The sequence below is a fragment of the Acanthopagrus latus genome, chromosome 3, assembly GCF_904848185.1.
Source record: "Acanthopagrus latus isolate v.2019 chromosome 3, fAcaLat1.1, whole genome shotgun sequence".
NCBI lineage: Eukaryota > Metazoa > Chordata > Actinopteri > Spariformes > Sparidae > Acanthopagrus > Acanthopagrus latus.
Genome location: NC_051041.1, coordinates 23,811,932 through 23,879,771, shown reverse-complemented (window position 1 = coordinate 23,879,771; position 67,840 = coordinate 23,811,932). Strand labels below are relative to the sequence as shown.

The 67,840-nt window shown below is 40.5% G+C and overlaps 1 protein-coding gene and 1 long non-coding RNA gene across 10 annotated transcripts in view; both read left to right on the top strand.

Moving 5' to 3' along the window:
- phactr4a (phosphatase and actin regulator 4a) overlaps window positions 1-25,968 on the top strand; it is a 31,694-nt gene extending 5,726 nt beyond the window's left edge. For 5 of the 8 annotated variants that reach the window (XM_037092862.1, XM_037092857.1, XM_037092861.1 and 2 more), the window contains 14 exons: window positions 2,867-2,910; window positions 12,690-12,851; window positions 12,934-13,014; window positions 13,116-14,279; window positions 15,687-16,058; window positions 18,602-18,733; window positions 19,203-19,770; window positions 21,736-21,968; window positions 22,188-22,350; window positions 22,542-22,597; window positions 23,761-23,822; window positions 23,946-24,083; window positions 24,559-24,635; window positions 24,804-25,968. In XM_037092862.1, the coding sequence (XP_036948757.1) occupies window positions 2,898-2,910; window positions 12,690-12,851; window positions 12,934-13,014; window positions 13,116-14,279; window positions 15,687-16,058; window positions 18,602-18,733; window positions 19,203-19,770; window positions 21,736-21,968; window positions 22,188-22,350; window positions 22,542-22,597; window positions 23,761-23,822; window positions 23,946-24,083; window positions 24,559-24,635; window positions 24,804-24,819 (3,237 nt within the window). In that variant the 5' untranslated portion in view covers window positions 2,867-2,897 and the 3' untranslated portion in view covers window positions 24,820-25,968. Of the gene's footprint in view, window positions 1-2,866; window positions 2,911-3,314; window positions 3,458-5,855; window positions 6,089-12,689; window positions 12,852-12,933; window positions 13,015-13,115; window positions 14,280-15,686; window positions 16,059-18,601; window positions 18,734-19,202; window positions 19,771-21,735; window positions 21,969-22,187; window positions 22,351-22,541; window positions 22,598-23,760; window positions 23,823-23,945; window positions 24,084-24,558; window positions 24,636-24,803 lie in introns of those variants that run through there. The other 3 variants (XM_037092854.1, XM_037092856.1, XM_037092855.1) reach the window with 3 other exon arrangements.
- Window positions 25,969-43,867: 17,899 nt separating this feature from the next.
- On the top strand, window positions 43,868-66,720 carry LOC119016957. 2 transcript variants are annotated; one of them, XR_005074303.1, is made up of 5 exons: window positions 43,868-44,243; window positions 48,588-48,663; window positions 63,767-63,909; window positions 65,852-66,053; window positions 66,147-66,720. It is a non-coding gene; the product is annotated as an uncharacterized LOC119016957 (long non-coding RNA). The 2 variants fall into 2 exon arrangements; XR_005074302.1 differs by lacking the exons at window positions 65,852-66,053; window positions 66,147-66,720 and adding an exon at window positions 64,015-64,183.
- The last annotated feature ends 1,120 nt before the right edge of the window (window positions 66,721-67,840 follow it).

Sequence of the window (67,840 nt, the reverse complement as noted above, 5' to 3'; positions counted from 1 at the left end):
GTTACTGAATACTGTTGGGACTTTGCTGTTACTGAATACTGTTGGGACTTTGCTGTTACTGAATACTGTTGGGACTTTGCTGTTACTGAATACTGTTGGGACTTTGCTATTACTTCCTTGAAAGTAACCTAATTCCCAGCTTTTCATCATCTATGTTTCCTGTTTTGAACTGTTGAAAAAGTTCAAAAGACAGACATGACAATACTGCTCTCCAGTGGGTGTCATTTTTTTCACTACTAGCCTCCACTTCAATTTCATGGTAAACGCGCTTATCTGTTTGTGTCAGTTCCGTCCCCACACACTCTCTATCCTCTGGCTGGCCACTCCATATCCTTGTGGAAACCCCTGTGTAATGTTAAACAGTTTATTGGGGACACTCAATTTGCATGTTTCTCTGCCGTGCTCCACACTTAAGACACACAAAAGATTGAGTCTATTTTGCCATTCATTGTGTTGTTGTGTTGATTTGATATAGTGCAAGTTGATATAAAGCTGGTTTCATTTATCATTTGTGTTGTCAGTCCCTCGGTGCGAAGCCAAACAAATCTTACTTTGTTTTTTCTTTACAAAATTGAGTTCAGAGTGGCTTAAAAAGGGCTGACCTGCTGCTTTTGCAGTTAAAGCTATCAAAGGGATTCCTCTGTAATTGCTGTTACTGCATCACACCTAGAGGTCCTTTGCATCATCTACCAGTAGTTCTTGATTTAAATTGCATGAAATAGAAACACTGTAAGCATCCTGGTGCCTTCAATCACAATGGTCGGATTTAAGATATTGAAGTTATTTGATATCAATAATATTAGGTACCTGCGCAGTACATCAAGGATTTAACTTCCTGTAGCTTTTTAAAATGCAAAAAAAAACCAAACGAGCAAAAAAACGATTCATAGACCACTTGATGCTGTATTGCTCCTTGAGATAACCATGACGATCATGTCTGAGTGTTCAGCATGCTTTTGATTGTTTTCATTGTAGTTCCTGTGCTCTGGTGGGATAGAATGTATTCCCAAATTCCTTCACACATGCAGCTCATTTTGTGCTTCATGCTGATGAGATGTTTATTTTGAAATGCGATCGTGTAGTTGGTCGGCAATTTCTTAATCAGGACTTTCATTTCTCTTTAGAGGAAATTCTGAATTAAAGTACTTGATTTAATCAGCAGGATTTCCAGTTGAATGTGGGATAATTAATGCACTACTTTGTCTTTGCTAACAGAACAGAGCCTTTGTTCAGCTTCAGTCTGCCCCCTGTTAGCTGCAGAGAGCATCCAATCTATTGAAGTGCTCTGAGTCTTTCATTGATTTACTGAGTAATATTGGACATCTGGTATCTTCACAGATTGGAATAACTTTTGCAAGTTACACTTCAACATCAACAGCTTTAAAATGCCATAGTCCGCTAACGCCTTTTTAATAGGAAAGTAACACTAACGACTGATGTGAGGTGCAGAAAATTGGGAAGCCATGTCATGTCACTCTGGCTACATTTTGCATCGGGTGAGATTTCGGCTCCCAGGCCTTCGTCAAGATCAACAATCAGTCTCTAGACCACGCCCTAATGACACGCATGATTAGGATCAGACAGTCAACACTACTTCTTACCACATGCACAAATTCGAATAGCTTCAAAAAATGTTAAATACATGAATTCTCATGGATTACTAACAGTTATGAAGAATACCTTCTTAATGAACATCATGAGCACCTTTATCCAAATATCTACTGAATATAACAAGAATCAAAATTAAATCACATTACTTGACTGGAACGACTTCATTTAAAGGTTTCTAATAGATGCATAGAAGTTGAATATCATCTTCAGTTGAATGTCATCAGAAACTTTATCTACATATCCAACCAGAATGGCACTAAGGAGAGGGCATACCTCCGTCAAGGCCCAACTTACCCCTTTTAATTCAATCAAACCAAATCCGACACCAAACTCAATAGCTCAGAATCACTCTATTTTAAAACACCTATAACTGCTTAACCATAATTTAAAATCAGTAGATTTTTAATATGATCCATATCAAATTGTATGCACTCATTGATATCAGCTACTTAAATACAGCATTCATTAATTATTTCCTGAGGAATTAACCAAAAAAAAAAAAAAAAAAAGGCTGTAGTGCACAATATTAAGGAAAGTGAAACAAAATTCCTGAATCTACAACACAGGTTAATGGGGTCAGTTCTTGGCCAAGACCTATAATACATCCAAGTTTTGTGAAAATCCATTCAGTAGTTTCTGTATAATCCTGCTGACAAACCATCAACAAACAAAACATAAACTCATGGTGGAGGAAATGAGTACAGAAAAATACAGAAACATTTTTTGTTATAATCTTTTTTATCACAGACTTTTTAAACCGTAAATTCAAGGGTCTCCTGTAAAATAGGGCAATGTAAAATATTCAATTTACTCCCTCTTGGGAGAAGTGGTTCCTTCTAAATTCCAATATATCGCTGCCATTGAATAATTAATGTTTTTGCATCTAAAAGGGCATCTATGATCAGCAGTATGAATTTTCACTGCTCTTTTCGTCTTTCTCAACATATGATTTACTACAGGGGCAAGTGATAATATAAATGGCCAGCATAGTGTGGCATGAAAAAAAAAAACCCTTAATGGGGATCTCTTCAGCTCTGTGAGGATGTTTGAAGGTGTTATAGTGAAACTGACTAAAACAACGCAGTCAGAGATAGATGCTAGTTGTGCTTTAATAAAGCATGACGTCAACCAACTTTTACCTTCTGATAAAATGTATATTTCACAGCAATATCTTGTATGTAATCTGCTGTACTCTGCTTAGTATTGAAGAAGTTTTATGTATGTCTTACAGATCCCATTTGTTTGTCTGTTTCAGGAGCTGCTGACTACTGAGTTTTTACACTGTAATGGAAAATCCTGGTAAGAAAGACTCAGTTTTTATTTATTACTTAGAGTAAGATTTTATTTTTTGCACATTTTGATATTTAACTTTTTCATTTGTGTAACTTTGTAGAAACCTTGTGAAACCTTTTAAATAATGCTGTGCAACTTGACGTTGAATCATACCATCTGATTTCAAGGCTTTACTTGAGCATGTATGTTGGCTGTAGTGAGATTCAGGTGATAGTATCATGATGACAGAAAGGGATGAGTCACTATACGAAGTGTTAGGTGTTGAAGCTGTCCCTTAAAGGGTTGGCCCTGTGACGCATGGTGCTGTTGACACTGCAGCTATCTGATTGGTCCTCACCCAGAGGACACACCTGTAGGTTAACAGAGCTGGTTTCGCTCTCTGCCTCTCATGGCCTTGTGTCTGTTTCACCACTGACCTCGATCATTGACGACCGCAACACACCAACGTATCACGTGTCCCAAAGGATCTTTGTTCAGAGGCTCAACTGTTGTGGTGTATTTCTAACATCTGTGAGAAAAAACCCCAAGATGGCTGTTCAGTCTCAAAATATTTGTGAGTAAACCTCTCTCAGCCTTTCTGTTTGTTTTTAGGTGTTGAATGTTGAATTCACATTTAGTCTCACTTAAGTCTCCTTTTTTTACTTTGTTGAAATGAATGTTTGAGACATTATTGAAGTCAAATGATCATTTATCGCTTTGGTCCATTGAACTGCCAAGACAGGACATGGGCATGGCTCCATGATCACTTTATAGTAAATGGGGCCATGGCAGGAAAAGATTAGCGAGGTTTGATCTACTCATCCCTGCCTGGCCCTTTGGTCAAGCAGTAAAAATAAACTAAAGTTCATTATCTGCTCTCCTCTGAAGGTGATGTGTTTTTGACATGAAGGAAAGGCTGTTGCCACTGTGCTTCACAGGTCCTTGTATTTTGATCAGAAAGAGCAAAGTCTCCCAGCATGTTGTCTCATGTTACATCACATTAGTATCTGTATGTTTTGGAGTGGCCTTGATGACAAAGTTTGACAGTATTTTTGTGAGTCATCATTATGAGTGATGTTTTAGTTCAGCTGGATTTTATGTTCTCATGTTAAGAATAGTTTAAAGTAGTTTAAAGCCTAAAAAATGTGTTTGTCTCCACCTGCTGCTGCTGTTTGGAAAGAAAGAGAGGGAATTCAGAGCCATGATGAGTCATTAGTTAGATGATGTCCAAGGTTGTGATCCCTGTCTGTTTACCAATGACTCCCAGCATTGTTGTCCTAATTACCAAAAGGCTGATTGTGGTCTTGCATTCCACACATTCCTCAGTCAGAGTTGCTTTTCTGTGCTGTCGCTTTAATTGGACTGTAGAGGGAGCAATAGTTTGCTCTCTCACTTCTCAGTAAGTATACTTTTTGATCTTTCTAACCTATTAATCCTGTATTTGCTGTCAGGAATTTAACTAATTAAAACATATCTTTTTTTTTTACAAATTTCAAATACTTGCTTGTCAGATACATCAAAATAGAATACAAAATACTTGTATGAGAAAATGTGTTAATTAAAATAAAATTTGTAATTTAAACAAATACCAAATGACAAAACTTGTGATATTACATTTTAGCCATTTGGTAGCCTCTATATGGTTTGGATTTTGTTTGTTAAAAATCAACACAGGAGAGTTCCACAATTAAAATAAAGTAGTTATTTTGTGTTGGTAATCGCTTAGTCATTTGTTTAACTTTAATGTAGCCTACTTTGCCTACTACTGCTATTCTGCACCAAACATGCATCAGCAATTTTGGAACGCATAAACATATTTAATAATGATATAAACAATAAATTGATTAATGACTAACTCATATCAGTTGTAAAGACAGCCATCCATCAATAAAAGAAACTGATGAAATTTTGCATCCCTATTACATTTTGTTACATTTTTTTTGGAAAGTTATAAGTGTTATCTCCTTGTCCCTCCATCTGTAAATAAAAAATGTTATGAACTGGTTATCACATTAAACTGTAGACATGGATCCCTTTCTATAAACCAAATTCTGTTTGATGAACTATTAGAAACCAGGGTTTACATCCTTATTCCTACCTCCCGCTTTTATCTTTAACATGCATGGAGTTGATCCTCTAACTCCCACACACTGATTACATATAAGCTAATCACACAGTGCTCTGATAGGAATGTTTGGACACAGACTGCCTGGCTGCCCTCTTTCTGTCCCACATGAGGATATACAGTTTGTAAGATTAAGGCCTCTTGAGAAATTTGTGACCTGTCTGCTTAGGTGCAAGCACATGTTTCGAGTAAGTAATGAATTTGTCTGATTTTAAAGACACAATAATTTTTTTTTATTGCTAAAACCAATGCCAATTATGTTGTAATAAAACTGTTGTAGACTGAGAAAGATGTAGAAAGAGAACTATGTCAGGTGCAGCTGTAAAACAGACTTAGATATAATTAAAGTATAATTAGTGTACATTATACAGAGCATTTCATAGTTTAAAAGGACAATCCCTGGTGAGTCATTTGACACCTCAGCTGTGTCACTTCCTCTTCTCTGGCTCTGAGCTCCACCTTGGCCTGGCTCACCTCCTCTTCTCAAGTTACTTCACCCAGCTGAGCCCGCCCCTCGCCCTTCAGGGAGTAGTGTTTTGTCAGCCTGTGAAATGTTGCTAGCAGGGGGCCCACTGCATTGCAAATCCCTCAAGGCTTGATGGCTGCAGTGGCCAAACCTCAAAGCTCGCCTGCTGTTGAACTTTGCCCCTAAAAATTTGCTCTTTGGAATGAAAGGCATCTAAGACTGCTGGATTACCTTATTGGCGTACCTCATTTATGAAGTCAGAGCACCAAGAAGGGAGGGACCTAAGACCTTAGCGAGTGACTGTGTTTGTGTTTTAAAGTGAAAGAAGGAGGGAGGAAAAGAGGGAGAGCCCAGATCACACTAACTGAAGGGAGGGGGAAGGCTAGTCTACAGAGACAAGAGACTGAGCGCCACAAGTGAGCAGTCAAGACAGTCTTGAGTTACTGGAGCTCCATGTCTGTTTGGAGAGGAGTGAGGTGGCTTTAGGTTTTGCTCTCCTGCCGCGGTCCTCGGGAGAGGCAGGGCCCGGCAGGCCAGCGGGGACAGGAGCCGTAGCATGGGACACAGTGCTAGCAGTGAGACAGTGGCCCAGCAACCAGCCCAACACAACAAGGGTGAGTCCGAGACAGAGGCTCAGAAAGGGTGCTTGTAACATTCTGACTGATTTTAAATGAACGAACAACATGTTCGCATTTGTGTAGAAGGTCAGAAAGGGATACAGTTTATATTTATATATATATATGTGTGTGTGAGCAGGTGTTTTGAAACATGAGAAAAACTAACAAGGCGGCAGGCACAGACAGGTGAAGAGGAATGCATGCAGATGGAATGTGGTGATTGTGAAATGTACAACCCACACAGACTTCTCTCTGTCTGCACGCAGCACTCTGTGGCACTGTGGAAGTGCTTCTGAAAAACAAGATTTGGGGGTACAAGGCACCAGCTGACACTGTCTCTCCCCATTTGGATCTGTTTTTCTTCTAGCTTGAACAACTTGGCTTCTCGAGTTTTCATCCACAGGTGCTTATAGCCCTGACACTCTGGTTATGCTAATAGCAGTCAAACTTTCAGAACCTGTTTTTAGCTGTCAAAAGGAGGGTCCTCTCTCAAGTTCTGTTTGCAAATGTACAATTTGTCTTGATAATACAGCCTGCAGATGTTGGAATCCTACTTCTATGTAGAACAGGCCCTGTCTGTTACCTCTCCTCTGTATTATGTTTAAGCATTAAGCTAGATGTCATGGTCTGCAGTTGTTTGAAAAGAAACGATGGTCTGTTTTTTGTTCCATAAATTTTACTCTAAGGTTTCTGTTCTGGCCTAAATAAAACAAGTGATGCAAGAACATACTCTTCTTTCCATACCTGCTGTCCATGCAGAATGTATTTTGTGTCTGGTCTGCTACTGTGCTTAGCTGGTATCACCATATCCTGTGATTGGCATGAGTCATATGGACAGCTTGTCCAGAGGCCTGGATATTGCATTAGTACTGGATGGTTGATGCAGGTTTGATGTTTTTATATATCCTTTGCCTTGTTACTCGTCTCTTGAAACAAGCTCCCCTGTTCAGAGTTAATTTAGAAATGCTTATCCGATGTCTGGGTGTCAGCCTTTACTATGAGTATTGTATGATTTCTTTTTTTCTTTTTAATTACCATTTTTGACTTCTTTGACCTCATCTGTTAGGGATTGGTGCCTTTAATTCTCTGAGTCTCTTGCTGTCTCAGATGAACACACACCACTGAACACAAGGTCACCACATCACGCTTTGCTTCTGTCACAGCCAAGCCACATCAGTATTTTCCCAGTTTGCTGCCACCACACCCTTCCCAGTTTAACACCCACTGGTGTCAGTGTTATGTGTCAGGAATAGCTGTGAGTGCCAGTGGACTGAACAGAGTTCACTGACCTCTGTATGCCTGCATTTCAGCATGGGATTTCACACATGCAAGCAACAGTCTGCCTTATATGATGAGTTGACAAAATCCATTTTTTGGAGAAGGACTTTTTGTACAAACATTGCATTGGCGGATCATCGAAGGTTGAATGCCATTCATCAAGGCAGTATTGGCTACTGTTCGTTACTGGTATCCAACAGTGGCTTATCCTTTTTCAGTACTCTTTTGTTGAATCAGAGATCTGATTTCAGTTATAAAAAGGTATTTAGTAGATATTTAGAACATTTTACACACTGAGCAAAACAAAATACCTGCCTGTCTGTTCCTCCTTTCATTCCTACAACTTCCAGCCCATCAGTCTTTCACCAGGGCAGAGACAGCGGTGGAGTGTTGGCTAAGGCTTAAAAAAATGCTCATCTAACATCAAATAAGCTCATGAAAAACAGCCCAGTTATCTACAATATCCTGCCAGGCTGCATGATGCACTAAAAATATTGCGGTGTGAGCGTTGCGTGCATCAAGTTTTGACTTGTAAAATGCAACCACACATTCAACCCCTGTAAGATCACCTTTTCCCTTACTCACTGTGACTCTGTTTCTGTCTTCATACTTAAATTACTCTCTAAAGTATTGAAATTTGGCACAACTAATTTAATGTGAATCCCTGCATGATGGTACTGATGTAATTTGGTTGGCACCCTTACCCAGGAATTTGACTGCTTGCATGTACTTTGCAGAACAGCTGTGCTGTAGAACAGCTCTATACTCCCTTGTCTGTCAACAGCTACTGGTTCCGTTTTGAGTGCAGCATGATGCAACACTGCCTGGACAACTGGAGTGGCCAGACCAAAAAGTTCCTTGTGGTAATAACAGAATCAGGCGCGATCACAATCATACATGTCCTGTATGTGTTTATAAACACAACAACAAACAGACAAAAGGTTAATGTTTACAAAGGAAGGATTAGAAGTAGGTAGGATTTTCTTGGAAGATGATAAATCTGTTTAGTTGATCTAACAGCTTATTGCACATAAATTGGTATCAGTGTTTATATCAGCCAATCAGAAACAATAAATTGCAGTGCAGTCATGCCAAACTAGGTTTGAGATCATTTAGAAATGGTTTGACCTTTACATTATGTCACAATATATATCTGCCACAATTTAAAAAATGACTATCACCTCATATATTGTTATCAGAGTAGTTATCAAGTATTTTTTTGGCCTTTATTGATAGTACAGCTGAAGAGGGTGACAGGAAACAGGGTGAGAGAGAGAGGGGGAGTGACGTAGCAAAGGGACCCAGGCTGGGAGTCGAACCTGGGTCCGCTACAGTGAGGGCAAAGCCTCCACACATGGGACACCCGCTCCACCAACTGAGCTAAACGGCGCACCAACAATCTGCAATCTTGATTGTTACATTTTTTTCATCAATTTTTAATTGCCCTGTAGACTTCAAATAGCCTAGGAGTTTCTCCATCCATCAACTTTCATAAAAGGGTTATTTCTTCCCATACACCTTTCCAGGAGTTATAACTTGCATTTCATTATTTATAATACGTCACTCAAGAGCTATATGAAGTAGTTTGTCCAGTGAGATGGCATGCATAACATTAAAACTTGCTAAGACATGAAATGGTAAAACGTGACATTTCTGCCAGGAAACAATCAGATTAGCTCATACAGCAAGAGATCAGTGGAGACACTGGTCTTTAGCCTAGGGCATAAATGAGATAGGAATAAACATGGAGGCGACTTAAAACAAAGCCCAATAACCCTATTATTTGTCAATTTATCAAATGGCTGTAGCCAACAAATGATTTTAATCATGTTAAAAACTGAAATAGACTCCCTTGGTTCTCAAGATGACAAACTTAACTCTTACTTACTTACATGAGCATAACGTTGCGGTTGGGTGTGATTTCACTGTTCAATCAAATTTAGCTGATAATTTTTGTCAGCAGAAATGAATTGTAAAAGAAGCATTAGCTACAATTAGCTAGTCAGATGATGAGCTGCAAGACAGGAGCAGGTGACAGTTTGGGTGCACTCACTTTGACCTGTCTGACAAATGGAAAAACTACTGGCATTGTGTGCACAGCATGTGGTCTGATTGTGGTTACCCACTGAACACACTATCTCAAAATGAATGCCAGAAAGTGGGATGAAAAACAAAAAACACTTGAACGGAACCAGTATCTTGAGATCGGCACTGTCAGGTCTTACATTCCAGATTGATCAAATTCTAGAAGGAGATTAATGGATCATGATTAATCATTTACGCCTCCATTCAATTTAGAAAATGTAATATTTTCTAGGGGAGCCTAATGTCCAGAGCATTTCTCCTATCATGGCTCATGATACTGGCTACATTTATCCCTGACCTTGGAAAAACTCCTCACGACATGAGGTTTAACAGTGATTGTAAAATGTAAAAATCCACTTTTAATCCCACACATGTGTGGCATACCTGTAGCAGAGAGGTTACCCCCTCCTCTGTCAGATACTGTTCAGCTTAAATCAGGCAATTTTGGCACCACCAGCGATCCCATCTTCTGTTGTTTTGCATAGTTTTTCATGTTTTACCTCTCACAGCACAATTTACCACCACTGTTTATGTTGTTTGCCACCATTCTGGGTTTAACATCTTATTAACAACATCCAACATCCAGCATTTTTTTTTTCAATCATTGCCATAAGGAAAGATGACTGCTGATATTTAATTACATAGTTTGCATTTAATAGAAGTAATTAAGTTAAAATAATGATGATGATGATGATGATGATGATGATGATGATGATGATGATCAGATTAATGCAAATGAGAATAATAACAGTTTACCTTTCCACTACAGTAACATCACTGGTGCAGTCAATGTACCGATTCGTAAGAAAGTACAAATATAAATTGAGGGAAATGGTTTTGAGCTGCCAAACACATACTCACTTTTTATGTAAGAGTAGGACAACCTTGAGTTTGCAAAAATGCAACATTATTGTACACATTCCTTTTTCATCAACAGTGTGGGATACTCCCCATCACACATGCCACCATCACACAATGCTATATTACTATTTGTATAACTGCTGTAATGAGAAAATGAGCTCAACTGTCTTACATTGGTACACTGTCTTTAGAAGAAGTAGAGTCTTCCCACCTGCTGCATTTAAAGTGAAACTCTTGCCAAAAACCGAGGCTTTATTTGTGATTGAATATGAGTCAAACCTTCGTGTGAAATCATAATTACGACGACAGAGGCACTTTTAAGATTTACCGTAGTTTTGTTTTAGGGCAAGCTAATTTTCTGTGGAGTGCATGGGGCACTGGCACGCTAGCATCAAAATCGCTATTTTAAAACACTAAGAAGGCTCGACACATGATGAAACTTTGCTCTGCTCGTAGCATCACCAGGGACTCTACACATGAACATGAGCATTGAGAACATTGTTTGTGTATGCAGAGTTTACTAAAAAGAAGGTTTTTGAACTACTCACCATAGGAGTCGGTTCTCCAGTGCGCCACCGTCATGGCAGACAAAAAGTGTCGATCCTTCTTAGTGTTGTGTCGAGTGTTTTAAAAATAGCAATTTTGATGCTAGCATGCCAGTGCCCCATACACTCCATTCAAACTTAGCTTGCCCGAAAACGAAACTACGAAAAATCTCAAAATGCCTCTTTCATCGTAATAATGCATTTACATGAAGGTTTGACTCATATTCAATCACAAATAAAGCCTTGGTTGCTTTCTGGCAAGAGTTTCGCTCTAAACCTTGCTTTAAGTCCTTGCTCATGGCTCTGTGCTCTCTGTTGTGTAACTGCTGCCATACGACTCATCAGCTAAGAATTATAATGGTGGTTTCACGCCCAGTTACTGTATTGCTTCCTTGGGTTTCTTCAATGGCATAAGACCAGCTTGGGTATTTTAAGTCATGGATTGTCACAGTTGTTTGACTACTGATCTTGGTGATGGAAGTGTCTGCACAGAGTCCAAAGGATACTAAAAGACTAGTCTACATCCTTCTGCTGTTAGACTCCATAACTCATCCTTGAAACTCCACCATGAAAAAAAATGATTTTCTTCCATTTTCTTGTACAACGTTTTGTTGTAGATTGACAATAAATTAACCTTGAACCTTTGATTTCTTCTAGTTTAACATTTTTTGTCCCAGTTATTTTAGTTGGATTTTTATGGTTTAAAACACTATCTAAACTTGTGTTGTTCACAGTGAACCTCACAAATGGAGGATGTTAGGATGATCCTTTACCCATCACTGTTGAAAATCACATAAATTCACACTATCTTGTAAACAATACCAAAAGACGTTGTGCCCATATTTCACTTTCTGGCTCTCATGTGACAGTTGAGACTGCTAAGTAGGCAGTAAGAGTGGAATTTGGACCAGCCTCATTTTCAGGTTTGGTCCTTTATTAGGATAGATAATGAAGCAGGAGCTTAGAGCTGGAGCCCTTCCCTAAACATTAACTGATTAACCGATTAACCTTGCCATTGTTGCAACCAGAAAAGAGGCACTATTTTGTTTTGTTTTATATCTAATATTATCATAGGTTGATATTGGCCTGTATATCAGCCAGTCATGGTGGCATTGCTGAATGTAATGTTTTCTGTTTGTAACCTGTAATTTATACATGCCCAGTTGGTGTCTATAGAAAGCCATTAAAGGAATAATTTTAGTTTTGTTTTTTCTTCCATCATGGCAGTCAGTGTTCAAGAAGATTTCGTCAAACACAAAACTCCTAAATTGTAGTGTTTGCTATAGTCACAGGCCGCTAGTGGTTGTCATTTGGATATGTGGATTTAGTAAGACTGAAGATTAAATTTCGTATTCCTAATTTGAAATACAGGCTTACCCAAAACTCTGATAAATCCCTGTTATGTAATATTGACAGCACCACATATTATTTTAGGCTTTTTACAGTTACATTCACATAAGCACCATGAAGTGTTCTGTAAAAGAAAAAAGAAAAGATGTCCATATCTTTTGATATATGTGAGTGGGGCATCAAATACAAAAGTGGGCTATTAAAATATGAGTTCAAAGAGTGTTTATTGATTATTTTATAAATTGTATATGTTATTTTTGAGATTGCTTCACCCCTTTGAGAGTATAGGTTGTAAAGTCATGCCTAAAATAAGTGGAATTCAACTTAAATTTCAGTGTGCTGAAACCGAGTGTGGTAGAATAAAATTTGGAAAACAGCTACACCACCATCGATTTTTATTCTAGGCAATATTCGCTTCAATCAAAAAGTAGTCAAGCTTTGAGTGATCTTTTGTTTGCCACTATGTCATGTTCATGCAGATGATGAAGTCGACAACACAACGCGGGCTGAAGAAGGAAACTCTGGTGGTGGAACACCTCCATCCAAACGCAAAGGCAAGTTCTCCAAAATGGGAAGAATTTTCAAGCCCTGGAAATGGAGAAAGAAGAAGCCAAGTGAAAAGTTTACTGAAACATCGATAGGTAAGATTGGTACTTTGGCTTATTATTTTCACATAATGTGCGCAATACATCACGCTTGATTGACATTAATGTTGTTTTCCAGCCTTGGAAAGAAAGATTTCTGTCCGAAAAAGTCGGCAAGAGCTGATTGCAAGAGGCGTTCTAAAGGATATCCCAGAGAATGGTAACTTGCTTTTGTTTTGTTAATAAGGATTATATTGATATGTTGGCTCCATCTTTGATGACACTTACCTGTGTTTTACTACTTTTGTCTTCACGAAACAGACAACAATGATGTAAACCACTCCAAAGGTCAACCAGTGAAAAATGGACACCCTGTGCCAATGGACGTTGATAGGGTGTCTGAAGCAGGAGTGCGAATGTCTCGAGGGGAATCTGACATCAAGGTGAATTCCTTGAGGCCGCCACAAGCAGATGACCGTCGAAGCAGAGCACCGTCCGATGCCTCCCGAAGTAATCGGGCACCTTTGGATGTGGACTCTCACGCACGGCTTTCTGTGGACGTAGACAGACGAAGCCGCTTGCCATCAGATGTTGATAAGAGAAGTGGGTCCTTACCTCGTGGACCACCACAAGATGATAGATACCGCAGAGAAGAAAGGAGAGATGGAAAAGATGACAGGGATGAAAGAGGAAGGAAAAATAAGGAAGACATGGAAAGAAGAGACTGGCGTGAAGAAAGGGAGGGGGGTGCTGACCGTAGGGAAGACAGAGACTTGAGAGAACGGCGCGACTGGAGAGATGACAGAGAGAGAAGAGATGAAAGAACAGAGAGAGACATTAGGGAAAGGAGAGATCGCGATGACAGGGAACGAAAAGAACGAGATGATAGGGAACGCAGAGATCGTGACGATAGGGAACGTATTAATCGCGATGATAGGGAAAGGAGGGAACGGGATGAGAGGGAGCGCAGAGACCGCGATGATAGGGAAAGGAGAGATCGGGATGAGAGAGAAAGAAGAGACAAGGATGAGAAGGAACGGAGGGATCGTGACGAGAGAGAAAGGAGGGACAGGGCAGATGATGGGGATCGGCGGATTGAGAGGAGAGACAACAGAGATGACCGAGAAAGAGAGGATAGGGAGAAGAAAGACATTCGAGGAGAAAGAGATGATGGGGATAGGAGAGATAATCGAGACAGGAGAGAAGACAGAGAGAGGAGAGATGATAGGGACAGATGGGATGAAAGGGCCAAGAGAAATGAAAGAGAGCGAAGAGATGAGAAGGAGAGGAGAGAAAAAACAGAGCCTCAGCGCTCGGGGGATGACTCACGGCCTATAGTCAGGCCTGTCTCTGAGATGGACTTGCGACCAACTCTACAGAAAAGCTCTTCAGAGGAAAGCAAGAAGGCTCGCCCTGCCTCAGAGGCTGACAAAAGGAGTACCCTACCCAGGTACATGCCAGCTGCAGAGTTCAGAGAACGCTCAGGTAAGATCTGTTTCTACTTAAACCTGCCAGTTGGTGAAATTCAGTGGTGCATTAACATTTAAGAAACTGCTATGGAAAAAGTTGATGGTTATGTTGTAATTCCTCAGAATTGCAGCTTTACCAAAGACGGGAGTCCTATTATCTTGGCACACTATCTTTTGACAGTAATTGTGACAACAGGATAAAAACTGAATGAGGCACTCATACTTGGCCCTATTTATTACAGCTCTTGTTGTGCAAAGATAACTATTTCTGCCGGAGAGCAGCGCTTCTAAATATTTGTGTTTCTGTTGGTCTTGGTAAATTCTGAAATGGTCGGTAAAGTTTGCCAGAATGTATTGAACCTTTTATCTCCTGAGGCTTATACAGTGTAACGGTTTCAGCTTTTTCACTTGGGTATCTTCTGGTGTTACTGTCCCTAGTAACAATGTGCCAGTCAAACATTTATTGTACTGATGGTTTCTGAGGCTATTTCACAATCTCAGAGTGAATCAAGTCTGCATTCCTACCAGGGAACTAGAGCTGAACTACTTGCTAAACCTGTCTCACTATGGTGGCCTCATGAAATCCTAAGTGCAGTAATATCAGTATAAAGAGCAGGGATCGACCAACGTTGAGTCAGCCTGTACAATGTGCAATGCAGGATACATTTTTACTTCATAAGGTGTAACTAAACTGACTGGCATTCAGAATGTTGACTTCTGCCAGTTTTTTTTTTTTTTTTGCTAAAAGCTCCTTTGGCCAGCATTCCATTGAGTACACCATACTTCATCAACAAAAAGATGACATTAATGTCTTTAATTGTACACTGCATTATTCACCAGTGTTGGTAGATGGAACCTTTATTTCCTGTACTTGTTTTGACATGTGACATCCTGTCTCTTAGAGCCTGCACACCATTTTCTTAGTAAACAGTTAGTCAGTGAATGTGTTGCTATGATGAAATGCCAACACGTGCGCACACCAAGTCTCCTAATGGCAGTGTGAAGGCATTTTGGGTAAATGATTGAACCATTATTCTGATGGGGTTTATGAAGCTAACGGGCTCAACCTGAAAGCCTCAACCAACTGAAACTGTAAACATCAAGCTTTGATACATGGGTTCAGGTGAACATAAAAAGGGGGAAGAACAAATCATTAGGACCCGTGTGCTTCTTTGCTCTTTTCATGTACGCTGTGTGTGAATTTCAGTTCATCTGATTCATGTTACCTCTCATCCATTAATAACTTAAGAGCCTAGTTCAGAGGAGACCTCTGGGTAGGCTCTGAAACATCTGCTTATTTTACAAGTTGCACAAACTCCTCAGCATTTCCTTCAGTTTTACTGTATGTGATGATGACCCTTTGTGTTTCCATTCTTGTTGTCACCTCTCCTTAAATGTTTGCATGTATGCTCCCCCTCTGTAGAGTCCGCTGGTGTCCGCTTCGCCCCTGACCCTCGTCCTGCAAAAGACTCCCAACAGGAACCTCCACCACCCAAACAGGCTCTGCTTCCCCCTGCATCTCTCACTGCTCCCTCCACTGATTCCACCAGGAGTCTAACCCCATCCTCTTCCTCATCATCCTCTTCCTCTTCCTCTTCCTCCTCCTCTGCTGCTGTGCCTGTGGCCAAGCCACCGAGGACAGTCTCACTAATAGTTGATGATCCACCTCGACCCTCCCCTGCTGCTCCTTCTTCAGCTGACTCTGAAGCACCGCCCCCTGTCCCTCCCCACGCCAAGCAGCCTCCCGTCCCTCCACCCAAACCCACCAACCGCAACAGCAACCCTGCGCTGCTTGGTGAGTTTGTTGCCATCTGCTTCTGCAGTTTTATAGAACACTTAAAACAAGCCTCTCTCTTTAAACATCTGCTTTGGTCTTTGTGTGCCTTTATACTTTCAGTCAAACAACCTCCAAAAAGAGCTTTGTAGGATTTTATTAAGGCCCAAGACCCAACTTTTTATGGAGTCTTTGGGAAACAGTGATAGTATGTTGCTTCACTAATGTTGGATTGAATCACTTCAACAGAGTGCCACAGACAATTGCTGTGTCTCAATTCAGGGTTTGGGTCCTTCAAAGGACCCAGCCTTTGCAGTCTTCGAAGGCGAGTCCTTCGGAGAGACCTCGTTAACCGCGTCAACCATTGTTAAATGGGACGGTCTAGACTTTGGAGCATAGTTTGAATGTAGTGGCAGAGTTAAGTCAGTGACTACATAGCGACAGGACAGAACTTAAAATGTACACCTCTCACAAGCAGGTCTAAAGTCATTCCTTATGAAATAGGAGAGGCTAGTGATGGAGTCACGCAAAGCTTTTCTTCAATATTTACACAGGGAGTACATTACCTGTGACTGGTATTTGTTTACATGTATGATGACACTGACATGCACACTCCTGTTGTGCTAGGTCCCATTATTAGGAATGGAAGAGGGCACAAGTGATATTTTATACATTAACTTGGGAATTGACACCACTTGTCTGTAAGAGTAACTTGTAACTGTTAATGCATTGGCTTCTGCAGAATATTTAAGTTTTCCAGAGAGTTTTGATACTTTTTCTATTTTATTCATGATTTAATACTCTGCAGCCCTCTTTACTGCAGTTAAAAACAAAAGTACGACATAGGTGATGGATAAATAATATACAGAATTGTTAAATCATTAAAGTAATGGATGTTGCTTCTGTCATATTTTAAATATTAAAAAGAAAACAACCCCCAAATTTACCGCCTTCTGTCTAAATCCGCGGACCTAGCCGCAAAAAGGACAGCCAATTGCGGCTTCTGACTATCAGATCTGAAACTTTTTCTGCCTGAAATATTCTTTAAAGATGAAAGTCTTGCTCATTCGACAGAAAAGCCTTTGTGAGGTATCAGTAAAGATTGGGATTTACACAGTCTGTAGGGTGTGCAGGCTGTTGGCCCACACCTATTTCACAGATGTGTTATGTTACTTTTAAATGTTACGTTTGTTGTGATGTGACTGTTGTGATTTTTAACAAGTGAAAGAGTGAGGAAGATGCTGTAGGTGGTGGAACCACATTTTGAGTCCTTCCCCAAATCTAACTGTCAGTCTCACAGTGAGGCTGCAGCCGGTTGCTGCGTAGGTGTTTTCCAATATATTGCTGGTGTGCACTTTCAGTGTGCACAGCCACCAGTCTCTGAGGAGAGGACACGCACAGGCTTGTCTTTGCACCAATACTGCCGTGCCAGCACTTCTCTGGAGGTTAGATAGAAACTGATTGGCTTTTAGTATTCCAGATCCTTTGTCCCAGCATGCCGCAGCTGCTCTTGTTTACAGCCCATCCCAGTACTGTCTCTTTGCTACAGTAGTGTCTGTAGCAGGGACACATTCCATCACCATTTGATGGGCTCGGTTTCAATACGCTAATACATTTCATTTCACACTGGGTCTACAGTTGTTTGTCCATACAGAGTAGCTTGCCTTATTAGCAGAGGATGTGTTTCAGTGTGTTGGACTGCTGATTTAACTTTTTGATATTCAAGTCGTTTTCTCTCTTTTTCTTATTGAAGTATGTTCTTTATTTCCCACAGGAGCAGTTGTTTTCTTGAATCTATTACGGGAATTTAATCAGTATATCTGCCCAACTGATATATTGGTCTTGGTTTGGTTTGGTTTGGTTAGTTTTAAAAAAAATTCAGGTAATGATTATTAATTTATTTTTGGTCACACTTTCTAATAACCATCATTATTATCCAGTAAATGTATAGTTAATTGAACTTAAGTCAGTAGTTGTAACACTAAGACTTTAGTTTACTTAACTATACATTTACTGGATATTAATGATGGTTATTATTAATCATAACCCTTACAAGAACTACATTTTGATCTGAACCGCTTGTTACTGGGACACAGAGCAGGATCTTTTACAATGTAAAAGTCAACTTGTCAGTGCTCCCTGGTGGAGATACTGAATCACTTCTAGTCTAAATTAGCATTTCTGTAAAGCAAGTTTCTTGATTCTCAACTGTACACAATATCTAAATTAGCTAGTATCAGCTCATCTGTTGGATCAGCTGTGACAAACAAGTTGAAACATGGAAAAATGGGGTTTCCCTTGTGGTAATTTTCCTGAAAGAGAACTGTTAATGTGAAACTACGTGTCAATGGGAAATGCCACCCTGCAGTGTAACAAGGATTACTTACAAAAGTGTTATCTTGTGCTAAGACAGAAATTGTTTAACTTCGAGTGAAGGATTCATACTGATTCTTAACGGTGTAAAACCAAGACAAACTTTATTCGAAACCACCCTCTTGTATTTCTCTCCCAGCTTGGAATGTAAACCCAGCCCTATTCCTGACATCTCCACTCATTTTTGCCAGCCTCCTCATTGAACAGGGGCTCTAAGGTCAGGCAGCCTTGTTACTGGACCAGCTGGAAACGCCAGAGTGAGCTCGGCCTGTATCTTTCTCTACCTGTGTACCTGCGGCACAGGGCTGCCCAGACCTGTTCAGGTACCCAGCAGGGCGCCAGTCCCGCCAGTCCATGTTAACAGAGCCTGCAGACATGGCATTTTGATTCTCCACCCTCATGAAATATGGAATATCTCACCTCCATTTTAACTCAGTCTGCATTTTGCATGTGTACCACAGCCACTGGAGCTGTTTCTGCTCAACTAATGTCCAGGAAAACATTGCATGGATATGTTGTGTGCTGGAGTGCGATGGATGTGTTTGTTCATTCCAGTGGATGTTTCTTATGGACAATTGATACAGTTGTGTGTTCATATTTATGTCTCACCCGCCACTGACTCAGCAACCAACTCAACCAACAGGAACATCTTCTTAACTCTTACTGACTTATGTGCTTGTTTTGGTTAATGAAACTAACTTCACCTAAAGACTGGCTTTGCAACATCATGTTCTGGCTGCAGATCATCATTCTGTATGATATGTATTGATTATAGATTTTTATTTTTAACAGCGGAGCTTTCACAGCCTGGCAGTGGTGTCATCATAGTGCCAGCACCGGCCAAGCGCTCTCCACCTACCCCACCAAAAAGAATGACCCCTGTCACCAAGCGTCATTCTGTGGACCCATCTCCTCCCAGTCAGGTCCCAGAGACTCTGACCCCTGACTCCGCTTCTGCCCCTGTACCGATGCCCCCTGCTGTACTCAAAGGAGACAGTGAGGACAAGACAGCACCCCCTCAGACCTCCACTGAGCCTCCGCCTTCGCCACCGTCCCACATTCCTCCATCTCCTCCCAGGGTTCAGTCCCTGCAGCCGCCCAGCATCTCCTCCTCTGGTCCCTTGCCCACCGTGCAAGCTGATCCACCGAGCCCGACCACCGAGCCGCCCAGCCAACTTCCAGCCATCCCCCTGCACATCCTCATCCAGAGAGCACTGGCTAGCCCCGGCCCAGCTCAGCCCAACCCAGATGGCTCCCAGAGGGCACACTCGCTGCTGTTTGAGTCTCCTCCAGATTTCCTCATCGAGGGAGCGGGAAACTCAAGGCACTCTCTCCCCATCACCATCGAACCTCTCAGGCTGTAAGTGGCCCACATACTGTACACTACATTCTAACAGAGGAAAACATCATAGATTTGAAAGCTGAGAATGAAGTAGAGGAGTTTGTTCTCTTAAGTTTAACCTGTTGTACAGGGGTCTTTCTTTGTGGAACTTTTATTTTTCATTTGTTTAAATCAGACAAGTCTTACTGAGACTAAATTAGTAGTTACTCATCACAAAGACTTACCAAGCTTTTGACAGATGCGCTTTCTGTAGCCTGACACACACTGTCAAGTCAGTTTTTTGAAGAATGTGAGAGTGAAAGTAAATCATTACCCCAGTCACATGATGATAAGTCAATCAATTATCTGATCTGACAAAAAATTCATACATTTCTGGTAAATGGCAGTAGGCTTTTTTTCATAGTTTCTGTAGATCAAACAGATTAAAAATCAAGACAATAATTTACAAATCACAAAGCAGAGATCTGTGAGTTGTACTTAAAGCTAAGCACTTAGTGTGTTGGAGACAAACAGCCTATCCTCCCTCTTCTAGCAGCAGGCTACCTGCCTACCTGAATCACCGCTGCAGAGGGAGGAGAACAGAGGACAGGATGAATGACTCACTGATGTCTGAGTTCTTCATTCACTCATTATTGTTATGCCAGGAAAATTATTTCACTGACATTTTAAATGTGTTTACAGTGAGATGTTATTGAGTGTATAGTGACTTTGCTGTTGTAAACATGATTGTTGTTTGTCTAGAAACAGCATTTAGATAAGGGGTGCACCGATTAGATATCGGCACCGATATTGACAAAATGGCTGAATCGGGGATGAACAGATTTCCTCCCTCACAGCACATCCTACGTCATTCATCAGCAGCTTGTCGCATGCTGAAAGAATTGAGTTCATCGTTCAGCAACATGGAGCGAGCCAAAGAGTCGGCTGTGTGGAGATATTTTAACGCTTGCCATGCCAACTACTTCGACGGCTGTTTGCAGTGTCTGCAAATTAAATGTTTCGACTGGTGGTGGCAGTACTGCAAAGTGCAATACTACCATTTAATCAAGCACATCCAAAAGCACCATGCTAAGCAGCATGCTGAATTCCTGCAGCTCAACTAAACCAAAGGAGGAGACGGTACAGCCCAGCACTTGGAATTTGCAATTTTTCCGTACAGTTTATTTGCAATTTTTCCGTACATTTTATTATTAATTCAACAACGGTATTGGATCTGCATCGGGTATGGACAGATAACAATACCCAGGCATCGGTATCGGGACTGAAAAAGTCGGATCGGTGCATCCCTATTTTTTTTTTTTATTTATTTATTTTTTTTGTAAAAAAGAAATACAATTAGATGTTCAATATTTGGCCATAAAATGAGCTGAAAACATCTTGGAAGTGGTGTTACTCCATAACTTTCTTTGTGGGTGGTCTGATATCACAATTCCCTTCAAAGCATATTAAGACCCGAGCAAAGACTGTTATTTTTTTCCGTCCATGGAAGCATGTTGAGTAATAGCTTCATTTATATAGCCAAAGTGCAAGAGCCTGCGCGGAGTAATAATGTGCTAATGACTCACAGAACCACAGATTCGACGTTACAGGGAACAACAACAGGGAACCATGTTTAAGAGACTAGTTTAATGCTGACTTTAATCTAAAATTTGATAGCACCATCAACTAAGAACGATTTAGAAGGGGACAAATGGAAGAAAGCTTGGGTGGGCCAACTCACCAAGACATCCAATACTTGTAGGGGCTTGTTGTGCTAGGGGAGCTTAGCCAAACCAAAATAAGGTGTACACTTTCAGATTTTGAATATGCCACTCCAGACATCTGCCTGACAATCTGCCTGATAGCTCATATTGGCACCTTAGGGCAAGTTGTTGTTTCAAGAAGCCTAATAGTTTTATAGCTATTTCTCTCATTTGCATGTAACAGAAAAAAAAAACTGAATCAGAGCTTTATGAGTTTGAGCACAACTGTACCTTTTTACAGGCCAGAAGATGATGACTTCGACATGGAAGAGGAACTGCGTAAGCTTCATCCTCCAAGGCATCCTCGCCAGATGGAGCTGGAGCCCCGCAGCAGGAGAGCTATGGTTGGAGACCCCAGAGTGAGCGTCATCCATGAGGGTGGAGGCCCCGGGGACAGTGAAGAGGAGTCCGATTCTGACGGCCCCATCCTCTACAGAGACGACGACGATGATGACGATGACGACACCCCTCCAAGTAATTTGGCCTGCATCATACCAATGCACCACACTCCTATGCCAGCAATCCAACTGCTCTGTTTTTTTTTTTAAGGCTCTAAGCTGCACCTGAACTCAGATTTCAGACTTTTTTTTCATATAAACCACTTCTTTATTTACAATACATGTTCTTTATGATGTTTGTATTTTGATTATATGTCACTGCTCACTGATAATTTATGGGCCATATGATTAACAGGTGGGCTGGCGAGCCGTGTGAAGAGGAAGGACACATTAGCCCTAAAGCTTGAGAGACAAGAGCGAGAGGAGCGCAACGCTCAGGAGAACCACGAAGACATGAGTTGGCAAAACAGAGACCAGTGGCTGGAAGTGAGGAACAGGATTGGTATCACACTGAACAGGTGAACAACTCACAATATGACAAATCAGTTCATGTTCAATGGTGTAATTCATCTTCCCCTTCAAGGATAAAACCCACACATTACTTGAGTTTGTCATGGAAGTGATCACATTGCAAGGCAAACTGTGCCTTTTTAGAATGATATTTATCAGCTTGAAAAAAGTAGTAGTCAACAGTGTTTTGTGTTTTCAGGCGGCTGAGTCAGAGGCCAACAGCGGAGGAGCTGGAGCAGAGGAACATCCTTCCATGTAAGACTCTTCCTCCATCCCTCACATCTGCATTGTAGTGATTATTTGCATTCAACTCCTGAGCGCCACAAGGTCAAAAGGCACCTTTTTTCATTTTTCTCATCTTTGCTTCAGTCAGTACTCAACATTAGTCATTCGTTCAGGCTAATGTGTTTTTTTTTTTCCCCCCTCTGGCATATGGATGGCCACTAAACACACAGCAGTTTGTATGGCATCTGTGATTTGACGTTATTAAGATATTGCTCCTGATTTGAATAATAGGGCAACATCAGGATCCATATGCATAAACCAGAACCACTTAACATAAAGTAGTATTTATAGAAGAAAATGAGAGGAAAATATGCATCATGCGTCCTTCAGAGAACACTTACATGTGGTCATGGAGAGATGAAGTAAATAAGGTCTGGGACTGAATTAAATATCAAATGTTGATATGCTGTCAAGTGTGCATGCAGTTTAGGCACCAGTTTCATGTATCCCTGATTCACATTCATATTTTCCTTTTTTGGTGTCAACTATATAACATTTTCATGTGCTAATTTTTAAAGAATACATTATTTCTCCAATACTGTCCGTTGCTGCAGCACCTCTATTCAGCCTCTGTCTAAACACTGCATTTTAGCACCTGTCTCCTCCAGAAAAGCCCAAGTATGCCCTGATTGGTCAGCTCTCACAGGCCTGAGCAGACCACCCTCGGTGTGTCCGCCTCAACTCTTCTGATGTTTTTGCAGCCACAGTCAGGCGAGGGAATTCCCACTTCCTATGATATGGGACCTTTTAAAACAGCTTAAACAAATTAACATTAGAGTGTACAAGCAGACTTAGTATAGTGAAAATCAGCCTACTTTGGTGAAACATCAGCGCAGCATCACCATGATGCCAAGTTGGATCCCAGAAGCAAGTATTAACATAATAGTTCTGAGAATCTGTCAACACGTTTTGATCCAGGCTTCATACCACCATGCTGCGTCTCCCTTGTCCTCAAATGACTTGGCCAAGTCGATGCCTCTCAACGGTACTAAAACAAAGCAGCGCCTTGTGTAGAGCAAGACGGCGATTTAAGATTCCCGTTACCGCAGTATGCCGACAGCAACTCGGGTGAAATCCACCTGAGTGGCCGCAGTGTTTCCCCCCCTCTTATGGAATGTCTTCTCTCCCTGCAGCCAAGAACGAAACGGATCGGCGGTTGGAGAGATGCGAGATCAAACGTAGGCTCACCAGAAAGGTCAGGATGCAACCAAATAACTGTATCATACACCTGCCAGTTATTATTAGGAACTAGAAAACTAACCCCCATGACACTTCAGACATTTCTTACTTAACATGCTGCTGTTTGTTCCTCTATCAGCTGTCGCAAAGACCCACAGTGGCAGAACTGCAGGCGAGGAAGATCCTGCGCTTCCATGAGTACGTCGAGTCGACCCACGCCCAGGACTACGATCGGAGAGCAGATAAACCCTGGACCAAGCTCACTCCTGCTGACAAGGTAGGACTCATCCCTTACCTACACACACAAATGCACACTCGGCTCCTCTCTTTATACTAACAGGGCTCTTGAGGCTTAGAGCGTCTTAGCTAGAGGAGAGCCTAAGCCCTGTGAGTTTTTTAACAGCAATGTCTACTACTTTTGTCAACTCTCTGAAAGGATTTGCATTCCAAGCAGACTTGGTATTGAGGAGGAATCCTAAGAATGCTATACAGCTGCTGGTTAATGGCTGACATTTACCAAGTGAATTACCTGGTCCAGTGAAGCGCACAAAATATGTAGGAACAGAAAATGTATGTTGGAAGTGACATGATTTTAGGTACATTTCATTTGAGCTAAAGGATAAGCATGTTATTTTTTTTGCAGTCAGAAATAATGCGGCTTTGATCACACTCGTGCCATCTTCTTTTGTGCCTTGCTATAAATGTATAAAGCTGTCCTGCTGAAGTGCCGTCTCTTTCATGTCTCCTCTCAGGCTGCCATACGCAAAGAGCTCAACGAATTCAAGAGTTCAGAGATGGAGGTTCACGAAGAAAGCAGGATCTATACCCGGTCAGGCTTGTATACAGTTCTCATCAATAATTCACCCCCACTGTTCTCCAAGTTTAGTCAGCTGCATATTCAATACTTTATTAGTTCTATTTTTGAAGATTTTTTTTTTCCTTGATGTGATGAAAAAGCTAGAATAACCTCTTGACACACTCCCTCTCTTTCCCCTAGGTTCCATCGGCCTTAGCTGGCCATGCTGAGCAGTAAAGCAATTAGACTGGGAGGAGTGAAGACGAACAATTCCCTCTTCTCTCTATGAGCTGAACATGTGGCCCATTCAGTCCATTTTTACTGACTGCCTGCTATCCTGCTTCAGCTGGACATGCCGCTGTCACTGATAACTGGAACCAAAGCGAAAGTAGCCACAAATCAATTAAACCTCGGGTGGTGCTTAGACCTACTCAAGGTCTTAGACTGTGGAATTCAGGACGGGAGGAGTTTGTTGGTGCGTCCATGTTGGAGGCACACAGTGCCAACACTAAAAGAGCGTGAACTCAAAGACTTAGATTAAACTGACAGGATAACTGTTGGAGGGTTATCAGACTGTGTTCGTGTGGGGAAACCACTCACATGCCTTTACCTGCCTTCACATGAAATGTTCACTTCTTCACAGAACAGGAAGACTATGCACATAAAGAGATCACTGTAACACTGACGATGGTACCACCAAACTAATCTGAACTTGTATGTTAGGTACTGCAAAGGTGCCATACAGCACCAGCCTTACTCCTCACATGATCTCACACACTTGTGTAATTTAAGATTCAGACAAAATGTGAAAGACTAATGTGTTTCTTATTTAAATAAAACTCGGTCATAGCTCATTTTGAATCAACAGTTTGAGCTCTGAGTGCTGATTCCAACCTAATATTTGAAAGAGTGCATTTTACTGTATTTTGTTGATCAATTAATTGATTCTCATGGAGCACATATTATATTGTTTTCTAATAAGGCACCTTATGTTCCTTAATTGGGTGTGTAGAAATGTAAAAGGTTCAAGCCTATAATTCTGTGTTTATAACTGAATTATTCAAGCAGGAGAATGTACATATTTTTATTTTCCTGGCTGTTTTATGGTACTTTATATATGCAAGTCCATAGTTGGCTTGCAACTGTATAAATCACTGATGTAGATTGACTTTATATTGTACATCCACAATACTGCTGACATGTTTTAATTGTAAAGTATTTTCTGAATGATATTTCCTAGTAGTAATAGTAACTGTTTTTTCCCCCTTTTTTTGATACTGAGATCTTTAACATGTTTTTTTTGCAAACCTCACTGTATAAATGAACAATCCACTCAGAAATTAAAATAACCTGTGATTTCCCTTTCCATAAGGTGTGATTATTCTATTCTCTAAACAGCAACTACACTTTTCATCATTCCTATTTCTCACTGGAGAAATAAACATCTGAATTGAATGTTAAGTCTGCGGCCCCTTAGAAATGACCAGATGAGGGCAGTGTTACATAAAATGTGCAGATTGATTAACCAACACTGTGGCCAGTGACACAAAGTCCAATAATGTGGTTTAAGACAAAGGAACCCTTTATTAGAATCTTTTCTTCCCTTCACAGATGAATGTGTTTTAAAAAAGATATGGAGCTGACATTTCTTTGAACAAACCTAGTTTTTGTCCCTTTTAACTTCCTCTATGGTGCTAATTAACAGGAAATAGACATAGAGTCAGCTCCCCTTCAATTAGTGTTCACACGCACACTGAATGTCAAATGATTATAAAAAAAGGAAGTGATTAGAGGGATTCACCTTTGTTCTTGTGTGGGACTGCAGTGGGTCCTGTATGACAACAGCATGACAAAGCACATAATTCATCATTTTTAATTGCTAATAATAATTGAATATTCTATCATAAGTCACAAATATTTTCAGACAACAAAAAGCATTGCAAACCAACTCTAGGGAGAAAAAATAACCCCAAGAGCATCGGTGCGTTCAAACAGAGAGCCATGCAACATTGATTGTAAACTTTTCAGAACATTAACAAGCTATTTGTTATTTTTGGCAGTGATATATTTCCAAATTCATGTTTGTCTATACAAAGTGACACAGATTATCACCATCAGTGTACTGTGGTTACTGTGGTGTGCTCTGTTTGTGCCAGCTTAGTGTGAAAATCTAATCTTCAACAGCTGAACATGAACTGCGGCGTGCCATCATGTCACTGTGACAGAAAATTGATTTAAAGACAACGCTAGCCAAGCATACTTGGTTGATGTGTTTGAAAATGATGTTCGGTGCTGTTCTCATTTTCAAATTGCTCGAAAATTGCTTTTTTTTCTTTCATTTTGTCCCCAGAAGAGCATGGTGACATGTAATCGCAATAGGCCAAGGGAACAGTTTCGCTAATTTCTTATGAATATTTTCCACTTTGAAGCGGGAAAATGAAGTGTTGAAATACATTATGATTTTTTCATCTTCATCTTATTGTTACAAAGATTGCATTTTCATTTTCATTTTGTCTACAAAAGACCGGAAGGACATGTAAATGTAATTGCGACAAACTCAATCTTGCAGCGCACAGCCTGCTGCTCAATGATAACAAAAGCAAAGAGCTGATTTTTGATTTTGGAACAAAGAAGGCGAAGACACACACCACTGCCTACATCAGTGGAGCTGAGTTGGAGCAGGTGAACAGTTTCATGTTCCTGGGAATCAACGTCACAAAGAACTTGCACTTGAACTGTGTACTTCAACACCTCCAACCTGGTAAAAGAGAAGACAAGGTTGTACTTCCAAAGGAAAGTCAGGAAGGCAAAATTCCTTTGCCAAATTCTTGTGAACTTTTTTCAGAGGAGCAATGGAACGCATTCTGAAACTGGCATCAGTTCTGCATAGCACAGGACAGGAAGGCTCTACAGCAGGTACCCGTTTACAGAGCTACATTGACATCGGTGAAGTGAGATGGCTGTGCAGAGCCCTAAGGAGACTAAAAGACAACACCCAACCCAGCCACAGTCTGTTCACTGTACTGCCAGCTGGCAAAAGATACATAACTATCAACTGCTGTACCACCAGACTACGGAGCATTGATCGCATCACGTCCTCATCAGCAACTTTGTCGATGTCTAGAATGAAATCATCAGTCATTTGAAATTGGATCAAACAGCTTTACTTTCATGGGTTTTTGCTTCATCTGTAATACTCTATTACTCAAAGTGCAAGAACAGGTATCTTTTAATACATTAAGAAGCTTGTAGAAGCATCATATGCTATCAGCCACTTAAATAAAAAGGACCCACAGTTACTGAGAGTGAGAAGGGCTGGTTTTATAAATCATTTAATCAGCCGTATTGACTCTGCCAGTCATATTGTCAAACCAACAATGATGATTGAAAACAACTTCACAAGGCCTGATTCGATTACGCAGCAGCAGTGGCTGTCATTTCAAACCACTGCACATCCTCCATTTGAATCACTTGGCTTCCTTCTGAAGACTGCAGCTTGAATGTCTGACAAGCGGGCGTCACCAGGGGTTTTAAAATGAGTGACTAAATGTTTCTGTGGGCCTGACTTAAAAGAAACCATACCCGGGTCGACTGTAAATTAATCCTATAATTACATGAAGTGTGAGCACATAGGTCCTCATAAACAGATTGTCAGAAAATCTCATCTCTAAATTGGTTAGCTAGTTATCACGCTGTCAAACTGTTTGCACTGCGGGACGTGTGGAGCTAATTAGAGCTGTTGACATCTTGGCCAAGTAGCCTAAAAGCAGCCAGAGAAGAAGAGCAGCTGTTTACATTTGTTTCGTAGCCATGCTAGTGGCCTGGGATATGCTGGCAATTAGCTGGTCAGTCCACGATTTTGGTCCAGACAGAAAAATCCCAACAACGACTGGATGGGTTGCTGTGAAATCTTTTACAGACATGCGCCATCTCCATTCGAATGACTGTGGTGATCACCTCACTCTTCACAGGGTGTGAAATATATCGATGGATTGGCACATTCAAGGTCTCCAGATGATAACTACTCACGACTTTTGTGAACTTCTTTTTCACTTTCTGTCACTATGTGGTATACATTTGCGGTTTTGGGCAAAAAGTCTCAACAACTATTGGATGGGTTGCCATCACATTTTGCATAGACCTTCACAGCCTCCAGAGGATGAATCATAACAGACATGGGATTCAAATCATTTGGTCCAAGTTGGGAAGTCCTTAGTCATTTCCTTCTTGGGCAAGTCGAGTCTTTAGATAAAGCGAGTCCCTTTCTCAGTCTAACAAACTTCCCTCCCAACCACTTTTAAACAGTGAAGTATTGATAGATGGACTTTTTAAATTTGAACTGTTTACATACAATTAACGCTGACATGTCTTTACAGGCACAAGTCTTCAACTTCCAAGTTGAAGTCCACTGAAGTCTTTGAAATCAAGACTCAAGTCATTTATTTTCTGTCAAGCTGTAAGTTCTCAAAACAGTGATGAGTCCAAGTCACCACCTGACTTTTTATGGAGCTCCACCAGCAGGTCAGCATTTCTGCAATTCTGAGAAATATCTTTACATCTACTGCATGGATTAACACAACATTTTCCACAGACATTCCTGGTTTCCACATGATGAACCCTATGACTTTTGTGATCCTCTGTTTTATTCTCTACTAGGAGGTATGCATTTGTGGTTTTGAGTGAAGTATCCCAACAACTATTGGATGGATTGCCATGAAATTGGGTGTAAACCTTCATGTCCCCATCAGCGTTGGTGATCCTTTGTCTCATCACGAAATACCAGCATTCCAATCAGTCTCAGCAGAAATGTGTTTTTAGTGCTAATTTGCACATTAGAATGGTGTGACGCTAAACTCATATGGTGAACATGACTAATAGAAACCTGATGTGCCAGATGGGTTTTTTTTCACAGAAAGATATGGCAAGGTGCCTCTAGAAACTGTTTGGGACAAGCAGCCACTTGGCTGCACAATCTTTTGATCCCTGTCTATCGCAGGCTGATTCTACCAATCAAATCAACAGGAACGCTAGCGGACCCATTGGTTGATCAAAATCTTAAATAAATCAGTCTGGATAAGCGGAAAAGCATATCACCATCACAAAAGGCCTTCTGTGTTGTTATTTGCTCTTTTTTCAATTAAATATATCCTCATGTAATACTCATGCTATAGCAGCTGTTAAACCTCTTAACAGCCACTGTTCAAACAAGCTTCTCTCACTGCTCATCATACCTTAACGACATAGCTGCCAGGAGCTCCTCACAGGATGTCAATAGAGCGGTTATTTAGAGATGTTGTTGTAAATTCCAGTTTATACCGCATGGGTAATTTGTCTGCAATGTAAAGCCAAAGCTCACAGTTAATGTGCTCACACTGTGCGGTCCGATCGTCAAGCCACGACTCGAGAGCTCACAGCGAGCTCACAGCTTCGAGGCAGTATTAGCAACAATGCTAACAAGGCAGAAGCGTGCTGCCCTGATAATCCTCTAAAAAAAGAGGTGCCGGCGCATATTGACTCTAAGATGGCTTGAGATAACAGTACAGTAATAGGAGGAGGAGGAAACATATAAGAGGCAATCATGCCGTTGCCACAGCTCGACCACCTGGCCTACATATTTTCTGTCCATCACCGTGTTGCCATGGTGTGTTCAGGTGCTCTGTTTGTCACTTCGTGCAGGCACAGTGAGAAAAATGGCACTGATGTATGGGAATCAACTCATGGCTCTGATTCAAATGTGCAGGAACGTGTGTCAGCTGACCATAATGTCTGACATGTCACAAATTCATCTGACAGTGCGACAGCCATTTGGGATCAGTCCTCCCTCGGCCCGACTCCAAAATGAATTGTGTGGCTCCAACATCGGGTCACATACGGGCTAAAATTGTACAGTGAATACTTGGCTTAATGCATACACAGACAAAATAGCTTACATTGTTTCTGACGGAATATGGTTCATGTTCTTAATTTTACATCAGGAGGGCAAGTCGACTTTTAAACTTTGTGGATGATTGTTTCAGAAACATCAGTGTAATGTGACACAAAACAAAATCCGATTTGTTGCACTCCCACCTGCGTCGACAAAACCGCCCGGAAACAGCAAAGCAAGAAAAACACAATCAGAGCATAGTTGTGCTCTCAGAAAGCAGCCCTGCATAAATATATCATTAGCTTGGAACGCCAATTTTTTGTCATTATGTTCTCGCAGAAAAAAATGAAAGAAAGAAATGGTGAGCTGAAGTCGACTTCGTCTTGGGTATGAGCATTGAATATTTATGACTGCACTAGGTCCATGAAAATTTTATGTCCAATTTGTCTTCCTGTGAACTAATCGATGCATTGAGTTTCAGATAACAAATCTCCATTCGGAACAATATCGCGTCACATTAATGCTTCCCTATCATCCAGTCTAATTAGCTAGTCATCTAATTTTGCACGTCGGTATTTGGCATATTAATGATATGGAAGAGATTAATCAGCTTCCCTGTGGTAGTCACATCCCAGTAAGATTTATAATAATCATAATCAAACCCTGCTTTATTAGAGCAAAACTAGATGCTTCACCTCTACCTCAGCTGCTGCTGACAAAGCACAAATGAAGACATTGCTACGCAGACAGGTGCCTGGAGGAAAGCTGTTTCTGAAGCAGCACGAGGTGGCTTGTAAAAGATGCTGGGAGGCATCAGTGTATCATTAGAGAGCCCCGGGAGTCTCCGTACAGCGATCTTTTCAGGGGTAGGCTAGGGGGGGAGGTGGGCTGCTGATGCAAGACCGTAATTACATTTTGTGAATATAACAAAGCCTGCTGACACTCTCCTTGTCACGGTGACAAGCTGGGGACTACTTGCTGGTGGTGAGTGCCTCTCACGGCCCCTGATGCTTATGGATGTGGAGGCTGCATGGCCTTAGATCAAGAGAATGAGCTCAGTCAGATGATGAGGCGTTTTGTGGTGAAGGTAGATAGAGGCAGACGGGGAGAGGAGCTCTGGAGCTAACATCAAAACACAGCAATTTAAAACATGTCTTCCCCAGCAGGGCTTTAGTGTTTCCTATGTAGGCTGTGCCGTCCTCTTTACATCTTCCCCAGCTGCCTGGAATGCAATTTGTAGGAAGCTGGGATGTATAAACTGCAATAGATCCCTTGTGGCAGCATTACAGCTTCCTCTGTGATTAAACCACACTGATTATATTGCAAGGAATTAGGTCTCAGTCCAACAAGTCCCAAACTGATCTATGGAGGAGAGTATTGTCCATGTTCACCAATTAAATTTGACTTAATTAGTTCAATTAGCCTCAAGTGGGCTGACATTAAGGAAACCAACAAGACAGGAGAGAAAAAAGGCAAACTGAAGGCTAAAGTAATAGCTGATGATATTATCGTAATATTATCACTAAAGAGCCAGATAACGCCCTTAAGTGTTGGTAGAGACCAAAAACCCAGCTAAAAGACAGCGAGTATCAGACTTACATTCACCAATGGACACAAACATGACTCCAAGCAAATGCTAATGTTGCTCTGTATCCATTGGATGTGCAATTGTTTGCTAAAAAGCTTGCCGTGCATACTGTAAAGGTAATCATATGTCAGTCTTGTGTCACTGCCCCCCAAAACAGAAAAGAATTACTAAAATATTAATATTGTTATAACATACATAAAGTTAATTGTCAGTGTTATATTGTTGTATGTTATCATACAGTAGACTGCTGCAGGAATAATTCCTAAAACTTCCTTTACAACATATGTGTGGTGATATTGAAGCCATGCAAAGTTCATCTAAAGCTCAGCTAGGGCCAAGTTAACGTCATTGTGAGCCTACAAACATATGTCCTCTGCACAGAACACTATTGATGAATCTTGTAAGCAGCATTTAAACAGCTAGCTAGTTAGCTGTGGAGCAAACTACTTTATGAACTGCTGGGTTGTACAACCTGTAATAAGCTAGGCTAATCATATTTTAGTTGTAAAGTTGAATATTTCTCCATGAAATGTGGAAACAGTGAGGTAAAAGCACAAGTAGTTCATACTTGAGTAAATGTAATTTTGTACATTCCACAACTAGTACTTACCCACTTAAACACAGCTAAATGCTAATGTCTGATGTTCAGTAGGATTTTTTTAACCATGGTTTTAGTCTCGTGTGTCAGTGTGCCAACATTTGCCAATTAAAATTGGACCAAGTGCTGCTGCTAGCATGACTAAACCTCAATGTCTTTAAATGGAGCTGGCAGTCTGTATTTCAATCCAATCCAGTCCAATCCAATCCACTTTATTTGTATAGCACATTTTCAGTGATATGCTGGGGTGCCAAATCATTTAGTGACTTAAACACAAACATTAACATTTTAAAATTTATTCTGAAATGGACAGGGAGCCAGTGGAAGGAGGCGAGAATGGGGGTAATGTGGTCATGCTTACGAGTTCCTGTTAAAAGACGAGCAGCCGCGTTTTGGACTAACTGCAACCTCAGACTTGTTCAAGGACACCCACTGGGTAACTGAATAGTGGTGACAGAGTTACACACCCCAATATATTAGCCACAGAGGATCATGAATACTGAGGATCCCTCCTCTGTCTCTGACTCTGACTCTGCTTCATTGTCTTTATCATTCTGCTCACGTTAAGCCCATCCAATATATACACATGAAAATTGCAGCTGGAATTAAGCTAATCACTAAAAATATTCTTTGCTTTTAATACAAAATGAAATGGCCCGTGGCACAAAACCAGCCACCGTCACTGCTGGAAGCTTTTCATTTTCTGTGCAGCCGGTCTGAAACCATGTCTTCTATCACAAATGGCATCTCCATTCAGAGGTTTCCATTTGCCTCCGTTTTCATCTGGCTGCTGGAAATTTGCTTCTATCCTATGTCAGGCTGAATCAGAGCCCTTTGCACTGAGAGCCCCTTCTGAAAAATGACTGTCTGAAAAGAAATGTGTGCTGCTCAGAGAAGAAGAAAAGCAATGGGGGTCAAAGAGAGATGATATGGCAAAGGAAGGTGGATATAGAGTGGTGAAACGTGGGCTGAAGTGCTGAAAGCTTGAGTGTTTACATAGACCCTTTCTTTATACACCTCCAAATAAAATGGATCTGCACTGACAACTCATCAGCTCTGTTATTAGTCAGGGGAACACTTTGTTTCCCCGAAGCACAAATTTAATACATTTTACTGAAGTGCAAAAAAAACTTTTTTTATAAGCATGTTATCTCCGCTCCAGCCAAGATTCTCACAAACCAGTCTCTAGCTTTACACTTATTTTTCTTTTATTACCTTTCTTCTCAAAAATCTTTACCCATGAGCCCCCCTGTGATTTAGCATTAGTCATGGCCCCGCCTGTCTCCGCTTTGAAAAGCCAGGGGAGCTGCAGGAAGGAGCTGAGCTCTGCTCTAGCAGGCGTGATGCTAAGTGTGGTGTGATTAGAGGACTGCCACTGCACTGACTGGCAATCTAGACTAATTAGCAAAGCTTTGCTGAGTTTTCAGCCCACAAGGACCTCACACGACGCAACAAATGTATGTCAAACTCACCAAGGGGTATACAGTATAAAATACAAAAGTATAAATGTTGTTGATTCTCAGTCTGTCTTGTGACTAAGAGGTTAGGTTTTTCCTTTGGAGAGGAGGCTGAAACAACTGCTTTGTACAGCCACAGGAGAGGTTAATTTTAGCAACGCATTACAATGCATAACACAACACAAGTGAGGCAACAAAAAGAGTGTAGTGCAATATCAGAATGTGACATGTAATGAGGAATATATGATATATACTTTAGTATATATAACATATAATATATACGACAGATACTGCATTCATACAACTGTCTTGACTTGTGAGATGTTCCGAAGTCTTGTAATCTTTCTCTGCCATCCATTCCATTTGACGTGAACACAGCTTAAAGGGACAGTTTGTGTTTTTTTGAAGTACATATCTATAGTCGATCTGCTCCCTACCGTAATCACCGATCAGCGCAGCCTTAGTTCGGAGAAGCAGAGAGCCGCTCCAGCCCAGACGCTCAGCTTTGTACTGCAGTGAGTCCAGATGCAAAGCGAATTTTAAGCACTCACTTGAAAAAAATCTATAACAGTTCAAGTGTAGAGAAAATTCACACTGCTTTACATCGCCGTCAGACCGCCCTTTCTTTTGGCATGACATTTTCATATATATATATATATATATATATATATATATATATATATATATATATATATATATATGAAATATATTCATATATACAACGCAGCAGAGCCAATGGAAGTACATACATACACTAGAGGGAAACCTGTCAGCTCTGCTGTCGTGGTGGATTGGAGACAGACGGAACACAGATCTTGTGGAATGTAGAGGTAAGTTCACCAGCTGGTTCCAACATGTTATGTCTAGGTGCTAACCCTCGATTTGTTAATTTGCAAGATTTCAAGCATTGCTTCAACTAATCTCAGTTAAACAGCAGGTTTAACAGCTTGTCATATCATATATATTTGTATGGTCAACTTGGCATTACAGTGAGTAACAATTTCTTTCCAATTTCCCTTTTCTCATATCATCTGGCATTTGTTACCTGGATGTATCAAAGTTGCCATGTTGTAGCTTCTATGTTTCCATGCTCCCAGAGCTCAGCAACAATTACTTTGGGGAGATCTTGTTTTATCTTATCATGATAATCTTATCATGAAACTCTTTGCTCCTGTTAGCTGTCCTGCTGGGCTTTTTAAACTGGCAACAAGGGTTGGGAAGCTGTCCTCTTCTTCTTCCTAAAATCAATCATCATCTCTCTGGTCTTGCTGATGTTCAGCCGCAGGTGGTTCTGTCCAGTCCCCTCCACAAAGTTGTCCACCAGTGCCCTGTACTCCCCCTGCTGTCCCTCAGTTATACACCCAACAACAGCCGAGTCATCAACAGTGTCATCAACTCCCAAGTGGGGCTGGTAAGCAAATTGCAGAGGGTCTAGCAGGGCTGTCAACTGTGGCCTCTCTGTTTCTTTTTTCATTTTTTTTTTTTTCTCATTTGATGTCACAAACGTGCAGGAAAGCAGGTAACCACTGAACATTTCTCTTCCCATCTTTGTTGATAGTTGCACATGCGCATTACAGATCAGATGCTGACATGGAGGCCAATAATGTGACTGTTTTTTCAATCCATCTTTCAAGCTCAATGCCGACTTTACAATGTCCTACAACTGCTTAAACAGAGACAGGTGTTCAAGTATTTAGACAGCAGCATATTTTACCTCAACACACATCACAAGAATGCACTGGAAAAGGGGTGGAAATTAGCATGTTCACCCAGGCACTGTTGATTGGAGCTGGAGCTGATAAATCACTCCGACCTCAGCAGCATCGTTTGACCGAGGAATGAATGCTGATCACACCCTTTCCCACTGAAGACAAAAGCGAGATGTTAGTGTGTGTACGTGGGTATTTTTTTGAATGTGGAAGGGGTGTAAGTGTGCTAAATACTATAGGAATATATAATATATATAAATATTATATTATATTATATATTATATTGTATCTATAATATAGGAAATTTGAGGAAAAAGCCCTGAGTGCTTCCTTTCTTATTGCCTTTAGACATAAAATATCATCACTTTAGGGAAAGGAGATTTTTCAACAATTTTCTGTGACATTCATGGCCAACTGACATTGTATGACAACATAATGTACTGCAAATTGAGTCTTGGTACTGTTGACTTTTTAACCAAGCTAGTATTTTTCCTTATGGATGGCAACATTGGTCACTCGGTACAATATATCACGACAGCTATCAGATGGATTTCAATGAACCTTTGTACAGACATTTATGCTCCCCAGAGGATGAACCTCACTGACTTTTTTGATCCTCTGACTTTCTCCTCTAGCACCACCAGAACGCCACCAAATCTTTCAGTTATTTAGTGAAATAGCAACAATTCCTAATTACCATGGTGATCTCCTGACATCTACCTCCACCATCGGGGTGACATGGGTGGTTTTGAGTCATGGCTTTTAACTGCCATTTGCTGGATTGCCATGAGCTTTGGTACACCATTTCTCTTTAACCTAAAATAACTAATGACTCTCCAGCATTTTATTTGACATTATTAGGTTAAAACTTCACATTATCAATAATTTGCTTCATGACCTTTCCCATCCGCCTCTGATGTATTTCGTGGTTGGTGCTAATAATCAAGTGTTAGCAAGCTAAGAAGCTAAACTAATATGGTGAACTTGATTGTCATTACTGTTAGCCAAATGCTAACAGCTGTGCTACTGCCACTGCCATTTAGCTCAAAGCATTTAGCTCAAGTGCAGCCATTATTTTCCTGTCTCTCACCTCATAGTATTTTCTAGCGAGAGTCGAAGGAAGTGTTAAGGACAGAAGAATGGATGTAATTATTTATCAGTTATTTATTTCTGTATCTATTCTGTAGATAAATGGTCTGCAGAAAGCAATTAAGCTTCCACGTGTGTGGCCTCTTTCTCCATTAAACCTCCAGATGATTGTCCTCTCATACAATGCAGTCTCTGAAGATAATACACCTCTGAGCATATTATTACATCTCAGCCTGTGGTATAATAAGCTGCTGAGCGAGCCTATTATATCTAAAATTTTAAACCATTATCTGGCTTAGCACTTCTGCCCAGCAATTCACCCACATCTTTAAAACACCTAGTGAGGTGTGCTTATTTGTGCCTGTTAAACTTTCAGCAGCCTCACACACTTCATCTGCAATGGTTACAAGCTAAAATGGATTTTAGGCTGACTGATAGCATGGAGCAAAGTGAAAATGGAGGTTCAGTTAGAGCCAACACTATGTGTATAAGTGACAGATGTTGGAGGAGCGCTTTTTCGTCTGGTGTTAACATATTTGTCTTGGTTTCTGAAAAATGGAAATGATTGTCTTTAAAGGTTAACTTCCACACTCTTTTTCATGGTATACCTGTGATTGAACTAAAAAAGTTCCTAAAAGGAAAAAAAATATTTTAATTTCTCATGCTAACCCTGTAAAACACATAATCTGTAAATTCACCATAAATTACCACAGTCGTCAGGCCAAAATGTCATTAATTGCATGCACGACTGGAAGATATTTGTGAAAATTATGTGGCATTAAATCAAACTTATGAGAAATTAGTCTTTAGGCTCAATCAGTTAAACTTATCTTATGACAAAATACAAACTGTTATGAATGCAAGAGCAAAATATTCGTCTAGGATTATTAAGAATCGCTTCCAATTCCCAACAATTTTATTTAGCATGATTAACTCTAACTGTTGTAAATCAACCTGCTAGACCGAACCTGGACCCCTCACCAATCCGATGTGTGGATTTTATAAAAAAAAATGCTGAACTGACTGGATATCCATCCGTCTGATTAGGCTGTTGAGAGTCCACCAGCATTTGCTATTTTTCTGCCCATCTGCGATTCCCAACATGATAAGATATTTTCTGACACTACCAGCTGCTTTGATAATGTTGCAGATCAGTTGCAGAGGATGTTTTGGGGGAAATCATCTGGAGCAAATTTCAGTTATGAAAAGTGTTCTTCTTACCAACATTATCCCACTTTTGCCTAATCCTACCATAGTTCAACCCTGATTTTTAAAAGTTTCAGTTGGGTGTTCAGGCAAACTACAGCATGGAACCTACGCTGTTGAGGGTAACCAGCGATCGCCTCACAGGAGCCGATGGTTGTCTCTCCTCAATATTGGGTCTGTTAGATCTCAGCACTGCCCACAGAGGACCGCACGATACCTGAAGTGATCACCTGCGTCATTGGGTTGGAATCTCGGCACAGCTCTCGACTGGTTTCTGTGTTTAACACAGATAGAATGTTCTCTGTCTCTCTATCCTGCTTATTTCTCATGTGGAGTCCCTCAGTGATCACTCTTCAGTCACTTCCTGTATGTTTCTACTCTGCAAAATACTCAGAACCCCAATAACTCATTTGGGTTAGGGTTTGTCCTGTTAGACAGCTGAGAGGCAGCCGTACTTCCCTATCCAATCCAATGACCAGATTGGACTCACTACTAGTGTTGCACCGTCAATACTGATACAGATGTTTAACATTACAATTTGTCTGAATCATACCATGATATTTTGTTTGTTTATGTCAATCTTTCTATATTTTGTGGGTTAGGGTTATCATATTTCAATCATACTCATAAAAGAATAACTGAACTGTTTTTTGGTTCTTCATTACAGTATCTGTGAATGAGCACAAATTCAACTATACAAATGATTAAAGAGGTCATATTATGCAAATTTTTCAGACTCATACTCTTTTAGAAGTCCTAGTTACCCAGTTTAGTCCTCATAGTTTACATTCTTTAATTTCCAAAAAACACATTATATTTTGCTGCAGCGTCCCTTTTCACACCATGTCTTGAACGCTCTGTTTTAGCTACAGTGAGACATCTCACCTCTGTTCAGTCTTGTAAGAGCTGTACATGCACATTAATTAATGGCCAAGATGTAGCTAATTAGAGGCATAGTAGGGCAGGTCATGCCAAGGTAGTGTGATCTAAAATAACGCAGCCAAAGCTGGCCTCGATGATTTCGGTACAGCAACCAAGACTGGAGCAGGATGTTCCAGAGTGGTAAGTTATTATTTTGTAACTATCTTTTATTTTACAAAATACGTTTTTAGAGAGTAACTCCCTTTGGCATGGATTTGGGGCTTTTTCACGCAAACCTTTCACATTCACAAAAATGCTACGTGAAACAGTAGAGGGAAGTTGAAAAAAAAAAAATTGACCTCTTTAAAACAAGCTTTAATATAACTTTCCTTCCCTTGAAAAAGATGCTTCCATTGGCCTTTTCATTCTGCTATACAACTACTTACTGCATGAGGAGAGTCAAGTCCAATATAAAGAATCCTTCTGTGAAACACAAATGAATGCAATTAAATGTAAAAGTAATCAGAAGAGCAATACATATATTTTAAAAATAAATATTAAGCTGCTGTGTTGCCCTCCTGTTTGCCTTTCTGGTCCATTTGCCTCCAAGATCTCCTAAAACATGTCAGATTGAACAGATTGAGCCGTACCTTCAGCTCTCTCTCGACCATTCGTCTCATCTCCATACAGTGAGGTTGCAGTGCAGAACATGGGAAAAACATAATAATTCCATTAGAGCAAAGCATTGTGTTATCACCATGGTCTGTGTCAGCCTCCACTGAAAATACAGCTCAAGTCTCTCCCCGAGAAGATCACCTCAGAAAAGGGCACTGGAAGTCGATGATCTCTCTCCGAGTCTATAATACTCCCACACCGCTGACATTCTCACTCTCTCACTTCATTTGAAAACCATCTACACGTGCCCAGAGCACGTTGCAAGAGTCAAGGACAAGGTTATTATTGTGGTCTGCTGGGTTGAATCTGATGCAAACGCTGAACTTTCCTATGACAGAGAGATACAGGAGAAGTCATCCATGTCCTAACATCCTCAACATGTGATTGTTGCAGCTCCTATTTTAGTATCAACCAGGCCTCTATTCATCACTTACAACTAGAACAAAATGCTGCCTCCCAACTCTTCTGCTGACATTAAAAAAGGCATTCACCTGTTCTAGCATCTTAACATCAGCTCCCAGTTCAGTATTTAACTCCTTACAAGATTTTTACATTTAATGCCTTGCATAGTCTCACCTCAAGCTATATTACAGAACCTGTATCCCCATACAGTACAGCTAGGCCCCTCGGATCTACAGATCAAGGGCTGTTAACCTTCCCATGATCTCCCTGTAAAATGTCTGGAGACAGGTATTTCGATAGCTCTGGAACCGTCTCCCTGAGAGTCTGTGGACAGCAGAGTCTCTTCAGTACATTAAAAGTTGTAGTAAGACCAACTTTTTCCGCCAGGACTTCCCTGTAATTGATTCTTGAGATGAATTGCATTCTACGCTGACATGCATGAATGTCTGTATGCTTTTGTTCACAACGTAGGCTATCAGCATCACCTCCTTAAAGCACAAGATCTCACTCTGGCATTCCTGGATAACGTTTGAGTCTGAGGAAAAAACACCGAAGTTGTATCTCTCTCTCGTAACAGTGAAACGACGGGACGTGAGTTTGTGTGATCTCTAGATTTGATTTATTATTATTATTATTATTATTAATTTGCCTTCTAAACAGAACGTTTGAACTCAGTCAAGTGTCATATAGAAGTTGTAAGTTATACCCACAGTATTTGTTGCATTACATTTAAATCAAGTTTAACTCACAGCACCTATTCTGTCTTCATGTCTCCTGAGTGTGTGCTCGGCCCTATCCTCCCATTAGTTCCCAGCTAAAATGTGAGAGTTCTGTGTTAAATTGTGCCAAGTAAGAAAAAAAATATTAAAAAAAAAAAAATAACACCATTCAGGAGCACTCAGGCATGAAGGGAAAGAGACTTGCACAGTTACCAATCACTGTTCAGAATATTAGCTTCCAAGAAAAAAAATGCCCACGCCTTGCTTCACAGGGATTAATGTAATTTTACTCAACTCCTGCAAATGTGAAAGTCCACATATTCATGGTCCTCTGTGTAACTGTGCAGACGGTCAGACACTGCTCCTTGAAAGCTTTTAGTTCTGGTCTGTTTTCTTTAATCATTCTCAGTGGAGAATGAGATAAATCCACAGTCTCTAAGCAAGTGGAACTGTAGGCCAGTTTGTAGAGGGTTTGCTCATTTGGAGGAGCCAGTCTTACATTGTTCTAACTATCTACACTTTACAACATTGTCATTTCAATGTAACCCACTTTTTGCAATTCTAAAATGTCATTTTTCAGGCAAGTAAATCACACATAAAGAGGTGCATAAACCTTAAATGCTTGAAAACTGGAAAATCTTCCATTTTGAGAAGGTATGTAGACACCTTTTGGGCCCTTTTGGTCTAGTGCTGTCTCCATAGTTCCAGTAAAGGGAAATCGTGACACTACAGGCCACAGTGGTGATGGAGACAATACTGTACATGCAGCTTTGTATCAGTTTGGGAGTGCCCTTTCATCTTTCTACATGAGTATTAGAGCCAGATCAATAAAATATAATTTCTGCCGATACTGGCTTTACAGATGTTGTCTGGTGTATGTTGTCTGGTATGTGTGATGTGATGTGATGTGATTTTTTTTTTTTTTGTCCAGAATATAATGCAGAAAAGGGGCATGCTTGGGGTAGTGTGTAATTCATAATATTCCCAGAGAAGTTTACAGTTTCAGAGCACTGATTTATTTTCAATGTATCATTAAAAGACCTCATCACCTGTTGGACATCAATAATGCTATTTTCATATCACAAAAAAAAGAAAAAAAAACATTTTTTTTTTGGACAGAAACGTTAAATTCAGATTGAATGACATGTTGTATTCATTGATAAATTAAGTATAGTGTTGACAAAAGTGAAATCAGGTTACTTTAAATAAAAAATAAAAACCCTAATCCTTTGATACTGTTCAACTTGTTTTTAAAACCAGAATAGTGATTTTATCTACTCCTCTTACGTGGGGGGCAGAGTATCGCAAGATAAATCGTTGGAGTCATGGCATGATTAGTCTCCAACAAAAGAACATATTTATTTTCTCCAGTGTTTTCTTTTAATTACTAACTTGACAGAGATAGATTCCCTCCAAGGTTGTTTGAACTCATTAGAATGAGAAAAGTCAAAGACAGTTGTATCAAGTCTTCTTGAAGAACTTAGGCTTTTTCCTCACATGTCTAGGGTCTAGGAAAAGACACTACTGAGTTTCATTAGGGGGACTGTGTTGGGTGCAGCTTGACTAGTAAAAGGTCCCAAAACATTGAATATTTCGGCCTCTGCTGCTTTTCACTTTGGCTCTTTTATCTAATCTGTCTCTCGCAAGTGATCAACTTTAGAGCAGACAGCTTCTTATTGGATGGATTGCCCCTTTAACCTGCATTTCTTTGTACTGTTGGAGAGTGCCCGAAGGAAACACACTCAAAAGCAATGCAAATGTAATGTCATAGCAGGAGGAAAAAGGTGACAGGAGGACACTACTTCAAGCTTAATTAAGTCCTAAGTGAGTCTATAAGCTTCATTCAGGACTCATAACTCTGCCTTGAATTTCCAGACACAAGTCAAACTGTCCTGCCCAGTATATCTTTTCACTTCCAAATCCTTTTATCCGCTGACCTAATGGAATAAATCATAAGAAAGAAGAGGCCGCTCCTATTCAATTACTCATAAATGTAGCATTTACTCCCACAGGGAATTCCTCATCGCCTCCTTGTCTGAAGTGAGCAGCCGGCACAGCTGGAGAATCCAGACGGAGGCAGCTTGATATGAAGCATCGTGACATAAGTGCGAGCGGAGAGGCTGGAGACTGATGCAGCCAGAGAGAGGATTGGTGTAACTTCTGGTGTCCTCACAGCTGAGTGCCATCATGACTGATGATCAGTCACAGTACTGCCATGCTCTCATAACCTGTCAGATTCTTAGAAAAAGCTGCCTGAAGTCCCACAGGTCCTCTTGTATCTGCTTGCATAATGTTCTCATCAGCGGTACCCTGGAGGGGTGCATCGCTAAACTGTGTGGTATGTTGATCATGAACACATCTGATTCTATGGCACATTTCTAAGATTTATTTATTTATTTTTCACTAAAAATTAGGCCCTATGCTCCCACAGCACTATGTTCCCACTTTTCTAGGACATTTTCAAAATTAGGTCTTGTGTTCCTACATTTCCCTTCAATTTAAGGGTTGGGGTTAACCCAACCCTGAGGAAAAGTAGGAACATACGGCCTAGTTTTGGAACAAAAAACAACTTAGAAATGTGGGAACATAGGGCTGTGGGAACATAGGCATGCTCCCAGCAATATATCCGACTGCCTAGCGTTAGCCTTTGGCCTGCCTAGTGTGCTAGGGTGGCCAGGTATATACAGTACATAGGTAATGGTGGTGGCATTGTTTTCCCCATAGAGCACCGTTTGAAAACATCTATAAAACTGTTGTTGAACTGCAGACAAGGTCAGTTATGACTCATTCATTGAGTTACCAGGGAAAATCCTGTAGCTAGAAACATATGAACAAGCAGAGCAATTCTCATAGGACTAAATGGGTGCTGTCATTGCTCCCAATATTCAGATGTAGTTTTAACTCTTTGAGAGAGACAAGCAGGAATGATTTGATGGGCCTTTTAGGGGCATTGTAGAGCATTTGATTTCATGTTTGCTATCAGAATATTAGGACATTGTCTACAAATTGTCTACAGCAAAATGCATTAACAACCCTAGCTTTAAAGACATATACTGTAACTATGGCAACACTGACAAATGCAGTGAACTGGGTGTTCCATCCATTTTGGCTACATTTCTGTTTTTTAGCTATTGTTTTTTTTATAATGCTTTAATCTGAAACAAGTATTAGGATTAGCAGACTCTGAGATAATCACTGCCCACAGCATCTTTTGATCATCCAACCTGACAAGGCTGGACCAAGACCGTCAAGGAGAGGGGAGGTCCAGGATGGGAGCCATGCCAATGGAGCTTGGATTTAATGCTGCCGGCTAAATGTTGGTCACAGGAAATGACAAGGGGGACTCAGGCTTGCCATGCAATGGGAAAGACTGCTGTACCCACATTCTTACAGAGACCTGTGTTCATCACATCATTACAGATCAACCAGTGGGAAACTGTTGCAGACCTCGCAGACAGAGAGCGGGACGAGGTGAGTTGGACTCGTTGATGCTTCACTCTCAGTTGATGGACGGTGTTTACCTGACGTTTTAATTTTACTTTTAATGTGAAGACGCCGACCCTACTGTCATCACCATACTGTTGCTACTGTTAACATTCACCCCAACACAAATTCATTGAATGCAGTACAGCATAATGTAGGAGGTGTTTATGTGTATACATGTCTGTACGTGTTCAGCTGGATTTCTGTGTTGCATGACAGTTATACGACTCCTTGTATAATGACAAATTAATCACTTTGAACATGACTGTTAAAAGAGTGGCTCATATTACTGCTTTCAGGATGTCCTTGCCAATGCTATGTTTAAGGCTTGGTAAGATTTAGGTGATTATAGCTACTTGGGGAAAGATCAGTTCAGGGTTTTTCAAAGTAAGACATTTTATGTGTTACTATACTGTTACTGTTTACATCATCTTAAAGCTTATTTCAGGAATATCGATATGAATGCTTCTCCAATACTAGAAGCCTTTCCTGATCATTTGTTTAGTTTTGCAGCTTTTCACCACTAACTGATTCACTGTGTGAAGCCGACTAAGACTAAGACCCACCTCAGGTTATTGTTCATTACAGTTTCAGTGGTTTGGTTCAGCTCTTGCATTTTCAAACTGTTATTTAGTGCCATCAGCAAACGGCCAATTTGAGCCTAATTGCCTCCACAAGCCTTGTGTCACAGTTGCTGCTGCAGCGGCTACAGTTGATCTACAATTTTAAAAGGTGTCTCAGATGCCACACTGCACAATTGTTTATGATGCTCTGAGATAATATTTTTCATATTTTGATATCTCACCATCAAGTGATGACAGGAAATTGTGCTTGCGCAAAATGGAATAATTAACCACATTGTCTTTGCAGTCTTCGTAGCCCTCTGCCTCAGCAACCCAAATGTGCCTATACTTGTGTCACGTCACTAAAAGAAATTAGGTGGCTATCCATCTATCTATCTATCTATCTATCTATCTATCTATCTATCTATCTATCTATCTATCTATCTATCTATCTATCTATCTATCTATCTATCATAACATGGCCTTTTACATAATCCACTGAGGCTGTTGTTTCTGTGAGGACAGTGCCTGCTGGTCAAAGTATAAGTAAAAATGCTGAGGAGGAAAAATCTTCCAGTAAGCATGAAAAGTCGAGGATGGTGTCTGCACCTCCACACAACTTTAATATTTAAACTGTAACTTCAACCCCTCAGTCATAAGACAGTGTGCAGTGCAGTGTGCAAGAGCAAATTTTCCTATTTGCCTGTATTAGCATTTGCATGGCTCTCCTTTTATGCACCTGTCAGCCAAGCTGACTGGAGGCAAAAATTCACTTTTGCTGAAATGTTGTGGGCCAGCTCTGATATTATACAGTAGCGCAGGCAATCATGGGTTTCAGTTATTCGTATCAATTTCTATGAGACTTGTTGAAAAAAGGCCTTAGATAGTTGAGATATATCTGCCATATAGGCTGCTCAGTATAGGAAAGGCTGAGGAGATAGATTAGATATATTAGGTAGATATATTATACCTAAAGGTGAAATTGCTTCTTTGCTTGAGCCATCGTTGATTAAATCAAGACACTGGAATTGGAGAGAATCATGAACATTACAAGGCTCTAACTGAAGATCTGGATGGATGAGTTGGTTTCCCAGCTGGGCAAAGCAGACATTGGCCCCAATATGTCCCACAAGTCAATGGGTCCCCCACAAGCCTGCCAGTTATTATGTGGTAGTTGTTTTTTGGATTTTTACTGGTGCAGACTGGTTTAAGAACATGCAACGCTAACAATGTAAGTGCCACTGCAGTGACAAGGGGCTGAGGACTGATTTTACCCAAATTACTTAGTAGGGGTGTAACAGTGGATGTATTCGTCAACAACTGTCACGGTTTGGTACATGCAGTTAAACGAAGAGTACATCTGTCCGTCGCACCATGATGAGAACACACGTCATTGGGTGAATGATAACAGTTCTGAGCCTTGAAAGCAGATGGGCCAAAAACATTAACGAAGCAACTGGCACTTATACCACATTTATTCTTTTCTTTTATTTGTTTTCTCATCAGCCCTGCAAAGGCGTGACCTATACTGTACTGTACACTGTTTACTGATTAATGCAAAACATAGTCTACCAGCTATTTCTGATGGACACTTGGTCGAACAAACTGTATCTTGGACTGACATTACTTTCTGCTGAAAGTGAATGAGAAGAAACCTATCACGCTTTTTTTCTTGTACCAAAGTCACTCCTAACCAGGACGTCAAAACCATGACTGTTTACCACACACCCCTAACACCTACTGATATCTGTCCTGAAAGGGGGTCCTGAGACTGGATCCAGTAATTGTTTCTCACTTTCTTTAACGGTATTAATAATGCTAATGATGAAAAAAAAAAATGTTGTATTTAGATGGCTGGTATCTATCCCAGACAGAAAAATTGCCATCAAGCCACCAAGAGTGAACAAATATTTTGTTAGTAATCCAGCCCAGCAGAATAGAATCAATTATGGTCCATATTAGAGCAGGTTCTGGTTTATTCAGTTTGCTTCTGGCTGACATGTGGACATTGCATGGCCTGCTTGTAGCTCAGATCTGGAAAAACACAAGTGGCCTGCCCAAGCATCACCATTTCACATGGTATCTGGGCTGGATGAATGTATGTGTCTACTGTGGGCCAGATCTGAGCTGCGACAATTTTGCTATCTGGGATGGATGAGCACAGTATAATGTGGATAAAGGGGACAGTTGGGCCTTGGTGGAGGTGAGCGTTCTTCTGAGTTGAGTCCAACAAATTTGATGCTGACTGACCCTGTGGCCAGTATGCTTTTGTGTAGGAGGAATGGTCGGTATGCGGAGCTCCCGGCAATGTGCTGTATAATAAAGCTGCTGTGTGGAGTCAGGTGTGCACTGGACATCATTTGAAGGTCATTGGGTACAAATTGGCATCTGTCAGACACAGAAATGAAAACTGACAGCAACAGAGAAAATACAATATTAAGTTCTGCGAGCAATAAGATGATAGGATATCAGGCTATACAGAATCTGACAGATTTAAATAGATAAGGAAAAAGAAAAAAATGATAAAATAGAGAGAGTAAGCAGATGAAAATGAGTTGGAACAGGGACCGTTTGTACAACTAAAGGCTGCAAATCAGTAAGTGCTAGTCCCCTTCGCTCCCAGAAACATATGAATAATAATTTTTTTACTTTACTCGACAGAGACAGGTCATAAAAATGCATTCCTGAAATTATACCAGAGTCAGCCAGAGAGGTTAATTTCATCTGTAGTCAATTGACTTGGCCGTCGACTGTTGAAAGCACTAACTACCATTGCAACTAAGAATGAAAGCACTGAAAATTCAATAAATCATAAAAGCAGAGAAAATGCAGATACAAAAGAAAGGTGTTAGACACACAAAATAATCAATCAGACCCACAAAATAATCAATCAATCAATAATACCATGGCAACAATCAGCAAACAGCATGAAAAGAAAACGTTTGGCCTGGTAAATGATGAGTATTGTGCACAGAGCCTGTGATAAGCAGGTGTACCTCATGCACTTAGCATAATAATGACAAATGATACAACAAACAAGATGAAAACACCCCACTTTCTACAATGAAATGAAAAACCTTGAAGGTTCTTTACTTTCAAGTAAATTAGCTGCTAGCTATCTCTGGTGCAAAAGGTTTTAATTGTGCACTGTCCCTGTTAAAAGGGTAAAGTTTGAACAATGAATGCAATTGAAGATATATAGAAGATTGTTTATAAAGTTAACAAATTAAACAGCATGTTAATTAGAGAGCTTTTGTTGTTTCTGGGTTGTCCTCATCGAAGATGTAAGCAGCACACAGGCCACATTCCTTAACTCACACAAGGAGAAACAATTGGTCATAGTTAAATCTAAACTAAGTTAAATAAAAGATCAGAATGTGTTGCAGTCCAGATACCTCACTTTTCAATGAGCTTTACGTATTTTGATACTGGGATGGAGCGAGGCTCATTGTGTCTCTGTGCTTCCAGTCTTTATACTAAGCTAAGCTAAGCTTGATCTTGGTTCTAGCTTATTACTTGAAGCACACACATGAGACCGGTATCAATCTTCTATGGTATCGTTTGACAAGAATGCAAATACACGTATTTCTGAAGTCAAGCCAAACTTTACTCAACCTTACAAAAAACATTAATAAACACAGGAACATATTACCTACACAAGTTGTACAGGAATGTGTAGACAATACTCACTGTTAATATCACAGCAGTAGTTCAGTTAGTATGACATACCTGCCCATGTGAACCAAACTCTCCTCTCCTCTCCAACCAGCTGTGACTTGATTGGCCCTGCTGGCTGCATCATTGTCGTCATGGGATTATCTGTCACCACTCCTCAATATGCTTAGGTAAGTATGTTTCAGCCTTGGCTCATGGAGATGCACTGATTTGTCCAGAGACCTTTAAAGTGTCATTTATATCCGAAGACTGCTCAGATTTAACGTTTGCAGGGAATTATGATTATCCTTGGAAATGCCACATTTTCATGGAAGCAGGAGTTGGTAATACCTTCACAAGCTTAACTGGTGTGGTTAATAAGAGTGCAATGATTATAATCAGCGCAATACATTAGAATAGACAAGAGGTCTTTAATTCAAAAATGTGTTCACTGCCTGCAGACATTTCTTGCACAATACAATTTTTGTCTATTATATTATTTCCTTCTGTTCTTCTCCCTTTGCTCTCAGCACTGCCCTGCATTGATTTATGATCATGCATAAGTCAAGTAGCAGGTCACTCATTTGTATATTTGACAATACTGTCAACAGGCAAAACCTTGAGCTGTCACACTGAAAATGTATGGCAGCTCCGATTCAAGGGAACAGTCACAGGCTGATTTACACATATAGGAGCTCTATTTACGTCAGTGTTGTTAATGCCTTATAAAGAAAATTGATAGTTTGCCATGCTGGGAAATAAGCTGGAATGCTTTCTTGCTGAGTTAGGCCATTGGGTTGCTTATTATTGCTGGGTGGTACAATCAACCCGAGATTCTTTGCTGGAATAAAAGAATATATTTTTCAGGTTCGTAGTTATAAATTTTCTCATACGGTGCATCTACGGTGCATTGCTGCAGCACCCCATTCACATTGTGTCTTTTTACATTCTGTTTTAGCTACAGAGTGAGACATCTGACGTCTGTTCAGTCTTTGGTAAGCGTTCTACATGCGCATCACTTAACAGGTAGGATGTTGCCAATCAAAGGCAGAAGTAGGGCGGGTCATGCCGAGCAAGGTAAGGTGATCTAAAATATCAAAGCTATGGTGGTAACAACTGTATGTCTGCTGACTGACTGAAGTGTTTATTTTTTTTTAAATAAATATATAGATATTTATGTTTATGCAATGACTGTAACATAGTGGTGCACATAAGAGGCCAACATAAAGACTTGACTCCAAACCAGACGTTTCAGGCAGTTTAGGCTTCAGGCTTTTTCACTTCGCAGACATTTTGCATGCACAAAAATGCTACATAACACAATAAAGGAAAGGCAAAAACCCCCAAAGCATAATATGACGTCTTTAACGTACAACAAAAGAAAGAGAGCATATTTAGGGAAAGCAATTTAATCCAATTTCTGTTAACAGATCTCAAATTGTCAGGCTGCGCCCCCCTTGGCATGAGAATAATGCATTATCAGCTGAGCCTTTTTTAATATATCACTGTTGGAAAGGTGGCCCTTGCATTAAACAAGGCTGTCTTCGCGGTAGAAAGACACCATTTTATTTTGTCAAATTTGTCTTAAATGACCCGAGACAAAGGATAAAAATGGCTTTGAACCAAGAAACCATATTGCCCACCAAGTAGTTTTTTAGTGTTCACTAGGTCGTGTATGTAAGTCTATGGTCAGAATAGACAGAAAGGCATGCTGACTTACAAACTGCAAAATGCAGCTGGATGCAGTAAGATATCCTGGTATGTTTGGCCTACTGTATATTTGGCCTATGTATTGTATTGGAACAATAATGGGTACTGGAAAGCAGCTGAAGCAAGTCTTCTAGCGTGTCATCGTCTTCAGCTCAGTGTTAGTGATGGTTGGTGAGAACCACAGTGGATGTTGGTGTTCTTAATCCAAAGACCACATTGAGATGCAGAAACAATTATTCCAACCACAGAAGCAACAAACAGAAATATGAGCTCCAAAATATTGATTGTGTCAATATTCTCTGGCCGTGATATTTATCTTTCTTTTTCATCTGCAAGCCCACATGACGTGAGGCTGTAAGGAGTGAAATCTCTTGATGTTGTAATACACTGATCCGTGAAAAAGTTACATAAAAAAGAATAAATCTTTTGCAAAAGAGAAACATAATTATCCATTGGACAACACATTTAATTAACTGTGCGCTTTAGTATGATTTGTGTGGCTCTCTGAAGGGATCCATTCAGCCTTTTTTGTGGGGGGCGGGGGGAATTTAACAGAATAATCAGGGCAGCCAAACCAAAATTGAATCGATGCAGAGCTTTCAGGCTTTGAAGTAAACTAGCATCTATGAAGTCTTTTTTGTTGCCTTTTTTTGTTGATTAAACATAAACATGGATAAGCACAACAAAGAGTCAGCAAATTGATTTTGTTTTTTTGTTTTTTTGTTATGATGATGGTTATCATCAGCCTTGTGTATGCAGAGTTCAGCTTCTCATCACTGGTCCATGAAACTGATGCAAAAGCTCAGTACACGGCACCTCGGCTCACACTTAAAATGATTGTATAATCATGCTGCCTTGTCTGTTCCTTCCAGCTAAAAGTAATAACACTCTGTAAGGTAGAAGCTTTCTGACAGACAGTCCTTTGAATCTTACCCGGTTTTTGTATTTCTCCTTAAAATAACATCTAAATCACATCTACCCTTTTAGGCTCCACACTGATCTGACTTCCAGATTTCGGAACTTGGGGGAACTTGTCAAATGTGACAAGAGGAGAGGCAAACATCAATTGCCTTCACCGGATGTTATTGACCCAGGCATTTAGTTCTGGGCTCTAGAGGAAACTGTTGGACCAGGTCCTCTGCAGAGATCAGACTAGGATGGACTGTCCCCTCCTGACCCCCCCGGCTTTGCGTCCCTCCTTTACCACCGCTGCTCTTGTCTCTCGGCCATATTGAATCCTCTGTGTGGTGACAGCACAATTATTCACTCCCTTCAGCCATTTCTGTAGTCTAATTCTTGACTCAGTTGTACCTTAGAAAAGAGCTTGTAATCCAAAACTTTTCGCAACCCTCAGCAAGCATCTGTGAAGACACAATTGATAATGTCAAACATAATATCTCTGTCTCTCATGGGTTTTTTGTTCATCCACTTAAGAGTCTGTAAGCATTTTACAATTTTTTGCCCATTACCCTTCCCCAGCTTGACAAAATAATTTCCAGCATGAAGTCCACCACCAGCTGCCTCGACATTATTCCCACTAAACTGCTGAAAGAGGTTCTTGGGGAAATTGGGTCAGAGTAAACTATATATTACTATCAGCTCTCTTTTTACTGAAAAGGTCATGCATTCACTTGAACATGCGATGGTTCAAACCCTATTAAAAAACTTTGTCTGGATCAACTAACACCAAACCATTTCACACCTATCTCAAAAGTTCCCCTCTTAAGTAAGGTAGGGTGTAGTCCACCAATAGATGCTACCTTTTCTAAATAGCAACAACATATTCAGACAGGTTTTCAGGCACACCACAGCACAGAATCCACACTGTTCCTCAATCCCTCAGTCCCTCAGTCAATTATTGCAGCAGCCAGACTCCTATATAAAAACACATTACACTGTATCAGCATCTTTACTGGATCCTGGTATCGAGTCCCCTCCACGATTCTGCATCGCCAAACCCCAAGGTAATGAACTTCTATATCGGTCTATATCCTCAGATCATCCGATCATGTACCATTAACTATACTATATTTATATATACAGTATATATATGTATATATATATTAACTAACTATATTTCTCAAAACTCTTTTTTATGCCTCACCTTCCCCTGTAGTTGATTCAAGACATGATTTTCTAAATTAATGAACGCTTGCGTATGCGTGAGTAAGTGTGTGTACTGCACATTTATATGTGTGTGCACACTGTGTATTATATCCACGTACGTTATGTTAAATACTCACATCTTGTGATAATCTATCATTTGCTCTATTATTTTGTTCATGCTTTTTTTTCCAAAGTGCTCTATAATAGCACAGTCTTTAAGGATCATAATGTTCCAGCGCCTTTAGTTCTGAAAAAAAATAAATAAATAAATAAAAAAATCACAGAAGCGGCTTATTCAGTGCACACAGTGTCAATTTAAGCTTCAGATAAGTGGGGCCTTATTATGTTACCTCTGCCAACAAGATTATTTTTTTTGGTTTGGTTTGTTTGTTGTATGAAGCATCTGGGACAATGGCTTCATCTGAGAATTTTTAAAATTTCAACAATGACACAATTGCATATCAAAGAAGACTAGACAAGTAGCCTTGGTGAAAGTCATTTGAGCTGATTACAGGACATTTGTTTTGTTTGTTGTTGCTTGGTGTGCATTGCAAATCTCTTCCCAGCAATATTTTTTCCCATGGTGCTTCAACCCTCTCAACCTTAATTAACAGATTAATCTGAATGATGCTGTTGATTTCAGAGCTATTAACGTATGCATGTATGAATATGCATGGCGCTGATAGACTGCATTAGAAAAAAATTAGCAGGCTAGCATATGCACACTTATGAATACAGTGTACTGAACAATGTGTATAGGTGTATGAACTGACTGAACTGTGGTTCTGCAATGCAAATTATCAGCCTTAATAAGAGCCTCCGTCATGCCTGAAGGGGTCACCGGTCACACCTTCACATATAAGCTTGGAATAACTCATTGCTCACCTCTGTTTACATAAATCAGATGTGTTTGGCTAATGTGGCATTCATCTGCCTTTGTCACTAACAACGACATGTCTTTTCATTGGTGACAATATGCTGTTAGCAGTAACAGGGGCTGCTGTCACATAGTACATAAGGCTTTATGGGATCATTAGATCTTGTTCTGCCTTTGGAGCCTGCTCTTAAGAACATTACAATTTATGTATCCTATTCACCATTATTCATGTCTTCTGAGCTGAAAATGTGTATAATTATCTAAAACCCTCATGCCACTGCAGGTCACACATTCAAAACAAAAGTACAGACAGTTGACGTTGCCAGGAATCATGGAGTGCATGGTGGGGTAGCTGCAAATTTGCCAGTTAGGCTGATCTGTATAAAGAGTGTAAGCAAAAACAATTTCAAGTTCAAATCCTCTTACTGCCCGGGAACCAATCATCATATTCCCACCACTCACAATACGGTTGTCTGCATTAACCTGCTATGATGCCCTGCACCACAAAACAGCTGGTGGATTAAAGGAGCAATTATTAATAAATCGTAGGGGCAGAATTTGAATTTAAAACATTTAAAGAATGAGCATCAGTGTGAAGAAACAACAGTGTTGTCATTTCACTGACTTCTATGTGCCATTGCAGAGATGTCTACTGAAGTTAGCATGCTGACCAGCAAGTGTCCTGTGTCCAAGTATCACTTTGTACCTCAAGACTCAAAAGTCTGGTTTGTTTCTTAGTTGAAGAAGTAAACCAAATAAACTAAAAATGTCATTAAAGGATATATGTTTACGCCTATTTTCCTTACTAAGAAGAAAACTACAACCACACACTTTCTGAATTCAAGTTTCTCTCTTCTAATGAGCTGAAACAAGCTTTACTGCCTTGATGACTCATAACGAAAAAGAATGCATTATTTCATCTTGTTCAACTCACATTGTTTTAGGAAATGATTTAACCTTTTTTAAAACAAAAAATGCTATATTTTCATTAGGCGTTTCAAGACTAGTATCTTCTGTGGGAAAGGCTTGGGGCTTTCTACGCAATATAAGAAAATAGAACAGTGAAAACCACATCCTTTAAAATTAGATTTTAATAAAAGGCCCCCCTTTAAGACATGGCCCCAAGATAAGCTAACAGGATCCACTTCATTGCTCTTTAAATGCCAGAAGACAATGTGTTCAAGCAGTGCATATTCCCATATTCCCCAGAAAACGTACAATTAATTAAACTACCACGAACCAATCAGCACATAGTGAAGCTTTGGGGCACCGGTGGACCAGCTGCTTGTTTGTCAGGCTGGCAATCCAGCCACGGCGATGACACAAACTGATGATGATTCATAAGTGTATGAAGTCTAAATTTACTGCCCAATGAATAAGTAACTATTCAGTGTAAATGAGTGGAGATCATGGAGGGAGTGATGGCCTTCATAGAAATTGCCTGAAAAACTTATTAGGTACTGCAGACACCTTTGTGTCTGCAAAAAACATTGCAAAAAACCTTTGACAGGATAATTTCATTGGCTGCATTTTCCCTCCACAATGTACATTCACTTTGCGCTGAATATACATGAAATGATTTCAAATCAGCAAGTATTAAAATACATCCTCTATATCGTCAATCAGAACTGCAGTGTGAACAAGGATGAAGAGGCTTAAGTGAGGCTCCTGTAAAAACTAATCCAACAGAGATCATTAAAACGATTGGTAATGAACAATAAACCCCTTTTGATGAGTACCTCTCTCAGCTGAAACACAAATGCCCGGCCATACTAAGCTTATCACTGCTGACAGCCCCGAGCATGGTACCTCAGGAAGGGTTGAGTTAGCTCATTAAGATTAGTTTTTAGAAATGCGTGTACATGCATTTCTTGCCTGTACTGGAGAAAGTTTAATTTTGCGCCATTTAACGTTTTCTGCTGACAGGTCAGTTCGCCAAAACATAAATCCACACAGTAGCCAAAATCCTGCAGATGCAGGATGCAAAAGCCAACACTAAACAGGAGGAACAAAAACACTTTCTATCATCAACGTGAAATTTTGTCCTCAAGGAGAACAGTGGCGTATCAGTAGGTATTTTCTGTGAAGCTACGTAAGTGTTGCGTCCTGATTTTCCTGAATCGTCTTTTGTCAGGCCACAGCACATCAACACCAGAGTTTTTTCTCTGGCCAAGCGGTGGGAAAGTATCAGCCGGCGTGACAGCCAACCCTGATATGCTTCAGCAGCTACATCACCACATGCTTCAAACCCCCCCACCCTTAGGGAATTTATGTTTACCATATTAACCTGCCAGCACCAAGCTGAAAACGCTCCTCGGCAGGAATGAGGAGTAGAGCTTTTACATTTGGCCCTTTCCTTGTTAAAGCTTATTAAAGAACAGGCGTGTGATCCTGTGGGGAGTATACTGAGCATTCACTACACCCCTTCCCTGAAAAGCTAGTGTACAATTAGAGTTTAGAAATATAACAAGGGCCTAAAAACGTTTGTCCAGCCTCCAAGTCCTCAATATGTGCACAGATCATTGTTAAGACCCATTCTCATTATCTACAGGGTTTGAAAGGTAATGCTGTCTTATGGAAAATTGGATTAGTCTATCTCTAGTTTTTGGAGGCAAATTTTGTTTCGACCTTAGAAAATCAAAACCATTAGTGTTGTTGGTTCTAAGCGTGTTTCTCATTGATCTCTTATAAAGGAAGTTTTCAGTTCATCCCCAATCACACCTGTGGGTCCCTAAAGGTTCCATTCTTTGTCCTGTTCTTAGCACTTCTGAGCGGTCAAATGTTGAGCAAACCATTCAAAGTGGTAACCCAGACCCTCTCCACAGATCGCATAAAGCAGCCACCAAAGAAGTGAAAGGTACATCTCCTTTCTTTTTCATATTAGGGATTAAGACCAAACCCAACAGACTGTAAATCACAATAGTACGTATTCGTCGACGATGACTATACACAGGTGGGGGAAAAGACAGCAGCCTTGGTTATGATGGAAATGCCTGTTTGAGGGGAAGGCATTCAGGAGATGCAAGCTCCTCTCCCTGCAGACGGACACCCGCTGCTTTGATGGAGAGACCTAGGATGCTACAGATACCCGCCACTCTCAAAGCTGGCTCATAATTCAGATTCATTCAAATGCACTGCATGCTGTAACACGTTTGGTCGACCTTGATTTTTGAGAAGAGTGACAGGTTTGACAGCCGGCAGATCAAAGCATGTAGTGTTAGAAATATAAGGAATCAAGGAATCACTGTGTCAAAGTTTCGAACAACCAGTGATGGAATAAACCTGAGTACAGTTTACAAAAGTACTGTTCTTAAGTACAATTTTCAGGTACTTTACATGAGTATTTCTATTATGTGCTACTTTATATTTCATCTCCACTACGTCTATGTTCTACATTTGGTCACTTACGTGAGTTATTTTGCAGATTCAGATTATTTGCTGTTTATAGGCAATTAATGTGACGTGTTACCAGTCAGATAGTGTTGTGGGCGGGACATTGTGCGATAGGGTGTTGCATCAGAGCCAGTGTTCTTCATTTTGTCAAGTTCACTCACCTCCTATTCACTCTGTTGCCTATGAAGTTCAACACACTTCTCCAGGGCCCTGCATATAAACAATGCAGGCTACTGGTTGTCGTACAACTGTTTATCTGATACAAGAACACGATACAGTTGGCATTCTCATGGGATTAATAGAGTCATCACACAAAATCCCCAGTAGTACTTAGTGATCAGATTATTCATAGACAGTCAAACTAAACAAATTATGGAAAAAAATCTTTTTGTTGCAAGGTTCGTCAAGTCTTTGTAGCTTTCAGTCTCCAGGCTTGTCCAAAGCTTTAGTTGTAGAGTAAAAAAGTTATTTCCATTAACTCAAGGGTCACTTGCTACCGTTTTACAGAGTTCATCCTAACAACAGGTCACTGGAAAACCTGGAAAAATCCTAAACGAGCACAAGGCATCTCTTGAAAAGTGCACACAGATAAGCCTGCCATGTCCAAATGTAAGGTCGTCTTACTGTGAGATGACAGAGTAAAACACTGAGCCAACGCACTCTTTTATTATTACATCAATTTAGTGATGGCTTTGTAGTGCTGGAGGTTTTTAAAGCTGTAAAGATTAGAGCAGTCAGAGTTGGGTGGAGCAGATTTAAAGACATTAGATAAATGTAGTGGGAGTATCTTAAGGACAGGTACATCACTTTTTATGACTGTCTATTAGAAATGATGGAAGAATTAAGTTTTACATGTCAAGGTTTTAAAATAAAGCCAAAATAAAGCCATATTTCTCAATCGCAGGGCAGGAAAAAGAGGCGAGGTCTAGTGGGGAAGCCTCACTAACTCTGAGTGGGAAAAGGATTAATAACAGCAAAGGGTAAAACCGTCATGGAAGGTAATGTGAAAATGTAAAAGCCGTCTCCAGTGCACCTGCACACGTAATTTGAAGTAGCTGTGGCAGGTAATGATTAATAGGGATGCAGAGATTAGGTTACAGTACACTCTGAGTGCATTTTCAGCCAAGCTGCCAGAATACATGCAGGCAATGTGTGTTTCTTCAAACCATGGATGTGTTCAAGCTTTGCAATTATGACGGTTTTTACATTCTGCAGCTTGAATTTTCAATTTTAATGTCATGACAACACTGTGCCTATGGTCTGGTTAGGTTGAGGCTCAAAAACCACTTGTTCAGGGTTAGAAAAAATCATGCTTTGGCTTTAAAACACCTGGTTCTGTTTCCACAAATAACAGCTGGTGATCTTTTGATGTATCGTCGAAAAGCTATTGTGCATATTCCAAAAATCATGCAAGGGTATGAAATCTGAGTATTGTTGGAGATTTCCTGATTTTTGGAATATGCTCAGCGGAGTTTTGACAATATGTCAGGACATCTCCAGCCATCACTGCGGTTAACCTTGTATTAAAACATGATCTGTTCCAAACCCTAACCAAGTGGCTTTTGAGCGGAAACCTAACCAGACCAAAGGTGCGCCGTTGTTGGATTTTTGGGTCTAGCACTTAATGCTACTTTCAAATCAGTGTTGTCAAAAACATCCCGCTTTGTCGCCACAAATGCAGGCAGAAAAATGTCCTGACGCCTTGTTAAACAACATCCAGTGGTTTTCTATTCACGATTGTTAGGCTGTCCTACCACCTCTTGATATGAAAGTCATCTCATATACATGTCATACGCTACGTATTGATGAATGGTCAGTATGGTACACACGACACCCACAAAGTTAACCGTATCAGTGGTAGCAAAAGATTCTGCCGACTGGGCCGCAATTTTTTTCATCAGGCAGGAAACCAATACAATCATGTGAGCGAGCACAGCGAGCTACACAGAGGTGGCTTCATATTTAAATCTCTACATGTGTTAATCAACACTGCAGCTGAACACATTAGTGTGTCGGTGAGGGTAGGGGCAGCTTTATCACCTCTTGTCACTTGTTGTGCAGGAAATGTTTCTCATCGTGTCAGCAGCTGTCAGTGCCAGATGAAATGTTGCTGACGTGTAGCACCGACTGCTGCAAATTGGCTAATGTTTTTTTTTTTTTTTTTTATGGTGTGTGTTTGAGATGGCTTTACTGACTTAATAATTCACATATTTGATTTCCTCTGACCAGGCACACTAAAGGTATTTCAGGGCAGAGACACTGACCCATTTATAACAAGCAGAAAAAGCCCTTCTAGTTTGAGGGAGCTCACGTGAATCTGGGCTCCATGGTTGAGGTGGCGGAGGGAGCTGCAGCACGAGCGCGTCGGCACGAGAGAGTTAATGGACAGTGAAACAGGTTTTATGGTGTAATCATTCCTCCCATTCATGCTGAACATGAAAAGAGGCCTTTCAAACATTTTTCCCGTGGGAAAGAGAACCTGTGCTATGAAGCCAAACCTGAAAAATCGCATGATAATGTAAAGCTATCTGGATCAAGACTTTCAGGAGTACATGAACAGTATTTCGATACAGAACACATGTGACTCCTTTCCTTCCTTTCCTAAATACTCAAACTGGAGAATCTCCCTCAGTATTACTTAGTATTTACAATGAACAGTAAAATATCCATATGCAATAAAAAAAAACAAAACACAAAATTACTATGAACCACATCCAAATTCTAGATTCCATTCAAAGACAATTCAACATATGGATAGTATGGAGGGATCCAAACAAGAACCCTACAATCAGGGAACGCTCTTTCAGTTGAGCCTTGACCACAGATCAATATATTAATGTAAGTCCCTGATTGCTCTCTGTGAAAGCCAACTTTTCTCATGCTAACAGGTTAAATATATTTACATTATGGCTAATCATTGTACAGGACAGGCTTTCAGGGTAACACATGTAAGGTAACACTGCAAAGTATAGTCCTTGTAAAAAGCCCTAGCTGATAGGAACAATGATTAAAACTATCAGCTAAGAATGGCCCCATAAACACATTATTTTGAGATTATAGGACAGCTTGCAGATGCTTTACAGATGCGTCAGAATGTTAGTAAGAGCTTTAAAAAATTATTGTTATCTTGCACATGTGTTGTTTAACTTACTTACTTAGGCAATCATTAAACATTTACCAAGCTTTTTTGTTGATTTATTAAGATTGATATACATACTCTATTATGCATTTATACGCAGTTATCCAGTGGTGCGTTCCATTTGAGCTCAAAAATTCTGAGTTGCCGTCGGCACCTTCAACTTGAACACACCCCACCAGCCTTGACTGCGAAACCCAAAATGCTCGCTTTGCGTCACCTGTAAAAGCTGTGGAATATACTGTTGAGATGTGCAGCAACTTGTGGACATCTGTGGATGTCAGGATGTCATTCACAGCTCCAGCTTCCGACTTCTGAGGTAAAAGGAACACACCATGAGGTGCCTTATAAGTGACATTGGCTAACAGATAGCACGAGTTTAACCTCAAAGTCGTGAAACCCCGCTGGACAATTTATCTGAGGTTTTATATGCGAGACTTTGTTCAATGAAGGATGTAAAACTAATCAAGCCTTTGCTCCTCATTACCTCTCTTGAACAGCCCCACAGTTTGTGAATTCAGCGTTATCTCGTGTCTGCAGCTTCCGCTCATTGACCAAGCCCCACGACTTAATAAGGCACAGGTTAATGGAGGCTTTTTCTAATGGACTGTGAGGCTATTAATAAGAATACAAGATCTAAATGTCACTGATGCAGACACCATACGTGCGTCTGCTTTAACCTTCTCCAGCACCTTGTCTGATGAGAACGCAGCTGTGACGGCCCCTCCCTCCCACTCCCTGATTCCCACTTACTCGGCTGTGGCGACATAAATGGACAATGGCATTTTGAGACAGAATGCCGCCCGCCCCTTGACATTCCCCTTCCATTTTGCCTCTAATGATTTCACTTGTGATATGAATGTGGAGTCGCAGGTCCAGTTACGCGGACTCATTAGCGAGAGTGTCGCAGTCATTAGGGGGAGTCTTTGAACTGAGAGACGAGGCGAGCCGGGGCCCCACGATGGGTGAGCCCATGTTTCATGTTCACTGGTCCCTGAGGGAAGATGCAGCACGTTAATTGATTTATTTAGCTTTAGCTGATGGTCAGTTTGATTATGAACGAATGCAAATGAGCTCAAAGTTCCTGATGGTGTGTTGCTGTTGCACACTACATTCACGGTGAATGGCTGCCCAGAGAGTAATAGCATCTCGGGGTGCAGAAAACACTGTAAAGCGTAAAGCAGTTGTTTTATCTGTCTCAGACAGGAGGTTTCTGTGATAACTCCAGAGTGCAATATCCACATGAGCAGTTATCAGCTTTGTGTTCTCACATTACACAAGGTTTTTTTTAGTTTGTGTAGAAATGTATACGACTGATAAGAGTTGCCGCTGGAGGATCGCTGGCAGAAGTTAACCCGCAGAGTGTTATGAAAAGGAAATTTCAGGCCTCCCACGCTGGGTATGTTTTTGTAAAATGTTACAGGACAGAACAGAGATTAAACTCCTGATGGCCACGACCAGAATGATCTGTTGGGAGGATGTTTTTATTTCACCTGACACCCAGAATTACTATTCCTCCTTTGTTGGAATGATACATTGCATCAGTTTTTTTTTGAGTATTGTAGTCTTTTTGTGTGGTGTATGAGTAGGCATGTTCTCAGATTCGATTGGATAGGAGATTTGTGATGAAATGACAACTAATTAAGATGAATACTGAATGATGTACACATTAATTGTTTATTTTGAATGAATGGTATTTATTTATTAAATGTATTTAGACCTTGTTGGTATGAGCAAGTAAAAAAGATGGATATTTGTTGTAAAGCTTTTCAACTCTCCATTATAGAGATCAGCTGTGCCAGAACTGTCTTGAGCTGTGTAAAGGATGCTTTTCTTTGTTCCATGTGTATTTGAGACTACAAATACAAATCTGCCTTTTTTTTCTGCACATCTCCCTGCCAGCGTGATGTTTTATCTTCCACCACGCTATCCTGCACCTCACCTTAAGGCACATGCCCTTCACTTTTTCAAAATCCTACCCACCTCTGACAATCGTTCCAGGTCGAGTTCTTTCACTGCACAGCCACCAGACGAGAGACGACGTGAGCTGAAAAAATAGTTTTTCTTGTTCTTTTTTTTTTTTTTTTTTTGAGAAAGTTATTAGGGCTGTAGCAGATATGTCTCAGGGCAAAAAAAGAAAGAGAAAAGCACTGGCAACAATGCTTTTTTTGGTTTAGAAAATAATTGAATCTATATTTTTTATTGACGTTACAATTCTCCTTAAAGGACACTAGAATTGAACACCACTCCACTCCATTATCCATTACAACTGATAGGTCGGCCTGTCTAATGGATATATAAATATATATAATCATTACTGTGGAAAGCACATTAACCAAATTGTTATAATTTATCTGCTCAATATATTAGAAGATATATTAATAATGTATTCAGAATGCTTTAACATTATACACTATTGTAACGCTTCCTTCCTCTAACCTTAACTTGAACTATTATTACTTTAGGGCCGTGGGTAAGGGAATCATGGGGACAACATCTTCTCTGTAACTTGACCTCTTTTAATGTCCTCCTCTTTGCGCCACATTATGCACTTCCTGATTTAACTTAAAAGGGAGCATACATTATAATGTATGAAAAAAAATCAATCAATCAAATATCTGAATAAACCAGGGAATAAAATAATGTTATTCACAAAATAAAATACATTTTCACAAAAATAAATCTCATCTTACACGATGTATATGCACCACATTCTCACTCCTGAATCTTGGACAGAGGCTTTAACCTTCAAACTATGACACTCTATGGTAAATGGTGTACATGTTATGAAATGACTTTTGGACTGTTGTTAATGTTTTGAAATGGCCTCGGATTGGTTCAGCTGAGGCACAAAAACTACTTGTTTAGGTTTAGGAAGACATCATACTTTTGGATAAAACTTTGTTCAGTCACGTCACTGGCATTACGTTATTTATGAACTTGCTATTCCATTGTTACACTTTTCGGCCACCTTGGTTCAGGTGCTGGTTTGGAGCCGGTGCCTACTCTGCAACCAGTTCTTTCCGATTTAACAGATGGCTCTCAGACAGGAAAACTGGAAAGGCCCTAACACTTTGCAGGTCTAGAAAAGAGTAACGCCTACATCAGTGCTGGGGGTTGGGTCATTTTGACTAAGGACCAACTACATTATGCCATTTTTTTAAAGACAAGGGTATAACAAGGGTTATCCGTATCCGTGTGAAACTAGACATAATATTATTCACTTATTAAGTGAAAAATATTTCACTTAGTGATTCTACGGTGGCTCTCATGCAGTTGGAAAAGACCTTTTCTTAAAATGTTTGCAGGCTTAACCATCTTAGAACCAGCACCAGAACTTGGTTCACCTTTGGTGGAAAAGGGGTATTATGACCCCTTCCAACAACCTGGACCACCTGACTTTTCTCACTCTTTATACTGCTGCATTAGACGGGCCCGTCAGGACATGACGCCAGAGGGAAACCTACAGCTTTGAACATTTCAAACGAACAGTAGCTGACACGATGGTGCGTAGTTCCTTTAAACTACTTTTGTCTTCATTCGACCGAAGGGATTATTGCTTACTTTGCTGCTGTCCAGTAAGGTTTGGGTAATTCTCGTAAAAGAGCTCTACAACTATCACTGTCAATGTGTTTATGAGTTTATCTTGTTGATAAAAGAGTCAAACCTGCGACAAGCTCTTACTTTGATGAACTTCACACTGAACTGATTGAGGTTCTGATGCTGCAGATGTGGGTTTGAGTTCTTTGAAGGTGATGCTGTTAAAAGTCTGTATGTGTGCTGTAACCCACAAAACAAAGATATCATTATAGAGAAACTGATATCTGCTTTTTTATATATATATATATATATATATATATATATATATATATATATATATATATATATATATATATATATATATATATATATATATATATATATATTCCTGATTCTTTAATATTAATGATAATAGTGATACATAATACATGTGAGGAAATAATATAATATATATAATAATGTTAAATAATTAATTAAACCCTGTCAAGTGAGGAGAGAAGGAAACTCACATTGCTTCTGTCTCTTACAATAGAAAGGCCATGGTTGGGTGACTGGCAGGAAGGCCACTGGTGAGCTTCTTTTTTGTCTCAGCACCCATTGATCCACTTGTGCCGCCTCCATCAGCACTGACAGCCACACGCAGGCCAGAGTGAAACCCTGTACGAGTCCGATAAGGTGGGTAGCTATATGTAAGCCGCGGGGTAAGCCCTGTCATTATGTCCATATGCAGTCTACTGTAAATGATGACGCCTATCTGCTCCTGATTTCAATCCCTCACAGAGGTTGGCTCCATGGATTAAAGCAATCTCCAGTCCAGCAGTCGCATTCTGCTGGCAGAGCCAGGCGCCGGCTGTGGCCTGGCTGGGCTTTCTGTGGTCATGACTACTGCGGTTGAGTCCGTGACAAGGCCGAAACATGAATAATGGCATGCAGCAATTTTAAAAAGCAGCACAGCTTGGTATTTTTTCATGAAGAACCTGAACCTACACAGGATCCAGTATGGATTTACATACATACAGTACTTGGAACGTCTTTGCATAATCCCAATGAGGTTAAATCCATCTGAAATTGAATTGTAGATTTTTTTCTCACCCACAGTATATTAACTTCTTATGAATTACATTTCCTCTGCACTCAATTTGTATTTGTTGGCTTTCAAATCTGATCTTTAAGACAGGAGGTAGAGCTGTTCCCAGTAATCTAAAGGTTCCTGGTTCAATCCCCTGCTGAATATGGAAATACAACAACAGTAGAAATGCCCGGGGGAGATAGTAGGGATGCAAGGACATGGTCAGCATCTCCTCACAGCAATGGCCCACAGTTTCCATCATGCCTATTGCTGGACTGAGTAGTTTGTTAATCTCACTGTTTTATGTTCCAAAATGCAATGTTACGGTCTGTTAGTGTTTCATTCGACTTAATGAATAAAGTAATTCTCATTTTTGTGGTGGTTTTTGGTTTTGACCAATTGTGAGGTGGCTGTTAAATTTCATTACCCCAGTAATAAAGTTAGTGTTGGATGGGGAATTTCACTGGTTGCATGTGTGTTGCAGTTTCCGTTGCAGTTTTGCTCTCTGCTCCCTTGTCCGTCAACCCTCATTGGCTGCATTTTGAGGCACTGTGGGAAAGCTAGAGTTGTGAACAGAATCCACTGTTACCACAATTACGATATTTCACAAAAATGAGTGCAGCCCTCACATTTCTGCAAATATTTTATTACATCTTTTCATGGGACAATACTGAAGCAATAACACTTAGATACAATGTATTGAGAGTACAGCTTGTATAACAGTGTAAATTTGCTGTCCCCTCAAAATAACACACAGCCATTAATGTCTAAACTGCTGGCAACAAAATGAGTGGACCCCTAAGTGTAAATGTCCAAATTATGCCCAAAGTGCCATTATTTTCCAGCACTGCCTCAACTCTCTTGGGCATGGAGTTCACCAGAGCTTATAGGTTACCACTGGAATCCTCTTCCACTCCTCCATGACGACATCACAGAGCTGGTGGATGTTAGAGACCTTGCGCTCCTCCACCTTCCATTTGAGGATGCCCCATAGATGCTCAATAGGGTTTATGTCTGGAGACATGCTTGGCCAGTGCATCACCTTTTACTCTTAGCTTCTTTAGCAAAGCAGTGGTCGTCTTGGAGGTGTGTTTGCGGTCATTATCATGCTGGAATACTGCCCTGCGGCCCAGTTTCTGAAGGCAGGGGATCATGCTCTGCTTCAGTATGTCACAGTACATGTTGGCATTCGTGGTTCCCTCATTGAACTGTAGCTCCCCAGTGCCTGCAGCACTCATGCAGCCCCAGACCATGACACTCCCACCACCATGCTTGACTGTAGGCAAAGCACACTTGTCTTTGTGCTCCTCACCTGGTTGCCACCACACACGCTTGACACCAGCAGAACCAAATAAGTTTCTCTTGGTCTCATCAGACCAGAGGACATGGTTCCAGTAATCCATGTCCTTAGTCGGTTTGTCTTCAGCAACCGTTTGAGCATCATCTTTAGAAGAGGCTTCCTTTTGGGACGACAGCCATGCAGACCAATTTGATGCAGTGTAAAGTGTATGGTCTGATCACTGACAGGCTGACTCTCCTCCCCTTCAGCCTCTGCAGCAATGCTGACAGCACCCATACAAGACAACCTCTGGATATGACACTGAGCATGTGCACTCAACTTCTTTGGTCGACCATAGCGAGGCCTGTTCTGAGTGGAACCTGAGCACATGATAACAGGGACAGCCACAACCATTCCAGAATCTCATGTTGCAGGATAGTCAAAACAGGAAGTACCAAAGACGCACAAAACGTATTGACGAGTATAATATTAAAAAAAAAAAAAAAAAAAATTATCTTAAAAAATATGCCAGTATATTGGGTGTCTCTTGTGTTTGTGTTTTAGTGTCCTACATCACGAGACTGGACTGGTTTTGGCTCTCTTCGTTGGGATGTAGCTGAGCTGGCTGAGGTCATCTTTAATTAACCCCATCTGTGTATGTTGTTGCCAGAGTACACACTAAGGAAGGGCAACTTCCCCAAAAGGTTCGTCTGTGTCAATATTAAAAAGTCAAATTAGAGAGCTGTCCTGCTTTGCCTTTTTTTTTTTTTATTATTTGCTAATTTAAAGAACAAGCCCCTATTCTTCAAAGTCTAATCATGATTTGAGCATGTTCTGAGTGGAACCTGTCCTGTTAAACCGCTGTATGGTCTTGGCCACCGTGCTGCAGCTCAGTTTCAAGGTGTTGGCAGTCTTCTTACGGCCTAGGCCATCTTTTTTTTCAGATCCTCAGAGAGTTCTTTGCCTTGAGGTGCTATGTTGAACTTCCAGTGATCAGTATAAGACCAAAATTTAACACACCTGCTTCCCATTCACACCTGAGACCTTGCAACACTAACGACTCACATAACACCGGGGAGGAAAAATGGCTAATTGGGCCCAATGTGGACGTTATCAGTTAGAGGTGTACTCACTTTTGTTGCCAGCGGTTTAGACATTAATGGCTGTGTGTTGAGTTATTTTGAGGGGGCATTAAATTTACACTGTTATACAAGCTGTACACCGACTACTTCACAGTGTAGCAAAGTGTCATTTCTTCAGTGTTCCCATGAAAAGATATAATAAAATATGTACAAAAATGTGAGCGGCGTACTCATTTTTGTGAGATACTGTGTGTGTGTTATAAACACAACAACAAACAGACAAAGGGTTAGTGTTCCCAACCGAAGGATTAGGAGTAAAGCTTTGATTTGTCTCTCTTTCTTTATTATGAAAATTAACCAGATGTTATGTTGTTGATTTCGGTATGTGACTTTCTGTCTGCTCTGTGCTAAATTCAACTGAATTAATGCGCCGTGCTCCGGCATCCGGCAGAAATAGAAGCCTTGTGTATCTGCTATGCAAGGGTCCGAGCGAAGGAGCTGCAACGGAGTAGATGCGCAAGTGGAGCCAGTGGAAGTGCACACATACGCTAGAGTGAAACATAAGTTTGACTGCCCGTGGCGGAGCGGAGACAGACTGAACACGGATCTAGTAGAATTTAGAGGTAAGTCTTCATATGTGTTGTATTCTTTGAGACTCTTTATAGAAGCAGTAGTTAAAGTAACTACAAGGAACTTTCAGTTTTTGTTGATTCTAGTGTCCCCTTTTGATCTGGCCTTAAGACACCAACGCCTGCTGTTGTAAAGATCTCTGATAGTGGTGCGTGCGTTTGGTTTGGAAGCAAGTGACAGAGACCGCAGGATGGATCATGACGAGATAATGTACTTACATGTGATTGGACCGAACACAGACAGTAGTAATGCTGTTACAGGTCCTCGTATTAGCTTCCTAGCTCCTTGCTCCTTCTTAGCGTGTAGACACAGGGCACTTAATTAGCACCAGCCACCAATCAACGTCTTGTGTTGCACCTTAGAATGCTAAATGACCATAGGGCTGCCGTGTTCAATGTGGAAAAATAAGAATTGCCGGTGCCCCAATTCCCAGGGGAACCAAGTAAAGCAGGGCCGAAAAATCTGCCTTTTATTCATTAATTTCAAACTCCTCTGCTACTCTCAACATTAATGCAAAAAGTCAGTAAGAGTATGTGTAGATATAAT